Source organism: Apodemus sylvaticus, chromosome 18 (genome assembly GCF_947179515.1).
Source record: "Apodemus sylvaticus chromosome 18, mApoSyl1.1, whole genome shotgun sequence".
In the NCBI taxonomy this organism is placed as follows: Eukaryota; Metazoa; Chordata; class Mammalia; order Rodentia; family Muridae; genus Apodemus; species Apodemus sylvaticus.
The window spans coordinates 14,139,093-14,211,181 of NC_067489.1; the positions used below are offsets into that span (position 1 = coordinate 14,139,093).

General features: G+C 43.3%; 2 pseudogenes; one reads left to right on the forward strand and one right to left on the reverse strand.

The window, feature by feature from the left end:
- Positions 1-35,925: 35,925 nt before the first annotated feature.
- Positions 35,926-36,685, forward strand: LOC127668963 (ribosome biogenesis protein NSA2 homolog; annotated as a pseudogene).
- An 18,530-nt stretch (positions 36,686-55,215) lies between these two features.
- LOC127669089 (uncharacterized) lies at positions 55,216-55,315 on the reverse strand (annotated as a pseudogene).
- Positions 55,316-72,089: the final 16,774 nt, after the last annotated feature.

The following is a 72,089-nucleotide window of genomic DNA, read 5'->3' on the forward strand; positions in this document are numbered from 1 at the left end:
AAACAAAAATGAGACCATCAAGGACCATTTGGGATGATTCCAAAAGAAAATATAAGATTTCTTGTCCAAACTTTCAGATTGGTCTGTTTATCCATTTACAGCCTAGGAACTCTGAGCTGATGCTAATATGCAGCCTGGCTTAAGGGTTTGTAATTTGCAAGCAGATACGTGTCTCAATTTAATGCTATTTTTTTATTGTGATAAGAATCCTAGCTGGTGAGCTATAGCGTAAAGACATTTTTTTAACGGTACGATACACTATTGAAGACACATGTCCAGCAGGCCTTAGATGTCTTAGAGAAGACAGCCATCTCGTATAAGTGAAATCCATTTCCCCTCCCTTCCCCTTCTCTTCAAAACTGACATCAAATTCCCATATTGGAAATGAGACGTGTGGTCATGTAGTTACGTGGGTTTGGGGGTTTTGGGGTTTTGGTTTTAATTACTTGCTTTACATCCCACTGACTGACTGCCTCCCTCTTGGTCACCCCTACCACAATCCTTTTCTCATGACCCCTTCCCCTTCTCCTCTAAGAGTCTGGAGCTCATCCTGGGTATCCCCCACCCTGGCACATCAAATCTCTGCAAGGCTGGGCACTGCCGCTGAGGCCAGACAAGGCATCTATGGCAGTTTGATTATGCTTGGTCCAGGGAGTGGCACTATTAGGAGGTGTGGCCTTGTTGGAGGAAGTGTGTTACTGTGGGGGTGGGCTTTGAGATCCCCCCCTGCTAGCTGCCAGGAAACAGTCTGCTCTTGGCTTCCTTTGGATGAGGATGTAGAACTCTCAACTTCTCCAGGGCCATGCCTGTCTGGATGCTGCCATGCTTCCCGCCATGATGATAATGGACTGAACTTCAGAACCTGTAAGCCAGCCCCAGTTAAATCCTTTCCTGTAAAAGAATTGCCTTGGTTGTGGTATTTCTTCACAGCAATGTAAACTCTAAGACAACAGCTCAGCTAGAAAAACATCCCACAGACAGGCAACAGCTTTTGGGATAGCCCCGCTCCAGTTGTTCAGGATTGACATGAAGACCAAGCTACACATCTGCTACATGCATGTAGGGAGGCCTAGGTCCAGCCTGTGCCTGGTGGGTCAGTCTCTGACTGGTTAGTTGACTCTGTTGGTGTTCCTGTGGAGTTCCCATCTCCCCTTCAAGGCCCACTATCCTCCTTCCTATTCTTCTGTAAGAGTCCCCAAGCTCCATCCACTGTCTGGCTGTGCATGTTTGGATCTGTCTTAGTCAGCTGCTGGGTGGAGCCTCTCAAAGGACAACAGGCTCCTGGCTGCAAGCATAACAGAGTATCATTAATAGTGTTAGGGATTGGTGCTTCCCCTGGGATGGGTCTCTAGTTAGGATAGTCACTGGTTGGCTATTCCTTCAGTCTCTGTTCTATCCTCTACCCCTGAATTTCTTGTAGATAGTTAAAAGTTTTGTGGACGGGTTGGTGTCTGTATTTCTCCACTGGGTTTCCTGCATGGCTATAGGAGGTGGCCTCTTCAGGTTCCATGTCCCCAATGTTGTCTGGGTGTTTTGCTGGCATGTATGTCTATGCACCATGTGTTCCCTAGGACTGAACGTACAATTGGCCGTAGCAACCATGTGGGTTCCGGTAATTTAACCCAAGTCCTCTGGAACACTGCATGTAGCTGCTGAGCCATCTCTCCAGCTTCACTTATGCAATTTTTAAGTGTCTAATAAAAGACAAAAACCAGCACAGAATACACTCTCCGACCTTCTACTCGCAACTGTTTCTCTGACATGCTTCACAGATGAATAGCACTAGATCCTGCCTGTAATTGTTGACTGTCTAATATGAGCCAAATACTATACTTGATAAATGGAGGGAAAATTACATTTTAACTTTTTATGATGGTTTAGCCACCTAAAAAAATTAGACTCCTTATATTAATGGAACGTTTTGATAATCCACACTACTAAGAATCAGTACCAAGTATCAGCATGGTGAAAGGATGTGACTACTGATTCTACCTCAGTTCAGCATAAGATATATTTTGAATTATTTCCCCCTGCTTCTAAAGAAAACATCTCTACTGACATATATGCATGCAGGAATATCTCTTCTAAATTAATCTTGTAGTCAATCACTTATCACTGTGATCCCACTGATCAAAAGAACAGGAAAGCATTCCAACTTTTGGGGCCACACTCCACCACTGAAGCAAAAGGCTCTGTTGTTACTGAAATGAATGCTCAGAGCACAAAGATCTTTGAGAAAGTGATGCTCTTGTCCCTTGTGAGGTTGTCAGAAAGGAACTGACCTCCCTTATTGCTTTAAGAGCTTCATAAACTGTAGATTCAGATGACTGCTGAGTGTTCTTTTAAAGTTTGCCCATCATATACTTACCAGGCATTAATGATAAGAGAATATGGTAAAACAGTTGGGCCTACAAATGGGAGGCCTATAGATGGAAGGCTGAGGAACATAAGAGGGGAAGAGCTTCCCTGTGACTTCTGAGAATACAGCATTAACCATCTCTGCTTTCGGTGTTGGCGAGGATGTGGAGAAAGAGGAACGTTCCTCCACTGCTGGTGGGGCTGTAAGATGGTACAACCACTTTGGAAATCAGTCTGGTGGTTCCTCAGAAAACTGGACATGACACTTCCGGAGAACCCTGCTATACCTCTCCTGGGTATATACCCAAAGGATTCCCCGGCATGCAATAAAGACACATGCTCCATTATGTTCATAGCAGCCTTATTTATAATAGCCAGAAGCTGGAAAGAACCCAGATGTCCCTCAATGGAAGAATGGATACAGAAAATGTGCCATATTTACACAATGGAATACTACTCAGCAATTAGAAACAATGAATTCACAGAATTTTTAGGCAAATGGTCTGATCTGGAAAATACCATCCTAAGTTAGGTAACCCGATCACAAAAGAATACACATGGAATGCAATCTCTGATAAGTGGATATTAATTAGCCCAGAAGCCCTGAATACCCAAGGCACAAATCGCATAACAAATGACTCCCATGAAGAAGTATGGAGAGGGTCCTGATCCTGGAAAGGATTGATCTAGCATTGGAAGGGAATATAAGGACAGAGAAAAAGGAAGGAGGTGATTGGAGAATGGATGGAGAAAAGAAGGTTTATGGGACATATGGGGAGGGGGGATCTGGGAAAGGGGAAATCATTTGGAATGTAAACAAAGAATATAGAAATTAAAAATATTAAAAAAAAAAAACATCTCTGCTTTCAGCCCCCATTCAAAGGATGGGGTCACCCAGAAGTGTCCTGACCAAAGGAAAAAGGGGAAAACAATGGAGCAGAGACTGAAGGAAGGGCCATCCCAGGACTACCTTACCTGGGATCCATCCTATCTGTAGACACCAAACCTCAACACTGTTGCTGTTGCCAAGAGGTGCTTGCTGACAGGAACCAGGTGTGGCAGTTCCTTGGGAGGCTCTACCAGCACCTGACCAATTCAGATGTGAATGCTTGCAGCCAACTGTCAGACTGAGCCTGAGCTCGGGGACCCCAGGTGGGGAAACTGGTGGAAGAACTGGAGAAGCAGACCAGGACTGCAACCCCATAGGAAGAACAATATTGGCTGACTAGATCACCCAGTGTTCCCAGGGACTAGATAACCAACCAAGGAGTATACAAGGGAGGGATCCATGGCTCCAAATATATTTGTAGCAGAGGATGGCCTTGTCTGACATCAATGGGAGGGGAGGCCCTTGGTCCTGTGGAGGTTTGATGCCCCAGTGTAGAGGGATGGGGCAGGAGTGGGTGTGGGTAGGTGGAGGAACATTGTCATTGTAGGAGGGAGGGCTAATGGGATGGAGGCAGGTTGTGGAGGGGAACCAGGAAGTGAGATATCATTTGAGATGTAAATGACAGGAATGATTACTAATAATTTTTTAAAGGCCATGCTAAATAGCAGGCTGTGAAACTACATTTTCAGAAAATGAATTCTAAATTCAATGTTTTCTATAAAACTTCAATAAAGGATAGTTGGTGGGGTTGAAGGACAAGGATTGAGCCTGCTTAGCAGGTTCAGAGAACCTGGTTCTCCTGGTGTCCTCCATCCCCTCTGGCTCTCACAATCTTTCTACCTCCTCCTCTCAGGATTCTCTGAGCTCTGAAAGAAGAGATTATATGGAGACATCCAATTTATTCATTCTCTTCCCTCTCTCCCGCCTCCTCCCTCCTCTCCCCCTTCCTCCCTCCCCTCCCCTCCCTCCTCTCCCCCTCCCTTTTCTTCTCCTCCCCCTCCCTCCTCTCCCCCTCCCCCTCTTCTTCCTTTCCCCCTCCCCCTCTGCTCCTTTTCTGTCCCCATCCCTTCCCTTCCTCCTCCTGTCTCCTGCCCCTGTTCCCCTCCCCCTCCCCCTGACCCTCTCCCTCTGTCTCTCTCTCCCTCCCTCCCTCCCTCCTTCATGTCTGACTGTGGGCCTGTACTTCTGGAGGAAGCCTCTATGAGGTGATGAGGCACCAATCTATAAGTATAGCAGAATATCATGAGGAATCACTTTATTCTTTTTCAGAAACCATTGTTTGGGTTCGCCTTAAGTCTCTGGGCTATCTAGGCTCTGGATCTTGTTGATTCCTTCTTGCGGAGTCAGCCTTAAGTCAAAACAGACACTGGTTGCTTACTCCCACGAATTCTGTGCCACTATTGCCCTAACATATTCAAGCAGGACAGACTGTAGGTTTTGTGGCTGGGTTGGTAGCCATGTCTCTCTCCCAGCAGCCTGCAGAACACCTTCCTGTACCAAAGAGACTAGATCATAGGGGTAAGGGCTCCATGTAGGCACCAGATTGACGTCTCCATATTTAGTGAGTCAGGTGGGTGTAGCCCTCAGCAATGGGGCCCCACTGTTTGGGGATTTTCCTGGGACCCCTGTGGCTAACAACTCAGTTGAATGCAAACCCAGTCTCACCACGGAAAGCCTCACCTGGCTACAAGCAATGGACAAGTTGAGAATCTGTGTTCCCCACTCCTAGGAGTTCTCATTAGAATCACCTTTGTTGGTCCTAGGAAGTTCTTGGTGCTAAGTTTTCACACCAAATCCTAAAAGTCCCCTAATTGCAGCCATCTCTCCTGACACTCTCTCCCTCCAAATGTCCCCCCAAGTACTCTCTACTCCCACTCCCATTTGTCCCCAGTCTGCCCATAAAATCTATTATATTTCTGCCTCCTAGGAAGATACCTGCACCCACCTAGAACCTTTCTCTTTACCTAAACTCTCTGAGTCTATAGATTATAGCTTGTTTGTCATTTACTTAATATCTAGCCAGGCAGTGGTGGCACACGCCTGTAATCCCAGCACTCTGGGAGGCAGAGGCAGGCGGATTTCTGAGTTCGAGGCCAGCCTGGTGTACAGAGTGAGTTCCAGGACAGCCAGGGCTACACAGAGAAACCCTGCAGAAAAAAACCAAATCCAAAAAACCAAAAAAAAAAAAAAAAACCAAAAAACAAAAAAGCTAATATCTACTACTTATAAGTAAATATGTACCATATGTCTTTCTGGGTCTGGGTTACCTAACTCCAGGTGAATTTTTTAATTTCATCTATTTGTCTGCAAACTTCATGATGTCATTTTTTAATAGCTGAGTAATACTCTATTGTGTAAATGTACCACATTTTTAAAATCCATTCTTCTGTTGACGGACACCTAGATTGTTTCCAGTTTCTGACTTTTATTAATAAAAACACAATGGACATATTTGACCAAGTGTCCTTGTGGTAGGAAGAAGCACCCATTGGGTATATGCTCAAGAGTGGTATAGCTGGATCTTGAGGGAGATCAATCCCCAAATTTCTGGGAAACCACTACACTGATTTCCATAGTTTGTGTTTCCACCACAGCGGAGGCTGTCCCCCTTGTTCCTCACTTTCTCTGAACAAGGTGCATATGAGTTCACAGAGACTGAGGCAGCAAGCACGGGGCCTACTCGTGCCTGCACCAGGCCCTCTGCAGATACACTATAGCTATTAGCTTAGCATTTTGATGGGACTTCTGTCTGTAAGAACAAGTGACTCTCTGACACCTGTATCTGCTCTTGGAACTTTTTTGATTGCTGTGTTTGATTTCTGTGTCCAACATTGATATGACAGTTTTTACTTTACCTTATTAAGTTTTATTTTGTCATGTTTGGTTGTTATTTCTTAGAAGCTTGTTCTTTATAATGAGAGACAGAAGTGAAGTGGGTCTGGAGGGGAGGGGAGGTAGGAGGATCTGGAAGGAATGAGGGGGGAATTATAATAAGGATGTACTATAAACGGGAAAATCTATTTTCAATAAAAGAAAAAAACAAAGATTGAGGATGTGTTAGATAGAGGACTCAACTCAAATTTCATTCTCCTGTTTAGCCCCTGTAGCCCCTGTTCATGTGAAGATGTGTTTTTCACATAGAAACTAAGAACTGAAGTACTTCAAAGTAAAGTACACCATGAACAACAACACTACCATCACCACCACCATCACTCTCCTACCTGTCATCAGATTCTGACAGAAACATTCACACATCCCTATAGGAAAAACAATCACACATATTTTTTTTTTGCTTTAAGAATAAAGCTTCTAATATTTTAAAGTTTCCTAAGATTCTCATCTACAGAAGATGTATATCCTTACTTCCCTCAATGTCACCAGGCTGATTTTTGTATGTGCTTGTGTGTATGCATTTTGTATGAGAGTTGGTGCGTCTGTCTGGGCAGGTACATGTGTACATGTGGAATCCGGAAGTTTCTCCCAGGCATCTTCCACAATCACTCTGCACCCTGTTTAGTAGGCATGATCTTTCGCTTGAACCCAGAGCTTATGACCATGTGACAGCCTACCTATCCAGCTTACTCCAAGCATCCCCCTCAGTCCTAATGGGCTGTCATCAAACCCCTCCCCTCAGGGCTCAGGGAACTCTGTGGAAGAGGAAGTGGAAAGATAGTAAGAGTCAGAGGGCATAACTGATACCAAGGAACCAGTGTCTTCCAGACACAGCAGGACTGAGACACACATGAACTCACAGAAACTGCTGCAGCGTACATGGGGCCCACACAGGTCCAAGCCAGATGCCAGTCTAGAGTTGAGAAAAGGAAGAGTGTGAGCTCCCATTCCTAACCAAGAAGCTATCTCCAATTGTCAACTGCTAGCAAAGGAGAACCAGTTTTCTCCAATGGAGTCTCACTGGGTATATAAACCACATTCAAGGGCAGACCCCATGTCCAGCTGTAGATGACTAACACACACACAAAAAAACTCAATGGTATTTTGGAGACATTTTTTGTCAGTTCAGTGACTTTGAAGAGGGGAGCCTCTGCATGTCCTTTGTGTCTTCTGCACTCTCCTCCTCACCCTTAGAGGACAGCTGTGGTTTAGTTGCCACAGTGGGGCAGCCATGACCAACACATTCAGGTCACAGCACACATGAGCTAGGAGCCACACTCCCTGAAGCCAGTCTTCCCCCATGCTTCCTCCCTCCATACTTTTATGTGGAAGAGAAACGACTTTGACCCCTATTTAGGTTCTGAGGTTTGTCATCTGAATCGTGTTCTAGATATTACTGGGAACCAGGTCACCAGTCTGGAGTATTGGCCTCAACTCCCACATCAGGCCTTGAGTTAGAAAACCAAGTCTGGAAATTTTGTGTCCTCCAAAATACTAATGACGAAAGAGAATAAGCAAATCCATATATGCACAAGTGAATCCTGGGGCACTGCCAAAATCCTTTAGTTGGAAACTCCACTCTGACACCCTCAGAATCCGGCAGTGGTTTACAGTATTGATTTTTATCTTTTGCAGCCAGGGAAGCTGCTGGTTCATAAAATTGGGATGGAACCTTTTCTTCTTCCACGTGATTTACTCACTCGTGTGTGTTATTACTTGGCAAACAATTTTAGAATATGCAGATATGTCTAAACTCTTTGCCCGTGCTCCCCACCCCCCAATGCTGATTTCATGGAACACTTAATGTCCTCTGGAATATTTTACATGGAAATGAAGAGAGGGAAGAGAGAAATGTCATATAGATATGTGGTTCAGTAGCTTAAAAAGCCATTTCCTTGGCAAGGGGTCACTGGGAATGTTTCACTGAAACTATTTATGGTTGCAGAATCAAATGGGATAAAGTGGACATTCAACGCAAGTGCTCTCCTTACTGACTCTAACCCAAATATTTGACTTTATTCTTGGCCCCTCCCACTTACACTCAGGGTTCTCCACTTCTTCCACAGACTTGGACCCTGTCTGTTTTCACTTATAGTCCAAGAAAATGCCTATTAGGAAAACAGATTGTTAGGGATGTTCAAAATACAAGGGTGTAATACATTGAAATTTGAGTATCCAATCCAAGCCCCACCCCAAGATGATGGCCTTTGAAGATGGATTCTTAGATTAGGTTGACTGAGGCCTGGAGATTGATGCGGTCTGGAGGTTGACTTCCTGTGATGGGATCAGCCTCCTTGAAGAGGGGCTGGACATCACTCTGCCATATGAAAACACAGCAAGAAGGATTCCAAGGGACAGGAAGGAGGTCCCACCAGGAGTCACGCAGTGTTCTGGAACATCTTCTGGCTACACTTTCCTCTATGAAGGCTAATGTGCTCCGCATGGCAGGTCACTATCAGTGACATGCCAATGTCCTGGTGATAGTGGTGTAAGAACAGACTGGCCTGGAGTCAGCCTATGTCCCCAAGAACTGGCCAAGAGGGGAAAAACAAGAAGTGAAGAGGCCCACTGTGCTAATACCTGCTTCATGGAGAAGGTACATCCTAATGTGTCAATGGAAGATGAGAACAGAGCAGAGATGGGAGAGAAAGGAACCTTCATTGCTCAAACAACATCCCACCACCACCCACCCCACTGTAACTACGAGTACCTAACCACCACCATGGATCTTCTACTTGACCCCAGCTCCCTCTCCTGCCATGGCTGGACCAGCAGAACATCTCACCAGCTATTTTATGTTGGATCAATTATTCACTCTTCTTGGCGCCAATTGCTCCATCTTTGAAGCAAGTAGAATAGCATTATCTCCAAAATGGTTGTGAAATTTAAGAGGAAGAGCTACCAAATGCTGCTCACGTGCCTAATGTACAGTCACTTCTTCCCAATAGATGCTTGCTTCCTCTTGCATAGTATTCAAGATGATGTGCAATATGGACAAAACCCTGCTGGTACCTGACGAAACCATTGGGGGTTTTCTTATGCAGAGCAGACCTGAGGCAAGAAGACTCTTGTAGTCATAACCCTTTCCTGTCGAGTCCTCATGAGGCAGAAGATAGAAGCAGGCACCTCCAGGAAGCATCTTTTGGGGAAAAAATTAATCCCAATGATCACCAAACTTGATGACTTGGTCAACTTCTCAGTGAGCCTTATTTAGTCCCACCACTGTGGGGAATGACAGTGAGAAGTTTACAAAGATAAAAGATGACCTGATGCTTCAGAACTGATGATTTAAAATCTGAAACAAGTTATTTCTCAGTGTGCAGGAACCCTCAGTAGCCACCAGTCACAATACAGGGATCACAACTTTGGATACCTGAGCTTGCTTTCAGTTCTATACAGCTTGCATCTGTTCATGTGTGCAGAAGGTTTTTATTTCTATGTAGTTTTTTTTTTTTTGGTTTTTTGGATTTGTTTTTTTCAAGACAGGGTTTCTCTGTATAACCCTGGCTGTCCTGGAGCTCACTCTGTAGGCCAGGCTGGGCTCGAACTCAGAAATCCACCAGTCTCTGCCTCCCAAGTGCTGGGATTACAGGCATGGACCACCATGGCCCAGCTTATTTCTATATAGTTAATAAGACTGTCTCAACTATCTATCTCACAAATCCAATAACTTTTTAAGAACCAAAAACATTTAAACCCTAATCAATCAATGCTGGGACAATGCTAGAAAACGCTCTGACTACCATCCTGCCTTAGTCAGGGTTTCTATTCCTTCACAAACATCATGACTAAGAAGCAAGTTGCGAAGGAAAGGGTTTATTCATCTTACATTTCCAAATTGCAGTTCATCACCAAAGGAGGTCAGGACTGGAACTTATGCAGGCCAGGATACAGGAGCTGATGCAGAGGCCATGGAGGGATGTTTCTTACTGGCTTGCTTCCCCTGGGCTTGCTCAGCCTGCTCTCTTATAGAACCCAAGAAACCAGCCCAGAGGTGGTACCACCCACAAGGGACCCTCTTCGCTTGATCACCAATTGAGAAAATGCCTTATATCTGGATCTCATGGAGGCATTTCCTCTCCTGAAGCTCCTTTCTCTGTGATTACTCCAGCCTATGACAAGTTGGCACACAAAACCAGCCAGTACACATCTGATCTTGTTTGAGCCCAACTGGTCCATCACCAGGAATCAGCTCTTCATCCAACCCAGACACAACTCAAAGCCTATACTCCTTCAGACATGGCTATGGTTTGATGCATCTGTGACTCTCAGTCATTCCCCATAGTGATGCCAAATACAAGGTGGAAAGAGTTTTGAGACTTAGTGACCACTGGGATTAATGCTATCCTAAAAAGATGTCCCCTGCATCTTCCTGGCTCTGTCCTCCACATGAGGATGCACCAGGAAGGCTCTCAGCAGACAAGATTTTTGTTGCTGCTTTGACTTGGTCTACTCGCCCTCCAGAATGCAACCAAGACCATTTTGCTATTTAGAACTACTCCATCCGAGCAGCATAGTTTCACCATAGAAGCATAAATAGATGAAGACAAACAGATATTCACATTTTTTTTGGTTTTTTCGAGACAGGGTTTCTCTGCATAGCCCTGGCTGTCCTGGAACTCACTCTGTAGACCAGGCTGGCCTCGAACTCAGAGATCCGCCTGCCTCTGCCTCCCAGAGTGCTGGGATTACAGGCGTGCGCCACCACCGCCCAGCTTGATATTCACATTTTTATGGGTTCACAGTGTTGCTATACTTATGTCTCAAAATGTCCCCACCCCACAAAACAAGATATAAAGATAGGACCTCGTATTCAAACCCCAGAGAGAAGGAGGGGAGCCTGTTCTCCCGTCCTTGGTAGTTTTTTTTCTCTCTCTCTAATTGTCTTGTTCTATGTTTTATCTTCATGGATCAGGCAAGTCTGCACAGGGGCCCTGCAAGCAAAAGGCCCAACTGTGGCCAGGGGTGGTTCTCATGCATCGCCATCGGCACATTCTCAGGGCAAAGAGCAAAGAGCAGTGATTTCTGGAGGCCCCAGGGCTCCACAGGGATTCACTCATGAGTCAGTCAAGGAGCAATGGAAACCTCAAGAAGCAGTGCACAGCGCACTAAACCAAAGTCTAGAAGCCCTAGTGTGTTCTTCTCTAGAGAAAGCAGTTCTGAGCCCCCTCCTTGAGGAAACCCATTTATCAGGTCTGCCGTGATTAAATGCTCAAGAAGCGCCACCTACCTGAGCAATGGCAAAAGCCGTGATGTGACACAGGATCTTCTGTAACCCCTCAAACAAGGAGACAGGACAATTGATTTTAATCAGTGAGTTAAAAAGCCAAAAGGACCCACTGACATTACCAGAAAACCAAGAAATGATGGCCCTAAAACTCAGTGTGGGAGTAAAACAGCTAATTTATATGTCTGAGATTAATTCATAAAAACTCACCCATTTGTCTCAAGTATGAAGTAGAATAAGAACAACGTCCACCTTATAAGACAAGTGTGAGAATTAAGTGATACAGGAAATACAAAGCTTTGGCTCAGGTCTGGTACACCATAGACATTCAATAATAAAAATAATTCAATAGCGAGTGTGATCATCATTAAGATGAGGTTAATGCAAGGACACAGAAGGAAGATCCTGCTCCTCAGGCAGAGCATATATACAGGCAGTGGTACTGACTGACTGCCACATGACATATCAATGTAGTTGCCAGAATTGGACACTGGACCTTACAGTGTGCTGGAGATATACAGGGCAAGAAGTGCAGATGACAGAGCATGAAGCTTCAAGTATCCTAGGAACCAGGCAGTGTTCCTGTTTTTCACTGATGGAGTGTCAGCTATAAAAGGCTGGAAGGAAATGAAGGCATCTCTACTTCAGAGGATGTGGTCTATCATGGTGGTGAGGGTATGGTCCATCATGGGGGTTGGTGTGGAAGGGGGTGACCAAAACCATGTTGCCCAAGTTACAGCAAGCCAGGAGGAAAAAGTAGTCAGTGTTCAGCTACTTTTAACTCCCCCTTCTACTCTGTACAGATGCTTGGACCATGGGATGATGGCTTCTCACATTCAAAGAGGGTGTTTACCCATCCAGAGAGGTTAAGCCTCTCTGGAAACGCACCCACAAACACAGCTAGAGCTATGTGGTTCTACTTCCAGTCAAGTTGTCAGTGAAGACTGACCATCATGTAGAGTTAAACTACCTCAATTCACATCCTGGTGATTTTCTACATGCTCCATCTTGGACCTGAGGGTGTGTTGATCTATGGCTCATAGTAGGTGAGCATATATTTTCCACTCACAGTCTTCAGGGGTGTGCAGAGCACCTGTCCTTGAGTGACAGAAGCTCATGGAAGACTCTGGAATAGAGAACCAAGCAAAACTAGTGCCTTCTCCAACTTTATCACTTTCTATGTAACTGTGAGCAAGTCCCTTAACTGTATCGAAGCAGCCTTACATTCAGTAGAGTCATTTTCAATTGATGCTAATCTGACTCTACTGTATAACTTAGCTCTACCTACTTGCCCTAACTTGTCAGTAGATAGCTATATTGCAGCATCTGCAGGATATTCTTACATTGTTATTCTGCCATCTGAAAAACAAATTTACATTCTTCATTGAGAGCACCTCCCCAATGCCACCTTACTCAGTGTAATATGTACTTAAGAGGCCTTCTCGATCCCTTTCAAATTCCCTGAATGGAATACTTGGGTGTTCTAAGCCACTACTTTTTCTTTTACCAGATAGTCCACAAAACTTCTGGCCTTTCTCCTAAAGGAGCTTGGAGATTGCAAACACAGAACCCTAGATTTTTGTGTATCTCCCTTAAATGTATGAATTTCCTCCCTCCTCCCAGTGATGACTGATGAACATAGCAGAGTGGAGGCCAGCATTAAAGATAGTGGAATTCAAAAGTTGGGGGAAGACAACATAGAAATAAAGTCTTGGCGCTTCCAACTGAGTCCTGTTTTCTTTCTCCATCATACTGTTGACTGGGTAGACTCTGCAAAGGAGTATAAAGCCTAACATCTAAGGGTTCCTGGTGCAAACTCAATCTTACATAGATTAGAAACAATATCGAGGGCTCATAAGAATGTGAATGTCTGTCAGCAGCATGTACTTGCTAGATACAAGAGAGGGGAGCATTGGAAACAGATTGCTGCTGATGTATAAAGTGGGCAACCATACATACATACATACATACACACACACACACACACACACACACACACACACACACACACACGCAGACACACAGACACACATGGGGGGGAAGGAGGGAGAGATGGAGAGGGAGAGAGAGATGGACTTTCTAGGGCCTAAGCCTCAGCAACCTCACCTCTGGATCAGAGGCTTACATACATCACAGTAACATACAGACTTGAACTGCACTCTGGCCAAAAACGCTATATAAAGATTAAGTGTGTGACAAAAATTTGTAGCAACATCAGCTAATTGCAAAGTTGAGGAAGAGAAAGTAATTAAAGTTAGAGATGAGCCAGCAAGTAATTCACTTAATTGTAAGCACAGAACATTCCCCAATCTGTAATCCTCTCTTCTTGGGAGAAAAGAAATGTGGGGACGTTGGAATATAGATTCAAACCTGGGCTCTGTCTGTGATCACTTCGGTGGATGCAGGCTGCCTACATCATTGGCCACCACAAAGGGGATGCAGAGTAGCACTGCTTGATATATTTTATGCCTGTTTTCAAATTGTTTTTTTTTTCTTCCAAAGGTAGTGTAGGGGCTCTGCAGAGTTTGGTTCAAACGGAAAATACATGAGTGATACTTCATGTAACAGGTAATCAATAAAAGTGGTTTGTGAACCAAGGTGACAAATGCATTACACAACATAAGAGCAAAACCAAAAATCCTCCTACAAGGCAGTGACTCACAGTGCATCTGAAAGAGAGAGAAGACTGCGGCTCAAACTGCTCCCAAAGATGAGCAAAGGAAGAAACCTCACACTCCATTGGCCTCTGCATGACTGTAGGTCTAATTCGTGTTGTTTGTTTTATTTTGCTTTTGAACAGTATGTTTCTAGTAGTATCAATAATAGAAAAAGAAATAAGGAAGGAAGGAAGGAAGGAAGGAAGGAAGGAAGGAAGGAAGGAAGGGAGGGAGGGAGGGAGGGAGGGAGGGAGGGAGGGAGGGAGGGAGGGAGGAAGGAAAGAAAGAAAGAAAGAAAGAAAGAAAGAAAGAAAGAAAGAAAGAAAGAAAGAAAGAAAGAAAGAAAGAAAGAAAGAAAGAGAAGAAGAAAGAAAGAAAGAAAGAAAGAAAGAAAGAAAGAAAGAAAGAAAGAAAGAGAGAGAGAGAGAGAGAGAGAGAGAGAAGGAAGGAAGGGGAGAGAGAGGGAGGGAGGGAGAGGGAGAAGGGAAGGAAGGAAGGAAGGAAGGAAGGAAGGAAGGAAGGAAGGAAGGAAGGAAGGAAGGAAGGAAGGGGAAAAGCACTCAGTATACAGCTGGGCACCTCTGGCCTCTCTTCCCTGCTAGGATGGAGCTTTCAGTGACTGTCCTTACAGGAATTTGCTTTCTCACTTTGAAAATCCAGGCACTCTTGTGGGAAGAAGTGGACAGACCTGGCTCTCAGTAGCAGATGTGTTTGTCATGTGTCCCCTTCCCACTGATGATGGAGAAAGCTCTTCCAGTGTCTAAAACAGTGTGGATGGATTGCATTGTTAATCATTCAAAAAGCCCTGATCCCCGAAGCTCAGGATGTGACCTTATTAGTAATGGGCCCAATGAGATCTTGCTGGAGTAGAGTGGGCCCCCAGATCCTGTTGTTTAAATTGTGCATCCAGTAGCAACAGGAAAGGGAGGAGGAAGAGTGTTCACTTATTAACAATATCTTTATAAGAAACTGACCATGTAAAGAGAACGACATAAAGGAGGGGATGAGGGAGATGGCTTAGTCAATAAAACACGTGCAGCACAAACACGAGGACCTGAGTTTGACTCTCTAGAACCCACATTAATAAACATCTGGACTCCATGGTATGCAACTGTCAACTTAGCACTGGGGAGGTGCAAGCGGGGGAATTCCTGGGACTTGCTGACCAGCCAGTCCAGTCAAACTATAAAGCTACCAGCTCAGATATAGATAGATAGATAGATAGATAGATAGATAGATAGATAGATAGATGGCATATATATATGGCAAAGCTTATTGAGGAAGTTACCTAGTGTTTTGTCTTCTGACCTCCACATTCATGCATGTTTGCACATACACACACACACACACACACACACACACACTCACACACACATACACAGATGGAGAGAAGAAGAAGATGAACAAGAACAAGAAGAACAAGAATAAGAAAAATATATATATATATATGGCAAAGCTTATTGAGGAAGTTACCCAGTGTGTTGTCTTCTGACCTCCACATTCATGTATGTTTGCACACACACACACTCTCACACACTCACACACACATACACAGGGGGAGAAGAACAACAACAAGAAGAAGATGAACAAGGACAAGAAGAACAAGAAAAAGATATATATATATATATATATATATATATATATATATATGGCAAAGCTTATTGGGGAATATACCCAGTGTGTTGCCTTCTGACCTCCACATTCATGCATGTTTGCACACACACATACACCACACACACACACACACTCTCACACTCACACACATACACAGAGGGGGGAGAAAAACAAGAAGAAGAAGATGAACAAGAACAAGAAGAACAAAAATAAGACGAAGAGGAAGAGAAGGTGAAAGAGGAAGAGGAATGCATCTAGCAACAATGGCAAAGACAGAGGCAAAAAAATGCTAAAATGTACAACATGCCACCAAAGGCCAGAGAAGTCCTATGGAAGATTGTTCCCCAGAGTCCTAATAAGGATCCAGCCCTAAGGATACCATGACCTTAGACTTTCAGACTTCAGAAGTCTTAAATAACATAGGTCTGTTAATAGTTTCCTTACTAGTTGCAGGTATGGATGATTGATGGATTGATAGATACACATGATGAATGGACAGATGGATGGACAGATGGACGGACGGATGGATGGATGGACGGACGGACGGGCAGGCGGACAGACGAATGGATGGATGGATGGATCATGGATACATGATGGATGGATCATGAATGGGTGGATGGATGATGGATGGGTAAATTCTAACTACAGGAGAATCTGTGAGTAGTCAAACATCTACCCAGGAAAACTCTCTCTCTCCTATTGAAGGTAGACAAAAACTTCAGTTGTATCTCTAAAGAAGTCGTGTCCCAATAGGTCAACACAGGGCAGGGCACTGGGCCCATTTCAAAGTGTCACCCTCAGAACCCAGTTGAAGAGCTGGTTGGGCTGAGGCAAGGGGCTCCCATGTATTGCTGACACCTTTGATAGCCAAGGGCAAAGGATACAAGGAATGTGATCTTTATCAGCATGAGGCCTGGGGCCTCCCTTTCTTCAGATCTACTCTGAAGCCTGAATGTTTCCATTTCCATCTCATAAACTATACTTGGGTATGAATATCAGGCTTTACAAAACAAATCAGCTTGACACATACATGTGGAGTCAAAAGAATGTAGATGTGTGCTCAAATAGTCAGTCCTGTCTGAAGGTAAGTCACATAAAAACCAGAAACACGCCTCAAATAAAAATGTACAACACTAAATCTATAAGAAAACAATTATTTTCTGAACTACAATCAGACATTTTTTCAATTACTCAATACTTTACAAAACAATGACTTAAAAATTAACATTGCTTTCAATTTCACAAATATTCTAAATATTGCTATTTCCTATTGACAATTATAATGAAGAAAAATATCAGTGTGAGAAAAAAAGTGAGGACACTGCATTTTTCTTAATAATACGTACTCTGGGAATTGGCAGGAGGGTATACGCTCCAGGAAAGAGTACACCTACTGTTTATCCAATACCAAAAGTGGTCAGCCCTGAAAAACACACACACAGAGTAATATTATACAGACTAAACAGGTTATATTTAGGAGTGTGTGTGTGTGTGTGTGTGTGTGTGTGTGTGTGTGTGTGTGTGTACATAATACATATATGCATGTAATCATTAATCAAAAGAGAACATGAATTTGAAAGAGAGAAATGATGGATATAGGGATGGGGATGGCATGGAGGGAGAAAAGAGAAGGGAAAGTGATATATTACAATATGAAAAATAAAACATGCAATCACATGCACTTCCTTCTCACATCTAAAGATGACTGACATCTCATTCTGAGTCTTAGCATTATGCCAAGCCCACTTCGTTTCAGGTCTTGCTGAATATCTTTGGATCCTAGGAGCAAAACTCCACCAGCTCATCTCAGACAGCAGATCTGTCTCCTGACCTCTAAACACAGAAACTGAAAGAGGACGCTGGAAGACGCTGGATCCCTCGGAGAAGAGAGAGGCGTGAGTTCAAGCAAGACAGAAAAGACCAACTCTCAGTAAGTGTGTCTTCCCTGAACATCTGTCAGTTTCCACTTCCAAGTCATTCTTGTCCCTCGGCCAAGCTCTGGAGTTCTCCATCCTAGACCTTCAAGAAGCAGGCATCTATTTCCACCATAATTCTTTGATGTCTCTGTAGAATGTGGTAATGAGATTTTGCTATTCTGTGCCTATGCATAATGTTCCAGCATGCTTGGCACATCTGTGTTTCAATAATGGCAGAACCATAATTGCTTGAAAATGACAGGCTCTGTGTCCTCCTGACCAAAAGATCACAGGCTCACTGAGAGAACCAAGTACTGTATGTGCTTCTTCATCCTCCGTGTGCACATCACCTCCAGCACAAAAACCCTTGTTTTGATTGAAGTCTTAGGTGCTGCTTTTTTTCTAACTCCTCAGACTAAAAATAAGATTCTACTACATAAAGTAATGATGACCTTGATCAGATTGTTCAACACAATTAAATGGCTGTGAGTTTAAACTGGCTACACAGAAGATCTGTGTTTCGATGCAGATGTGAATTAACACAGGACCGTTTAACTGTAGATGGAAAACACATTAGATGCTGTTAAGGAATATTGACTTCCAAAGGTAATGACTGCATGAAAACTAGAAACAGATCTTGAGGGGAACCATACAACACTGAAGATGTGGGATTTCTTCCAGAAGAACAATTCCTTGAAGAAGAGCAATTCCTGAGTACCATTTACTGGAATTTAAACATTGTATTATTATGTATGCATGAGAGAGACAGGATATGAGAGATGGAGAGAGGAGAAGAAACTAGAGAGAGGAAAGAGTAGGAGAGAGGAGGGGCTAAAAGAGGACATTTAGTATGTGTGTGTGTGTGTCTGTGTGTGTGTGTGTGTGTCTGTGTCTGTGTCTGTGTGTCTGTGTGTGTGTGTCTGTGTGTGTGTCTGTGTGTGTCTGTGTGCGTGTGTCTGTCTGACTGTGTGTGTCTGTGTGTGTGTGTACCTTTTGGGAACTAGCTTTTACCTTTACCTTCTTTAGAAATACAGACTCTCTAGTTTCTGACCCTGCACAGCATACTCCAGGTTAGCCAACCTGTGAAATTCCAGATGATTCTCTTGTCTGTGTATTCCATATGACATTAGAAATGCTGTGATTACAGAGTGTGCCACCACATTCAGCTTTTTACATGGGTTCTGGGGATTTAGTTTATGTCATATGACTTGTGAGGTAAGTGCTTTTCCCAGCTAAGCCATCTCCTGGGCCTCTCATTTAATGTGTTTGTCATTTAAAAATGATAGCATTGTGTATTGTTGGCTATAGCTGGTCTCTTAAATAATGATAAATAGAGCACAACCAAGAACACAGGACACACGGTTCATCCTATTTCATTCCACCTATCTATGAGTGAAGACAAGGACTGATGACTACCTTTGATTAAAAATACAAAAATGGGCTCATAGAATTTTAAAGTTTGTATGAACTGTCACACCTGCTTCATCCACCCCATGAATTTCCAAGAGACTTTACTGCAACCATGAGAATGGAAGGATATTGCTTCCTGCAAAATGTGAGTGGGGAACGTAAATGCGCATCAACTGGCTTGTTCTGGCTGGAGCTTAAGTTCCCATCTCTAGTTCAGGACCAAGTAGAAGCAGGGCAAAGAGAAACACAATGCAGTGAAGAACCAGCGTCCCTGGTTTTCCTGCTGACTCTGGCACTCAGGATTATTCTGCACAGACAGGCAAGGGGACATCTATAACATAAGTGGGACCCATCAGCCATTCCTGCTGCTCTTGGCCAGTTCCAAACCCCTGGCTCCAGTGAGCCCTGATATAGAGAAGCTGGCCTTCATCAGATCACCATGCCTCTGTCTGAAATCTAGCAACCCTTCCAAGGTAAACTAAGGCAGAGGGCAAGCACTGGAGCTGTACCAACTGTTCACACATTGAGAAAACCCAGCTCTCTAGAGCTCACATGTGATTGCTACATATCCTGCACCCTGATCTCTACCTGAAAATCAGGTTTGAGTCAGACTTCTGCACTTCATTATTCACTGTGTTAATCCAGAAGCAGATGAAAATCCATTTCTAAATTTTTACAACCACTTTCATTAAATGGCATTTCACGAACTGTAATTATATTTGCAAAATATTCTTTCATATTTTCATTATATGGTTATGTTTATATAACACATGTTTATTATATTCATAAGTACAATTTCTAAACATGATCAAGTATTATTTCTAGTAAGGTATTTTCATTGTAGTCAGTGTCTGTAGGAACCCTAAGCAAGAATGTTCTGGAAAGAAATTCAAGAGCCTGCCAAGTAGGTCCCAGCAGAGCATCTTTTAGAGCCTCTTAGGTCCCATCCCAGTCTCCTTGACCCTGGCACTGCTGCAAAGACACACATCCACATTCCCTGAGCACTCTTAAGCCTATGCCAAAAACATAACTGTTCAAAATGCAGAGAGCAACTATCCGTGAGTTGTTCAGCCATAATTGATGCATTGTCATACAACTACCACAATTCAGGCTCAGGGAACATCAGGGGAGAAGGAACAGAGAGATGATAAAAGCCAGAGGATCAGACTGTCTGCTGTGAGGCAGCATCTCATATATATGATAAAGAAACCTCAACAGTATGGTTGCCTGAACAAGGTCTGCATGATGAAGCTACCAAAAGATTTGTCAACATGGTCTGGGGGATCTCCCAAGACTTCTTCTATGATGAAGAATCAATGGCTAATGAAAAGAAGAGACTCAGTCTTGTCCAGGATGGGTTACTGATCCTGGATCCTTGTCCACTGATGGGTTACTTAGTCTCAACCAGTCAGTTCTTTACACAGATGCATATGAGCAACTCTGAAAGGACTTGGTATATGTATATGACCTATCCCTCCAAGTCAACTACAATCTTTGATTCAAGAAAAAGATTCACTTTTGTTCCTGGTATAAGATACATGATTACAAGCATCATAAAAAATATTCAACATCATTAGTCATTAGGGATATGCAAATCAAAACAACCCTGAGATTTCACCTCACACCAGTCAGAATGGCTAAGATTAAAAACTCAGGAGACAGCAGGTGTTGGCGAGGATGTGGAGAAACAGGAACACTCCTCCACTGCTGGTGGGGTTGCAAATTGGTACAACCACACTGGAAATAAGTCTGGCATTTCCTCAGAAAACTGGGCACATCACTTCCAGAGGATCCTGCTATACCACTCCTGGGCATATACCCAGAGGATTCCCCAGCATGTAATAAGGATCTGTGCTCCACTATGTTCATAGCTGCCCTATTTATAATAGCCAGAAGCTGGAAAGAACACAGGTATCCCTCAACGGAGGAATGGATACAAAAAAATGTGTTATATATACAAAAGGAGTACTATTCAGCCATTAGAAACAATGAATTCATAAAATTCTTAGACAAATGGATGGAGCTGGAGAACATCATACTAAGTGAGATAACCCAGTCTCAAAAGATCAATCAGTGGATATTAGCCTAGAAAACTGGAATACCCAAAACATAATCCACACATCAAATGAGGTACAAGAAGAACGGAGGAGTGGCCCCTGGTTATGGAAAGACTCAGTGCAGCAGTATAAGACAAAACCAGAACAGGGAAGTGGGAAGGGGTGGATAGGGGAACAGAGGGAGGGAAGAGGGCTTATGGGACTTTGGGGGAGTGGGGGCCAGAAAAGGGGAAATCATTTGAAATGTAAATTTAAAAATATAGAAAAAAAGATACATGATTACAAAGGCTCAGGCTGTCACTAAGGAGCACTATACAGTATTTCAAAACTCTATGACAATGTTTTCATTTGCCAGTTTTCCCTGAAAGCATAATCCAGAATTTTGATTGACTACTTACAGGTAATTACCTATATCGTCTAACACATCAAAAAATTAAAGAGATAAAATACGAGTAAATTGCAACTTTAATTACAAGGTTTTATGACAAGGGAAAAAAAGTTTCCCATTGAGCATCTGGCAAATTGGGTTCTTTCCTGTGAAACCTCCTTCAGATCTTCCCAAATCTTTTCTTAATCACATGAGCATCTTCAGAGAAAACAGGGATGGGCCCTGAGGTGATGGACTCTTGTACACAGCATCCTTTAGCTTGTCTCTCTATGATCTTCATATTCTCTTCCTATGCAGGTGTGTTCGCTCTCGTATAATTTTGTTTTCATTTGTCTGAGGTTGAAAGACACTACAGAGCTTTCGTATTCAATTTAAATTACAAAAGGTATTTCTAGGTTTCAAGAAAGAGACTCTCAATGAGAGGCCAGCAATGCATTTTGAACCTCTGATATCAGCTCAGAGTTCAATAGTCACTTAGTGATCTTTGATATCGAAAAATGGGCATATCATAAAGATCTCATTAGCAATGCAAAACAAACCATTCAGACATCACATATCATCCAGATGCTGCATTTAAAAGCTTGATTGTCACCAAAGTATTAATAGAGATAAAAGAGCTATCCCATCAGGTCTAGATCGGGGTCAGAGTAAGCCCATGGCCAGTGTGGGTTGGCAGACACATGTACATGGTCATAAAGAGGTTTTGAGTTACTGGTTAGGACTCTGTCCTCCTCCACCATCTGAATTCCTAACGTGGGCAAAAGGCTTAGGCTTCGAGTTGAGGAAACTGAATGCCAGGAAGCAGAGAGTTGTGCTATCAAGTTCAGCTCTGAACACTCTCCTCCTTCACCATCCACGCTTACCTCTGGGACCTGAAATGTCTGGTTCCTATGCAGCTGCCCCAGGGCACCCCTAAATTCTAAAAACATTAATAAGTGTAACAGAAAGAAGTGTAATGAAGTGCCTACTTATTTCAGACCTGATCTACAGGAGTGGACAAAACAGATAAGAACTGCAGCCCTTACATGGTTCACAATCTAGAGTATGAGAGACAAGCAAGAGACCATATCCTCTGACAGACTGTATGGAGAGGGAAGATGGGGAGTGAGAGGCAAGGTGGTCATGGAGGATCTCTACAGAGGGTACCCTTTGAGCCACAATCTGAAGAGGATGGCGGTGTGTAGATATCAAAGAAGGACCAGGCAGCAAAGGTCCTGGGGTAGAAACCCATCTCCATTCTTTACAGAACAACAGAGGCACTGTGGTGCAAAAAAAAAAAAAAAGATCCAAGAAGAGAAAAGGAGGAGACAGAGTCAGAGACTTCGGGGAAGATTGAGTTTACAAGGTACTTGGCCTTTCCTTGTACAGTAAGGACTCTGGCTTTCACTGAGTCACTGGAAAACATTACTACCCATGAGCAGAACCTGGCATGGCCTTCAAGTGGGGCAGACACTGGCAGAAGGTGCTCAGCAGAAGGCCAGGGCCACCATGAGGGAACAAAAGCTGGGGACTCCTGAATGATGGATGTGTGATGATTGAGGGAGGTAGGAGGTGAGAGGCTAGGGGTAGCTGTGGACAGAAGGAAGTGGCTGTGGAGCTTTGCAGCCTGAATACCAGAAAGATGGTGTTTCCAGCCTAGAAGTGAATACAGGAAATCAAAATTTGGGAAATTCGGCTAAATGTCCCATGGGCATTTTGCTAAAAAAAAAAGAGTCATTTACCCCCTTAATGCTCAACTGTATTATACAAAGAAGCAGAAAGAATAACACGTAATGCTAACTTTTCAAAAGGAATTGTTTGTTTGTTAGGGGCTGGGTAGAGCACTGAAACAGGGTCTCAGTCCACACTGGCATACAACTCACACTAATCCTCCTGCCTCAGATTTCTAAATGCTGAGATTGCAGTAGTGAACTACCACGGTAAGCTTGAAAGTAACTTTTAAAGGGGGGGGGGAAAGCTGCCTTTAGCTTAGAAAGCATGCCTGGTTTTGCATCCTCTGGAAATTTTATCCCATGAAATCACTTTTGTAGGTACAACCCCGAGTTTCCAAAATCAGCAATATCACAGAATTCTCTTTTCGTGAGGTACGTGTGACTGCACAGGTTTACTGATGTGTATTTGAGTGAGGGCCTATATGAATGGCTATTGTTTTGAAGCATATGTATTTTACACCTGAGAATGAAATCATTTTGTAAAAGAAGCCAGGAGTATGTCAGCCCTCTTTCACCAATCACAGCATAGCAGGAGTCAGAAATGCCTTGATTTGGCATGTGTTATTTTCTTTATGAAATGGTAGGTTAATCACATTCCCTTTTACCACCTAGTAAAGTTGACCTTTGATCTAGAAAATGAAACCTACACGTCTGACCTAGATGGTTCCCCCCATCAATCACCCGGAGCTAATTCAGTTGATGGCCTGTGAAACATTCTCCAAGAGTAAGGGAAAGTTATGGGGCATAATCAATACTGCTTCCACTGTTTTCCTCTTGTTCCCTTGAAGATAATGTACGCATTTCTTTCAACATAGCAAATGTTCTTCTTCCTGCAGGTGCTCAAATGACAGAAAGAGAGAATGCTTACCACAGTCAGGTTTTATGTGGCCGTAACTAACCATTCAGTCAATAAGCAGCTTTCCAAGTGACCTGTTTATAGAAATGGACCCTTACACCGAGTTCTTCCCATTAGGCAGAGCTTCTGCCTCAGCCTGGGATTCTATGAATTGGATATAAACCCATAGGCAGCTTAATTTCCAAATGGAGAATGTGCAGTAGCTAGTGTCACCAGAGGCAATCTATAAAGCTCTGGTCCTATCACTCACTCACACACACACACACACACACACACACACACAAATAAAAAAACTTGCAAAATGACCTAGTCAGAAAGCTAATGTTCCCTGTAGTACAGAGAACAAAGAAAACAATGAGCTAAGGCACCCATAAAACATTTTGATAAATACGGGTTTTACCAGGGTTAATCTCACCTGGACCAGGTTAACTGCATTATCTGTGGACAGTAACCAAATAGTGAGAAGCTACTGTGCCCCTCTAAGCATGACAAACTACCTACTGGTTGCAACAACCTTCTAGCTAGACTGGGTATTGGCCTTTGCTCTTCTCAAAGACTTTTCAGTGTAAGCTTCTACAGCATCCTTGCTACAGATTCCTGGCCGTGGCTACCATGTATGACTTAGCCTGAGATCATTCTGGACAGACTGTCACCCTACCAAGAACCAGATGATGAAAAAAATCTTTGTATGTGATGTTTAGTAAACCTTGATGACTTGACTGGAAATATCTACTATACCAGTTCCCTGTTATATAAGCACCAACAAATCTCACCTAAGGAAGGAAGGGTTTCTTCCGGCCCTCAGTTCCAGAGACTGGTCCATGACAGTAGGGAAGGCATGGTGGCAAAAGCTTGGGGCAAAGCAAGGAGTGAATGGTGATGATTAGCTGGCTCTCTCCTCTTTATAAAGTCCAGGTCTTCAGTCCATGGAATGGTGCCATTCACACTCAAAGTGGATCTTCATACTTCAATTAACCTATTCCAGAAACTACCTCACAGAGAGGCCCAGACTCTTGTCTTTCAGTGATTCCAGAGCTTGTCCAATGGTCGGTCACTAATATAGATGATCACATCTCCTGAAAGCTATAAGCTAAAGGAAATAGCTCTCTGTTATTGATACCCTGTCTACACTCAGCAGTCCACTATTCCTGCAGGCATAGGATTTCATCAATATGTTGGATTACATATTGATGAAATGGATTGTCCTCTATACCACAAGGATACCAGCCCACAGTGTTTACTATGGACACTGAACTCTCTAGCTATTTTAAGTCATTGTGTAAAATTCAATCTTGGGCTAGGTATATGGTTCAATGTATACACTTAGGTACACAATCATAAGGACCTAAGTTTTTAATCCTCAGAACCCACATAAAGGTCAAGTATGGTCATTGTATGTCTATAAGCCTGGAAGAGGGGGAAAGGTAAGAGAATCTCTGGAGCTTACTGGTCACAAGAATAGCCAAACAATGGTATGATCCAATTTCAGTGAGAGAAACTATCTCTTCTCTGATCTCTGCACACACACACATACACACACACACCACATGCACACACACAACGCATACAACACATAACTACACAAAAGATTAGTCTTTATTCAAAATATCATGGATTCATAAAGTAGTCTCCCAGAGAGTTCTAAGTATGTTAACAAGGATTGAGTTACATAATTTTATCCATATCAAAGCTGTCCCTAGACTTATTTTTCCTCTACATTGCCAAAGAAACTCCAACATTTGCAAGGTACATAGGTTGATTCTCATACACACAGAAATATTAAATACCACGCACTAAAATAAATAGAACATCTGACCAACAGACACCCCAAATCAAGGGTTCCTATAAACGCCATCCAAGAGGCTACTTAAGTATGTTTGTCAATAGTGGCCTGATTGCTATAGGAGGAAACAAGTGCTCTCTGATTGGATGTGAGGTCCACTCTACAAGAGGAAATCCATCACTGTGAACTAGAACAAAAACTTACTGCTAGGAAACTCACAGGTCCTAGGAGGAACCAACTCTTGCTTAGCTAACTTAATATGGTGTCCAATGCTTTCTGACTATGTTTAGGCCCATAGCCAATTGCTGGTCTCATGGAAGTGTCTCTTTGCAGTGAGCAACAGGGAATACAGAAAGTCATGGCTGCTTAAGATGCCTAGGATAAATAGTGGTAGAATGCTCAGCCCTACACACGTCCCTTCTAAGGCTCAGAGAACATCAGAGAGAACATAAGGGTTAAATATAGGGAGGAAGACTGACAAAGGCCATCTGGACAAGGCATCCATTTACATTATGAACTCACAGTCGGGCAAATACCTGCACAGGTCTGCACAAGGTCAACCATGTCAACAGTAAGTCATGCACCATGGAGGGGCTTGTGGGGCTTCTTGCCTGGTAAATTGTAGGCTACTGACAGATTCTAGATAAGGGGAGTCCATGTCTTCAGTTGTACACTGACTGCTGAGACCATCAGGCTTCATGGAAACTTCCAAACTCAGGGACACACAGCTCTGGTTAGAGTCAGTAGGTCATAAAACAAAACAAATAGACATAAATGGAGGTAAGAAACTTACAGGGAGAGTGGGGGGTGACAAGAATGAGAGGGAGTTGAAAGCTATCAGACTACATTATATACATGTGTGAAATTGTCAAGGAACAAATTTAATTACTAAGAATTAAAGATTAAACATTTGTGAGAGAGTAAAAGTGTTGTTCCCCTGTAAAGAAATCTGCAAGGAATATCTCAGTAGTACCTACACACACACACACATACAAGAGAGAGAGAGAGAGAGAGAGAGAGAGAGAGAGAGAGAGAGAGAGAGAGATGGGGGAATAAAACATAATTTCTTCCTACACAAGCTTTAATTTTTTCGGAACATGCTGTGACTTCTTCAATTACCATGAGGAGAAGTAGGTCTCATAGCAAGGTAATACCCAGGAGGGACATTTTTCTCTTCAGAAACTAATGAAGGCATTTACCCCCTTGAGGAGCAGTGGCATGAATAGAACTATCATTGCAGGGAATTTTTAAAGCATTTATGTTCTATACTGAACACAGATGGTTTTCAGTGTTGATGTTATGGTGGGGATGCCTCACTCAGGCATCTTTTAGTGATTTTTTTATTTCTTCTCAAGCCACCCTAATGATGCGCGCTGTAGCCCTTCAGCTCAAAGGCCACTGACTCTACAGAGCACCTCATAATATTCCGGGTACAAGGTAAGTTTCTATGATTTTACAAGGTTCTAGAACACCAATGAGCTAAAATATAGGCTTTTTTCTTTTCACATTGTCTTAAAAAAGACAAGCAAATGCTACAAGCCAGGTGCTCCCACTTTACCCCTGTCCACCCTGGGGCACAGCCATTGTGAGGCTGCTTATGGAGACTCCGAGTCAAGTCCTCTGTCAAGCTGCTCATTAAACTAGGCAAGCCTGTCAAGAACAAGTCTTACTATGTATTAAAAAATCTGTAGTGTGACAGGTAGGCTTGCTATAAAAGAAGCCTCCTTCCTACCTCCTTCTACAACAAAGAGTGAAGTATCCCAAGAATTATCCTCTCATTATATAAAAAAAAAAAAAAAAAGAGTGGCAGGTATTGAGGTGTTCAGCGTGGCCTTGTGAAGATGTCAGCAAGTGACCTGAATGGCGAGCTCACTGGCCCTCCTTGCTCTGGGCTTTCTGGCTAGCTGACTCACTCTGTCTCCTCACAGTCCTTTAATTGGGTGTGTCTTGTCCCTGATGTTTGCTGTGTCTATACAGAATACCCATCCCATCCCAGGATGCCCAGCCCAGTGTGAATCCAGCAGAGCAGCTGTGCCTTTCAAAGGGAGAGGTCCACTTTCAGCTTCGGATCAGTTACCAGCCCCCATCCCATGTCCTCTAAGTTCAGGTTCTATATTTCTCCCCCTCCTCTACCTTCCTCCATTTTAAAGTAACCATATTTGGGGGGATGAAACAGCTTTCCTCTTTAGCCATTTTGATACACCCTTGGGAGAAATAAGAACCCATGAGGAATGGGACACCAGGGCTTTATCCCTTCCCATCTAGGATGTAGTATAGATGGACTGAAAAAGGCACACATGCATTTGAATGCACGAAGTACATCAGTTTACTGAAAAGCCACAGCTCGTGTTTGAGGTTAACATGCATGTTTTGACATTTTAATATTCTTTTGTGTTCCCCAACTTTTTCACCATAGATATCCATTTCCCTTATAATTAGGCAGAGCTATCATTTAAAAAATATTTATCAATTAAGGAGTAGTTTGGCACAGGTAAATTTTCTGTTCTCCATTACTGAGTCTATATGGAAATATTTATCACATTGTTGTTTAACTTGTATGATACACCGTATCTACTCACGCCAGACAGAGCATTGCTCACCAATTCCATCCAAGTAGTTTGTCAGATGAGAAACATAAAAAAAACTCTCAAGAAACTACAATACTCAAGAGCCCACCCCCAGCATGAGTGACAAGTCACAAAAGCTCTACTCTTGATGTTCACTGTACAACTCATAGGCAGCTCCACTGAAAAGTCCTCCCTTCCCCTCCCCCCACCCCGAGTTTGGGATGGAGCCTTGTAAGTCCTTTATGTTGTATGAGCCTCCAACCTTCCTCCTGGAAAGAAGGTTCCCATCCAGAATCCATAGCACACAACACACAGCAACTGAGAGTCTTTCTGGCCACACCAGCTATCCTGCAAACATGCACCAGTTCCTGTTGAGCCTACAGAGAGATTACAACTAACTCTTTCCTGTCTATATGGGAGAAAAGGCGGGCCTTTACTGTCCTTTCCCAGTCACTGGTTGACATGGGAAAGATCAGCTGATCCTCAGAGTTCTGGAATAACCATTTCAAATATTCAGTGCTTATCACGGGCCATGCGCTACTCTAAAAGTTTGCATACGTATCTTAGTTCATCTACCTATGATGACAGCCACGGCCAGGGAGCGTCCCTAGAGCTTGAAGTGCGCAGGTAAAGCATCTTAACCAAGGGCACAGAATGTGCAGTGGCCCTGATAGGGTGACCAGGGCTCTCTGATCCATCACATCGGTGTAAAGGACACACAGCAGCAGTTATTTGCTTGAAAGAAGTGCAAAAATTATGGACATCTTGTTTGCTCACTCTGTGAGTTGGAATGGAAATGGAGTAAGAGCGGTCAGAATGAAAACCTTCTACCATCGTCAAGGCCATTGGCCAGACTAAACGTCCACCTGACACTTTAAAATTTCTGTTATCACAGCACCACCATCTGCAAGGGCACATGACTGGGCCTTTCTTTAGCTTTCACAATAACTTTGTTTTGAATTCATACAACCTTATCAGCACAAACCAATTCATACCCGCACACTGTCCAGAGGGTATCAAATTATTCTGAGTGCTCCAAACCTGAACCTAGAAATTCTTACTAGAGTTCTCTGTAAAACTGAGAGATGGTACCAACCTTCTGGTGTACTTTGTATTTAGTGATTTTAGAGGAAATCTCATCCAAGGTCATAGCAACAGATTCTAAAAAAGTTCCCACAGAATCCCCCAGTAGTTCCTCCCAGAAGGGGAAAGTGTGCAAGATTTGATTTTGCAGAGTCTCAAGAGTTTAAAAAAAAAAAATCCTTGGTGGTTCATCTCCTCTAGGAATCCTCCCCTGCATATCATCACAGTCCATACTCTGGGGTGCTTTAGGCCCTTCCTACGAATTTCCAAACTTGAACCCATCCCTTACTACACTTAAGGGCAGATAACAGGCTAACAATCTCTCTGTTTCTAGAAAACAGAGAGCAGCAGGTCACACGCCTGAGCTTCTAGCAAGGAACGCAATGCTTTCGTCCCAGACATCCCATGGCAACCTCAGTGACAGGCAGAAGCCATCACAGGCCCCAGAGGAGCCCTTTGTCATATGTGTTCAGAATGACATCATCAGGGCAGCACACAGTTGCAGCCTCACAGATGGGGTGTCTGGGGAGAATCGATGGGATGGCTTTCTGGGTCTGGTTGTTTGCTTTTGCCTTGTTTTAAGACAGGGTTTTGCCATGTAGCCCAAGCTACCCAGAAACACAGGACTCCCTAGGCTGGGATCACAGTCACAGGCTTCTTGCCCTTTTCACGGGTGTTTAATTCAGAGTTCTCTCCTCAGTTTGCAACCTATAAGAAATCACATGACCTACAGACAGTGGAATCCTATAATCCTTTCTTAGGTAAAAGTGGTTCTGACAGATAAACCCTAAGCTCTAGAACTACCCTCCCAAGTCCATGTTTCTACAATAACAACTTCTGTGTTTCAAATTGTCTCTGACCAGCTGCTTGGCATGCAGAGAACTCATATTTGGAGGTGTTGGTTTTCCTTAAGTTCACGAATCCTGTGAATGCACTGAGTGGCCAGTAGATGCCTAGTATTGTGCCAGCACCTGAGACATAACTGTCAGTGCAGGAACGGGAAAGATGGATCAGCAGCTTTAGAGCGCTGACGGCTCTTGCCAAGAGAGCCTGGGTTGAACATACATGGCAGCTCACAATCATCTGGAGTCTAGCTCCGAGGGATCTACAGGCAGCAGGCACACACAGGGTGCACATGGCACACACCCAGGCAAGCATTCATACTCATAAAATAGTAATAAATAAATCATCCTTTTTTAAAAAAAAATCAGTGTAAAGAGCTCACAGTTGTGTGGGAGGTACGCAAGCCCTTCAGGAGCACAGAGTGAAACAAACAGACTCTGTTGAGGTACAAGAAGGCTTTAGAAGAACCAGGGTCCCCAACCCAACCAGAACCGATTAAGGTTCAAACAATAGGGAAGGGACATATAGGGTGGAGGAAGAGCACCAGCAAAGCTCAGAGGCACATGCAGGTGAACTGCTAGGGACACAGAAGGCAACCTTGTGTCTGCAGGGAAGGTAGGAGCAGGGGAAGCCAGAGCCAAGAAAAGAAAGCTGTTAACTCCTCCCACTTAGGATTCCAGACTTTACCCTGAGCCATCAGTCCAGACTTTACCCTGAGCCATCAGGTGATCTGAAGCAGGGAAACCGTGATTGGATTGCTGTTAGAGAAAGACTACTCTCTCAGCGGTGTGGTGAATATCCCGAGCGAGCGGGAAGGGGGTGGAGTGGGAGCCAGAGTAAAATCAGGGCATCTGTGGTCTTCTTCGCCACCTTCCTGCAGAGATTTGAAAATGTGTCTCGGATGGAGTCTTCAACTTTCCATGCAAGGATAACAGCATCTGAAAATTACAGCATCTGTAGCCACCAATTTAAACTCCATTATTAGAAACATCCAGGGCAAAGTGTATTACCATTTCAAACAAAGAGGTTGCCATTGATACAGGCGGCAGGGCAGGGAACTCGTTGATGGCAGATGCTCAAGGTTGCAGTCCCAGCATCCAAACAGCAGTGTTTGCTGTTTAATCAGAATGAATACTCTCCGTTTTGTGTTAAGAATTACACTCCCTCTCCTCTGAAAGTCTCCCCGCAACGCTACTATTCTTGGTGATTCTGCCAACTCACATGAGATGGATTTCTAGTTCAAGTACTTAAATATCACCCTGCCTGCCCTGTTTGTCTTTTCTTTTTGTATTTAGGCAATTAAAATTAATCAGCGATAACTTAGGACTGCGATGCTTTCTCTTTCCACCTTCCTGTAATATGCACTTGTAATCGTTTCTGTGGCTATGTTTCCACTTGCATGCCTATAGTTTTCAAGTAGTGGTGACCCTCCTTTATGTCCCTGTATGACTTTCTTCTGGGAAACTCCCTATATTGACCAGGGCTCTCCAGGAAAACAGAGTCCTTCGTCTACATGCAAACACTTAAGACATGACATGAGACTCAGCTCATGTGATGGTATAGGATAGGCGGTCCCACAGCATGCATCCTGACTGGACACACAGCACACCCAGCAGTACAATGCAGTTCAAGTCTAAAGGCTTAAGACATATGGTAATCAACAGTCTAGATCCCAGGGGCCAGAGATCCAAAGGTGAGGCTCTCTTAATCTCTGAGAGAGAGGGAAGATGACTTCTGACTTCTCTAGTTCAGTCAGATTACAGTCAACCATTCTCCACATCGCAACAGAAGACGACTATACCAATTCAAGCTATTTAGGTACAAGAATCACCTTCATAAGCACCCTAGCCACAGTATCTGGGCATCCCTTGGCTAAGAAAAATGATGTGTGTTAACCATCCCAGCCCCACTTTCCTCTCCCTTGCTATGGATTAAAGTGGTTTGACTGCAGTGCTCCCTACCAGCTGCTGCCAGTGGGAAGATGTAAAGTTGATCAATTACAGTCAACCTGAGATTGCCAGAGACACTGGAACAGAAACCGTCTCTCCTCTGGGAAAGCCCACAGTATCTGCTGGTGGCTGTGTGGTACCAGCGAATGAAGATCATTCGGGAAAGAATAAAATGCAAGGTAAAGCAAAGCGAGCTATGTGTCATCTCTTGAGCGCTTAGACTTGACCATCCAATGGTAACCTCTAACCTCATGGGTCAATGCCTTTGCTTTGTCCTCCTGAGCAAGGGATGATTAGGGTTTCCATCCCAGACAGCAGCATTTCTGAGTCTCAGAATCTAGAACCTATGATGAGAAGGGAAAGGAGAGAACTCACACAATTTTTATTTGGAGTCATTAACCTGACCACACTCCTTGTTGAAGGGCATGACCTTTCCCCAAACTACTGTCAACATCTCAGCATCTCCATTACTCATTCATTCATACCTGCTAGCATAACCTGTCCTCAGAAGGAAAATAATAATAATAATAATAATAATAATAATAATAATAATAATGAGACTCAGAGGATATCTTCTGTTGATCTCAGACACAGGAGATTTTTGCCTTTGGATCTCTGGCCCCTGGGTTGTAGAGTCCCATAGGTCTTAAACCTCTGGACTTGAACTGCATTACACTGCTGGGTGTGCTGTGTGCCCAGCTCAGTGATGGAATGCTGTGGCACCTCCTACATGTTCATCATCACATAAACATCATTACATGGACAGTCTATTATCATTATCATCATTATCATCACTACTATTGCTATATGTGCATTTACATGTAGTGTGTGTGTGTGTGTGTGTGTGTGTGTGTGTTTAGACTCCATAGGCATCCAGTCTGCCACTAAGCCCAGACCAGTAAAAGACCCTGTTTCTCTGACCTCTCAAGATGAATACTCAGGGTGATTGCTTCTGAAAAATGACATCTAAGGTTTTCTACCAGTTCACCCCACACACACACACACAAACACACACACATACACACATGTACACACATGTACACACATACAAGAAGAGATAAACACACAGATATACACATGCACACACATGTACACACTATTATGGACTCCAGGGCTGTGCTGCCACCTTGCCTGAGACCCCATACTACCAGAGCCTGGGCGCTTGAGTCATGACCGGGCTATGTGGCGTTTTCTCACTCCTGGACCTGTTTTGCAGATCTCACATGGAAGGTAATATCTCCAATGAATGAAACTGAGAGGCTCTCATCTTCTGAAGAGAGACACTCTTCACTGCACTTCCAGACCACTTTAGGATTCTTCCTGTCTAATGGTTTAAAAAGAGCTTGCACATCCTCAGAAGCAAACTCAAGGACACAATTACAGTGTTTCTTGACTCTTCTAATCAGTTGACTTTTTAAATCCCTGACATGGAGACATAGATGCATATGCACCAAAGCTATATTTGTTTCCAGATAGTCTCTTGGGGGGAAAAAAGAAGTACTTCAAAAGATATATAGCAACCCCTGCTTTGACATAAAGCCTTAATTTAATATTACTAATTATGGGATTGCATCTCAAATCCAATGAATTCATTTAGCTCTCTGTATTGGAGATAAAATCATTTAACATGATTTGACAAGCCTATGCCTCAGCAACTAATTAATTTTGTTACAACCCACCAATCAATATGCACAGACTAATGCTAACTGGTGATGACATCCTGCCTCCACTGCTATCGATGTGCTCCGCACAAAAATTTCTAGAAGGGATTTCTGCTAATGGTGTTCTCAGAGAAAGGACCAAATGCCACAGTATGATAGCAAACTTGAGACTCGACCTCTGTCCATACATTTGCTTTGATAATTATATTTTTCGCAGGTTATTTCTGACAGCCTCTATCCTGTGTATTCAGTTGGTTAAACCTTTGCTTACAACATCAGCTTTGCGCATTTCTCTATAGCACAACTCAAAGGAAATAGAGTAAGAAGTGTTCCTAATAGCCAGGAAGCCTGGGAGCAAAGAGGTAACAGGACACCATGCAACAGGAAGGAAAGGGGACCTCCCACTGAGGAGCCAGCGACCGCTCAGAGCAGGAAGTTGAGTTGGCAGGAGAGTATGTTAGCTTTGGAAAACTCAAAGCTGTGTGCAAAGTGACAGAGTGTCTTTTTGTCTTACCAAGTAGTCAGACTCACAGGATGGCTACAAAGATAACATTCTGGGGACCACAGGAAGAGGACCAGGAGTCACAGCTTCTATATAGAATCAAGGAAGCACAGACACCAGGGGCTCTCCAAGCCATCACAATTTCTGGATGCAGACTCTTGGGTTTAATATTTCTGTCATTAACATGACCACACGCACACAAGCAAGAGACACAGGTTTATTCCAGCTCCGGAGTCTGTTCTAAGAGTCAGTCTCATTTGTATTTCTGCAACGGAAGGTAATTTCCTTCTGGGCAAGGAAAATGTAATTCCTTTATAACCTGAATTTCTCACTACCAACTCCCTATCAAGACTAACAGCCTTTGAATCACCAACACCGCACATGGTGCAAGACTTAAAAGGTCTTAGTACTACACATCTTGTCAATCTTCTCAAACATGAGAAGCACTGCGGGCAGTGGTGGCGTACACCTTTAATCCCAGCACTTGGGAGGCAGAGGCAGGTGGATTTCTGAGTTCAGTTTGAGGCCAACCTGGTCTACAGAATGAGTTCCAGGACAGCCAGGACTACACAGAGAAACCCTGTCTCAAAAAAACAAAAACAAAAAAAAAAAAAAAAGAAAGAAAGAAAGAAAAAAGAAAAGGGAAAAAAGAGAAGCACTATCTTTTTTTGTTTATTTTACAGATAAGGTAGGCTTAGCAGGACATAAAATAAACCACTGACTAGTTGGACTATTTCACACTGTTAGTTCACTAATTCAGTCTGTGGCCACCTAGCCTAGAAAATAGTTATAATCTTTGCATACCTGAAATGCCCAGAATTTAAAAAAAAAAAAAAACTAACAGAAATTTCACCATGAAAATGTATCTTAAATTCCAATAACCAAGTAAGTTCATTACAAAAGAGTTTGTCTTAAATGCCTATCACCACCTAAAACATATTGAATTATGTTTACAAAAATGTTATCCCCATTTTTGAAGGATAACTTCAATAGGGCTACAAACTTTAAATAAAGACTCCAGTAATCTGATGACGAGTCTCTACTTCACCTTTCCGCCATTTGCACAGCATTCAAGGGTCAGACAGTAAACATTTTCATAACTCCAAAATGACCCAAACTTGGCCACTAAGAATATCCTAGGTCCTCAGATGAGCACAGAGCATAGCCTGAGATAGAAGACATCTCTGGAACCTTTGAGGCATTATCAAGAAGAGGTACATTTTCTTTTTACAGCAGTTGATACTGGTCTGACATAAATTCATGGTTTGAATGTCATAAGAAATGAATGATAAACCAAATAAGCCTCTCTAGTATTCATTTGCTATGAATCCTTTCTAGTATTCACAGCACAGTCTCTAAGAAATTGGGAGTTTAAATGCAAATACCAACAGACACAATGAAGGAGACCTGCAGAAATGTTCACTGTATAGAAATTAGCCAGATCATCAAGTGGCCTTCATGACATAGACCCTCCCTCTGTGCTTGTGAGCCAGTAACAACCAGAAATTAAGCAGTTTGTGGACCCCGAGAGGTTGTGGACCACTGCTCCAAGACTGTCATCATGTCACAAAATGAATTTATTGAATTGCCCCGCAAGCGGTATGGATGTTGATTGGACTACCATGAGGAAAAGAGAAAGAAAAAAGGTCAGGAGGCCCATGAATGTTCAAAGAAGAAAAAAATACTGGCCTGAAGTCTAAGCTCTACCATAAACAGCACCACACCAAGAAAATACAAATGAAAAAGACTATTAAGAAGCACGAAAAGAGAAACACCAAGCAGAAGGATGATGAGAAGACTCCACAGGAAGCAGTCCCCACCTATCTGCTGGACAGAGAGAAGCAGTACAGAGCAAAAGTACTTTCCAACATGATTAAGCAGTAACAGGGGGGGGGGAAGGCAGGAAAATCTGAGGTCCCTTTATCCAAAGTTCGAGCCCAAGGAGAAACAGAAGTATTGAAAGTTATTCGAACAGGAAAAAGAAAAAAAGAAGGCATGAAAGAGAGGGGTTACTAAAGTCTCCATTGTTGGTGATGACTTTACAAGAAAACCACCTAAATATGAAAGGTTCATTAGGACAATGGGACTACATTTCAAAACAGCCCATGTCATACACCCTGAGCTGAAAACCACCTCTTGCCTCCCTATACTTGGCGTTAACAAGAATCCATGATCTCATTATATATAACCCAGGGTGTGATCACCAAAAGCAGTTACTGAAGTGAATATGAGCGAGTTGGACCTTGTGACACAAGGAGGCAAGGCTAGTTGGGGAAAGTATGGCCAAGTTACCAACAATCCTGAAAACGATGGGTGCATAAATGCAGTCTTGCTGGTTTTACAGAGACATCATACAAGTGATTCCACTTAATACCAAAGACTACACACTGTCAGGAAAACACCATTGCTGTGATCCCTCTGAACAAGCAAGCAACCTTGCTCCATGTGCAGTCATCAAAATTTATTAAATTGTAAAGGAAAATAAAAAAAATCAAACACAGCTGTTGTGCTGCTTTGGGTCTTGTTTAGACATGCTAACATGGAAGGGGAATCTTATGGGGTCGCACTAATAGAAACAAAGCTACAGCAAAGTGAGGAATGCTGAGTGGGAGAAATATTCCTTCCTGGAATGAGTCCTCTAATTAGCTATCCAATAAGAAGGGGTCAGTCCTAAAATCATATATATATCATAGAGAGAGAGATAGAGAACGTGTGTGTGTGTGTGTGTGTGTGTGTGTGTGTGTGTGTGTGTGTGTGTGTGTTTTACTAAAGAGGAAAAAACACCAAAGGAAGCTAATGGGGGTCGGGTACATGGGAGAAATTAGATATAAGAAAGGGAATGGGTAAAATAATATCAATATGTTTTAATTTTTGTCAACCATTTTTATTGATTATTTGAAAAGTCTACATCATACACCCTGAATCACACTTAATTCTCAGTCCTCTCATGTCTTCCCTCTTAAAAAATGAGCAGGAGAAGGACAAGAAGGAGGAGGAAGAAGAAAGAGAGGAAGGAAAGAAGGATGGAAGGAAGGAAGGAAGGAAGGAAGGAAGGAAGGAAGGAAGGAAGGAAGGAAGGAAGGAAGGAAGGAAGGAAGAGAGGGAGGAGGGAAGGAAGAGGAAGGGAGGGAGAAAGAAAAGAAAAGAAAGAAAAGAGAGAGATCCAATTCCTGCTGTCCATATAGTCACTGGAGCATGGTCAAACTTCCAATGGCCACCCCCTTAAAGAAAACTGGGTCTTTTCCCCCCACAAGAAGCCATCAAGTATTGATATTATCAAGTATTGATATTACATCAATATCCTTATCAAAATTTGTAAGAGCTCTCATTGATGGCTTCCTTTTTGGGCTGTTACATTTGGGATAGGATTAGGCCGGAAGTAGGGATGGTCACAGAAGACTTCTGTGCTCCTCTTTCTCAACTCATGTCTATAGTCACTGATGCCACTGAAAAAGTATCTTTCTTCCTTGCCCTTTCCATCAGTGGGATCAGAGATCATGGGCTTCTACATGAGTTCTGATGACAGCATTAATTATGAACATTCACATGATCTCCAGCATCACCATGTGCCAAGAAACTCCACATAGTCTCTGGTAGCAGTACAGACCATGAACATCAACTTGGCCCTCTCCCAAAACATGGGCCATGTCCATCATCATAGCCTTTATCAATAGCACAGGCCATATACATCAACATGGTCTCTGGGGTAACATGAACCACAGAAACCATTATACCGTTCAGCAGCAACATAGGACATAAACCTTGTCTCAGGTGACAGCACAGACTACAAACATACTGCAGATATCAACATGGCCCCAGGTGGCAACATAGACCACTAACATCCCCACAGCCATAGGTGGTAACACAGGTCAGAAACATCAACACATGCCCCAGCCACATCAGGACAATGGACCCAGATATAACCCCCAGTGGAAGCAGGAATCATGCTGTCTTCAGGCAGCAGCACAAACCACTGACATCCATATGGACTTCAGGCTTTCTGACCTGGGGAAGCAGAAGAGATCACAGATACCAATATGGCTTCCGGGAAAAGTACTGACCACAGAGGACATCTGAGAAGATCCAATCTAGAAAATAAATTATTCCTCATTTTGTCATTGCTCAAAGCCTGGGTGATCACGCAGCTGGGCATCTTGTTCAGACGCTGAGTCTTTGCAAACTCCAGGCTGCTGCGCACCACCCTGCTGACCCTACTGGGCAACACCATGTACCTCCATCATCTACAGCCTTCGTTCATACCCATCACTGCTCTCATGTCTCTATCTAGTTCCACCTCCAGCACACAAGCTCCACTCCATCTCTCCATCTTTTCCTCCTCTCCATTACATCTTTGTCCTTTGTAATAGCACTGGAAACTGCAGTGTCACACTGTGTGTGTGTATGTGTGTGTGTGTGTGTGTATTTTTTCCAAAAACAGCTCTACATGCAAATATTCATTGCAATGAGTCATTGGTCTGCTTCAAGGTTTCCGATTCTGACAAAGCTTACATACTAGACCATCACTGAGATTTGTCTCAGATATCCTGCTTGGCCCAGAGTCATGGTGATAATGCGTGCAGCGATACAGAGCAACCAGGAGAAGTTTCCATGCAAGTTCCAGGCTGTTGTACATCTCCCTGCCCTCAGTGTTGTTGGCTGCCTCAAGGCTTGCCAGTCTCCTCCATCTTTGTGCTTGTGGTTTGCAATTAGCACCACTGCCTTACATTATCCATCACTCAGTGTGAAAGCAATGTAGGCTACAACCATAATGGTTCCATGTTGGGAATTGGTCAGTGGCCCTAGGATGGTTCCTACTCAGTAATGACCTCTGGTTCTGCAGAACCAGCGCCTTCCCATGCTCCATCAATTGATGGAGCAGATGCTGGAGTGGACACTGTCAGGAAATGCGAAAAGAACAGGGAGTCAGATCAAGCTATACAGCATGAAGGCCCTCCCCCAGTAATCCACTTTTTCCAGAAAGGTTCCACCTCTTAAAAGTTTCACAACTTTATAAAATAGTATCACTAGCTAGGGATCAAATGTTCACCCACAGGAGCCTATGTGGGACATTGTACACTCAACCCGTACCCGCTGTGCTTTCAAGAGCATACCTAGAACTGAAGATAAACCCTTTAGTGCTTAACCATCAAATGCCTACATGCCCTACACTTAAGCTGTCTCCCCAAGAGATACAGATTTATTGGAACCTATGGAACGACTTTCCTTAGTGGACGTAGTGATGGTTTGAGCATCAGTGATTCCATTGATAAAAGTATCCCTCCACATCCAAGGCTATCCTCATGTTTATGTTTAAAAACATCTCCTAGCATGATGGGCACAGGATATTCCATGAGGCTTTATCCCCTTGGTGGGAATGAACCCGTGACTTCAGCAGAGGGAACAAGAATCTTTTGTGATTCACTGTGTGGACTCTGGGAGTTGGACCAGCTTTCCCTGTCTTTTGGAACAACATGTGGCTCTCAGCATCAGAGTCATCTTTCCCACCATGGGACAGCATATGGAATGAGACAACATGAAAGAAACAGCCAAGGCAAAAGCAGGGACAGCCTGGGGGCCAAGGATATGTTTGCGCCCCTGGATCAAGCTGCACCTGAGACTCATCACCAATACCACATGTCTCACTCTTAATTTCACGAGTAGAAATATGTCTTTTCTAGTTATGCTGTGTGGTATCTGTCACCTCTGACCATGTACTCCCTGAATAAAATATCTTCCAGGATAGTTAACAACTCTCAAGGACTAATATTCTTCTTATATACATAACTGGACCCCAAAAATGTTTTTTAAAACATGTCTGAGAAATTTGCACAAGTATCATTCTAGAGACACTGGGTGGTGATTTTGTTTTATTTCTCCTTTAAGTTTGATTCAGCCTGGCAGTGGAATAATCCTGTGTCTCCTTAAATATATTTTCTTTAATTTATCATAATAAATGGCACAAAAATAATGAACAGCATCAGCAAATTTAAACATGAGTGAAAGCATATTTTACTGTTAATGTTTTTCAAGTCAAGACCTGAAAATGTGTTAAGTATTCCAATCATGGGAGCTCTTGTTTCCATCTCCTGATGTTTGGGACTCAGAAAAGTAATGATCAAACCATCACTGAACCATTCCATGGGAGAGGAACGGAAGCCACCAGAAAGCAGGTAAGAATCCTAAGTCATACCTTGATTCTATAATTTAAATCTGAAAGAAGGCTGGGGCACAGAAGAAATCTGGACTTATCCATTCACCATCACTTCAGCTACTAATCTGCCTGGTGAAAACATGTCCTTTATACACCATTGGAAATGGGCATCTTCTGGTGCTTTAAAAAAAATAAAGCTAAAAAGAGCCAGTGAAATAGACCAGTGGGCAATGATGTTGTCACCAAGCTAGATGACTTCAGTTTAATTCTTGGGACCCACATGGTAAAAGGGAAAAAACTGATTCTCAGAAGTTGCCCTTGTATATCGTGTTGTATACTAGCTAACAGACACACAAACACACACATACACACACACACACACACATACACACACATACACACATACATACATACATACATACATACATACATAAATACATACATACATACATAAACAGAGAGAGAGAGAGAGAGAGTATTTTTTAAATAATAAGCAGATGAGCTTATAAAACAGAAAACTAAATTCTATATCAATCTGATTTCCACTCCAAGTTTAACTAGGGGTTTCATATCATCTTCCATAACCATTGTCATTTTACAGTGGCCCTAAGATTCTGGACATGTGAAACAACACCACATAATTCCATCTAGAAGGCACATCTAGTTGAACACTTTGAAGACAGTCTCTCCTACCTGATCCCTGGTGGTTCAGGGTTCACCAGTGGAGGACAGGTGAGAAGATTGTAAGAGTTAGGGTTTTCAAAAGACTGTAAAGAACCAGGGATGCCTTCATTAAATATACTTTGCACATTTACTGTAAACAAAGTCCTATGTGAATGTGTTTTACTGACACGGCCACAGCCATGTTAAGGACCAAAGTTTCAGCATCATGGGAATGGCAAAGCCTTCCCCAGGTAGGGCTCATAAGGATGGCAAAGAGTCCTCTGGTGTAAGTGTGCATGGTGATAGTGTGTGCATAAAGTGTCCTCTATAGCATTTGTCTAAGCTCCTCTACATACTGAAACTTCCATGATTAGCTAAACCTGCCTCCTTGTTTATCTGTATGTAATAATCCTGCCTGCCTCCTTGTTCAACTGTGTGCAACAGGCCACCTCCCTACATAATAAACACACCAAGCTTCTGGATTCTAAGGCTTCTCACTCACAGAGTCCAATCTACCCCATGTCAGCTCTTCTGCATTTGAGTTGTTTCTTCATTCCCTTGCCATCCAATTAGGTAAAGCCCTGGAGCCATGCAAGGATTCAGGTAAGATGGCTACCACACAGTGTTGCCGGGACATAACAGGACCATTGCACACATAAGATCATACCAGCTATGGCTTCATGCTCAAAACCTGAAAAAAGTCAAATCAGCTCAAATCCCAACATCCATGTGGAAGGAGCTCTCTACACCCACCCCTGACTGAAGAACTATTGGCTTTAGATGGTTCCTGGGGTCAAGAGAGTTTCTTCAGGAATGTGGCCCCTAAGAGGCTACCCATGTTCCAGTGGATGTCCCTTAATTTGTGCATATACCAGCAGCATCAGGCAAACTCTAATTACATAAAAGTGTTCTTGAATTGGGAGTTCAGATGGCAAAGATGCAGCAGGAGCTGGAGGGGAGAACCTGCAAGTGGGTTTGATCAAAATAAATTATATAAATGCATAAAATTCTTAATATATATATATATATATGCGTGTGTGTGTGTGTGTGTGTGTGTGTAAATGAACACTCACAAACACACACATATATACATACATATATTTTTTAAAAACTTTACACATACACACACAATCATAAGTTAAAAAATTGAATAACTATAGGGTGATTTTTTTCTAGCTAAGCAACTTTGTGGTGTTCCTTAATATAGTTCTTCATGGAAAGGACCCAAGGAGCTGAAGGGGTTTGCAGCCCTACAGGAGGAACAACAATATGAACCAACCAGTATCCCCCAGAGCTCCCAGGGACTAAACCACTAACCAAAGAGTATACATGGAAGGACGCATGACTCCAGCCACATATGTAGCAAAGGATGGCCTTGTTGGACATCAATGAGAGGAGAGGACCTTGGTCCTGTGAAGGCTCAATTCCCCAGTGTAGAGGAATGCCAGGACAGGGAAGCAGGAGTGGGTGGGTTAGTGAACAGGGGGAGGGTGTTGGGGTAGGAGGTTTTCAGAGGGGAAATGAGGAAAGGGGATAACATTTGAAATGTAAATAAAGAAAATATATAACTAAAAAATTGCTATATTTAATATATTAATACAAGAGGTGTTAAACAACTGGGAGGAATGTTTGTTAGACAATAATATTTACATTTTTCTAATACCAAATAGATATAGCTCCTCGTGGCAGTACAAGTTTTCTGCTTAGGAACAGGAAGTTGCTTCTAATCTATCTACCCCTTATGGAGAAGCCTGCAGCATCTGGACAGAGTCAGCTACACCATCAGATGATCTCCGTCCTTAGGAGGCAGACACATAAATACGTTTTAGGAGCTTGCCTACACCCAATATGGTAACCCACCTAGGCCTAAATCAAAACAGGGTACAAAAATAACAGGTAAGACAAGTCCTACAGAGAGCTGAGTTGTTTACCAAGTTAGACAATCCACAAGACAGTGGCAGCCAGGAACAATCTGATTAGCTATCTGCTGAAAGAAGATGTTCCAGCTCACTGGTACTTCAGTTTGAAGATGCTTGAATGGGCCCCAGAGAAGCAGAAATCAGTGCCACATTCTGCATACAAGGAGGAGTTATGCACATGAGTCGCTGGCCTAACAGCCAGTTGCTGCCCATCATTAGCAGTTTTACTTATCTTTCCTCACCAGCCACAGGTGGGCTGTATAGTGTGTTTCATCTATGACATATATGTGTGTTTTACATGCATTTGCAAGGCCTCATTCTCCTGTCTTTCTGAAGACCGTCTACTTAGCAATGGCATGAACACTTATACCTGTTTGCATAACACAGTATCAGCCAACCAAAGCAAAGCAGCAGGCCAGCTGGCTTACATTCATTCCTGTTGCTGTTACCAAATAAACAACTTAGGGGAGGAAGGACCCTATCAGGTTACTGTCCATCACTGTGGGAAAGTCACTGCTGGAACATCAAACAGATGGCCATATGACGTGCATAATCAAGAGCAGAGAGAAATGAATGCACGCACATTCACTTGCTTGCTCTCTTACAAGTCAGCTCATGAAGTTCAGGAAACCCCCGCCTAGGGAATGGTACCACCACAGCTGGCTGGGCCATCCCACACCAATCAACTTAAGACCTACAGACAGGCCTACAGTTCTCACTGAGCCTTCCCAGGTTGACAGTGAGAGCTAACCATCACTCAAGCATTATGATCCACTATAGAATGCCTGTGTCACAGATTCTTAGTATGTCACAGTATCAGAAGCGTCCAAGTCTGCTACTCCTTCAGTCTTTCTATGGGCCTATATTACGCAACACAAATGACTCCTACTTGATCATATTCTTTTCCTGTCGATGTGACCACCTAATTACATGCAGCAGGTAATTGAGAAAGACCTGACTATCTCACCACAGGTATATTTTCTTTGTGTCATTGAATGTTGAAAGAACTTAATTTTCTTCCTTTCATACATCAAAGACAAAAATCTGGTGACTTATTTTTAAAAAAAGTAAAAGAACTGAAAGCCAAGAAAATTAAGATGAGCTTGAATCTTAATTATCAGTGTGCCTCCATGCACAACAGAGCATGCGATGCTGCTATAACTGCTCTGGGAAGGAAACAGGACCATACTTATTTTCTAGCCCAGTTCACACGGGAAAACATTTTTTTACCTAATTTGGGAGCTCAAATAACTGCTCAACTTGCCTGCTTCTTTTTCTCTTCATTTGGAATCTGTTCTTTATCTAGTAGGTCATATGACAGAAATTGCCTTCTACCGTTCCTATAATGCTTCTTGGCTTTTCTTTTTGATATTTGCACAGATAAATATCAGTGTATAACACATGCCCTGTGTAAAGACCATAGACTGGGTTGAGACATGTGAGATTTCAGCAGCAGTTTCTCAAACGAGCTGGGGAATCACTGTTCTTACAATGAGGACACATTTGTGTGGGAATCACACAGAGATCTATCCTCCACCCAACCCATCTTCCTCTCACAGAACAGAGAGCACAAGCAGGATGGGAGAGTTTCTGACAGGCAGCATCAGAGAATCACACTAGGGGTCAGGCTTATGATGACAACTGGGCTCTTATTTCGATAGTATTAAGTTTACCCGACTGCATTGTCTTTGTATGTTCATATAACATCATCACCACTGAGTATACTGTAAAGGCAGATTTGTTTTCATGTTGGGTACTGTTTATTATTTTAAACACCACCTGCCACTACCAGGATCCATGTCAGGGGCTGAACTACTAAAATAACAAAAGAGGTGACATCTGTTTGATGTGACTGTCAAGTTCCAGGAGGCCTATGTAGCTCCAAATGCTGCCCAGCCTGGCTCAGAGCTCACACTCAAGCCTCAAGAATACCAATTTACAGCTGCAACCCCAGAGGTGAAAAGCTACTTGCTTTGTATTAGTTGTAGGATCTCCACTAAGTCATGTGGCATTTCTGGGCTGAGATTTCCCTTCTGCTAAACTGGAAACGATAATATTCTACAAAGTACCAAATCTCATAAAGGATTTAAGTGGAGACTGGCAGGTAAGCACAACATTTTTCCAGGAATACAGGAGCCTGTGTGAGCATAGACAGAGACCTTTGTTTTGGTTAAACCTGGATGTGTTGGCAAAATGAAGAAGGAAAAAGGAGATCAAGACCAGTCACTTCATCAAGCTCCCAAATCTAAGGAGGGCCATTGACCCCATGTGGCCAGTCCCCACCAGGGTTCAACCTGATGTGAACCAATGCTACAATCCCACTAGGATAAGACATTCTCTAAAAAACATATGGAAAATAAACAAGGTGTAGACATCTGTCTATAAAGGTTAGCAAAACGTTCCTACAGGAACAGAAGTTGAGCCAACTTGTTTGCATCTTTGACACTGCCATACGCCAACCACCCCCCCCCCCAGGACTCTGGCCATTATTATCCTAGGCCGGCAAATGAGACTAAGACAAGGTGATTTATGCACTGTAAGTAATATAATTTGGGGTTTGGGGAAAGAGCTCAATGTGTGAGAACACTTGATGAATAAGCCACAAAAACCTGGGCATGTACACACACACATATACACATACACACACATACAGACATACAGACATACATAGACCCATACATACACATGCATACATACATCTACACATACACACACATACATACATCTATACACATGTACACATACAGACATACATATGCATACATACATATATACATACACATACATACACACATACATATGAACACATACATACACATACATATACACATACATACACACATGCATATGTACACATACAGATATACACATGCATACATACATACATATACACATACACATACACATGTATGCATACAGACATACACATGCATGCATACATACATATACACATACACACATACATATACAGACACGCACATACATACATATACGCATACACACACATACATACACAGACAGACATACACATGCATATACATACATGCATACACACACACACACACACACACACAAACACACACACCTGTCGCCCAGGACTATCAGGGTGGAGATGAGAGGATAGTGGGGCTTTCTAACCATCAGCCTCGCTCCAGGTCGATGAAAGACATTGGAGGGAATAAGGTTGAAAATGATAGAACAGGACATCCAGCATCCTCCTCTGTCATCTGCATGTGTACATCAGTGTGCTTACCACCCACAACCACATGCTCATTCATCATGAACACAGCAAGGTGGCAGGGGGATGGGAGTAATATAATTTCATTCATACTGGGAAGCTGAGAGGAAATAAGTTACGGTGAGATGTAAAATATTGATCACTGCACAGCTTTCTTGCACTTTCTCTGGAGTCCATGTGTCCCTGGAGTAAGCAGTTTGCTTGCACAGGAGTCTGTTCGTTCTGCTGCATACAGGATGTGTACTGTATAAGCCTGCCCTGGCAACCATGAACTGGAATGGGTCCCTGAGACACACCAGTCTATGGAAACTTGGAAAATAACTGCACACATGCATTTTCCACCCCCACAGGCAGTATAAACAAGAGGGAAAAGTCATGAGAGCCTGGGAGATAACAGGCATTTCCCAGGACTCATGGCGACATGTCCAGTTTTATTCAGATGAAGCTTGTACGTTCTGATATCAGGGTTCAGAAAACATGGTCATGGTGTCCAAGTGTGTCATTAGACTTTTCCATTGTGACAAACATCAGAGCTTAATGACATGGAGGGAGGAAATGCTGGTTTGAGTTATTGGTCTCAGAGACTTCTGCTCATTCTCAGCTCTGCTGATTCTGGGCCCTTGGCTGTGCAAAATACCACAGAAGCAGAAGCATGTGGCCTAGGCTACTCTGGTCATGGTGGACACAAAGCGGAGATAAGAAATATACTCCCAGGATACATCCTCAGCAACCCACAGCCTTCAACTGGGCCCCAACTTCCAACGGGGGAGGGAGGTCCTACGTGTCTGCAGAGCCCCGGAAACTCAACAACATCGAACTACTGTGAGCCAGTAGCTTCTGAGTTTGTTGTTTCCTATGCAAAGTAACAAGGAAGTGTGGACAGGGAGCAAACAGAGAAAAGGAGGTTTCTTAACAAAAAGTAAAAAAAACAAACTCTGGTGGTGGAAGGGGCTCCAAGGGGTGAACAACACCTTACCCTGGCCCATCCCATGTGCTTGGGGGCAGGTCTTAAAAGAGGAATTGGGTAGAGACTGGGAGGATCCTTATTGAGATTGATAATTGTTTAACATATCACAAACTGAGACGGTAAAGAGTCCACATGCCCAATGTGTGTTCTCTCACACAATAGGAAAATTATTAATCCATCCAGGGATAGTCACATGTTCTATGTGACAAGCTCATAATCCACCATGGGCCTTGCCCTCATGGCCCAAGAGGAGCTTGATCCTGTGTCACTAAGACTTCCAGGGGCTCCCCAAAACAACATCAACAGCTGCACATCAAAGCTTTGGTATATGAGCTTTTGGGGAGAATATGTCATATCAAACCAAAGCACCACCAAGTTTTGATAATACACCAGGGTGAACACACATTGTTTGTGTTCATGGCAACATATACACATGCATATACATACAAATGCATACACACACGCACTCACAAACTCATATACCCATACACATGGCTCATAAGCACCATGCACACACATGCACACACACATATACACAAATCACATGCAAGTGCACATAGCACACACGCATATACACTGAAATAGCACATGCCACATAAATATATAAGAAACATACATGACAGGTATATAAATATAGAATATGCATATACCTATACAGATATAACACAGACATATGTACATACACCACACATATACATAGCACATACACAACACACAAAGGCATAACACACAGCACAGACATAAATAACAAACACGTGTAATATATATACACAATACACATATACACTTATACAGACATACGCATGCGCACAGACAGTACACATACAACATGTACACACAACATACACATAGACACAACACACACATATATACCTATACAGACAGCACACAATGGTCACTGTCCAATATCTGGCATGGACACGTCCTCTTTTCTCATAGTTATCTATAATACTGTGTGATGATTCTCATTATGTCTTCCGAAAGTGTGTTCACAGGGATTTGGTTGCCAGATTGGCATGATCTATGTATTACCAAAGCCCTGCAAAGCCCTGCTGGAAGGATCCCCAGGGGAAAAAAAAAAACCCTTGGCAAACTGAGTGCATGCAAGGATAATGAAGGCAGCTGGGCCCCACTTAGCCCTTGCCATTGTACATTGCTATCACGCATTGTCCTGGCTTCCTATGCTAGCATCATAATTTAACACAAGTTCCGAGCGGGTGGGGTTTCACACGGAGGGGCTTGAGAGAACACCAGAAGCATGAGACTAATGGGAAATTAGACTACGCGTTTACTATAAGGCGACGCTCTGCTCTGGTGCCTCTCGGCATCCCATTTGTCAGCAGTAGCTCCTCCCCGAGATACACAACCGCTTCCCACCACACTGAAGAACCCATCACCCCATTTGTTATTGTGCCATGTGCTCTAACATCACCAGACCTGCTAGTGTGAACCAAAACCATCTGGCCAATAGACACGGGCTAGTAAAATAAACATTGGGATTTGTTGTTATAAAAAACTGAGATTGGCCAGATCTACACAGATAGAAAAGAAATACAGATACCTAATCAGTAATGAACATGTTGCCAAGCTGTGGTACCCGCAAACTTGCTTCTTCTAAAGTTGCTCCTTTCATATTCAATTTTTACTGTCACAGTAACCATCTCACCTTTACGCAAATGTGACAGACAGCCCCCCTGGGGCAGGATGACTCAATGGCCACACAGAGCTGCTTGACTCCATTTGAAAACTGCCTCTGGATCAGCACTGCTCAGTCGGACAAGCTGTGGATGTCCTCAGGGTCCTGAGGCATTATGGAGAACCAGGTCAGGCCACTGGCAGAAGGAGCACAGAAAATGGACAGACAGGTGCACCTCAGTGGAGGTCACAGGAGGGGTGGCATGCTGAGCCTCTTCCTATAGAAACTGAAGAATCACAAACACCAGGGAGCTAGAGATCTGCAAATATCCATTAGGAACCTAGATCCTGTCAGATTACTGCTCAGGTCTATGAAAAATAGCAGGATGGGCCGGACATTGTGGGAATTCCAGTTGGCATTAACTTTCCTTTTCACTATCAGATTTTTTTTATTGCCACTGTAGAAAATAAGAATGTATCCTTCTAGGGCTTGGTTGGAGGAAAATGAAACATTACCTATGGGGTCCTTTGTGCCCTGGCAAAGAGATTATACGAAGCACATAGGCATCTGGGCCCCCTTGGTGAGGAAGAGCGGGTCCCTGTTAGAGAGTAGATGTGGATGATGGACTATATATTTCCCTCTAGCCTCCAGGCCTTGGAGGAGAGTTACACAATATAACAAAGACACATCTGCAAAAAGCCACACAGACTGCTGCTTGCTCAACTTGCAATGCAAATGCATACACATATACACATGCAGTCTCAAACTTAAATACCCATATACTCATAGCTCATAAGTACCATGCACACACACATATGCAAAGAACATATAAATGCATGTACACACATACACAAAGCACATACAAATGCACATAGCACATGAACACATAGCACACACATACACACAACACACACAGACTACCTCAGAAGGCATGGCCCATAGTTTCAGTGAGATTAGGAAAACGCGTTCTTCTAAGTAGTATTTACCTTTAGAAACAGAGCTTCCTGCCTCCCTCTCTTCCTCCTTCCCTCTCCCTTCCTTTTCCATGTGAGCGCACTATGGGAAAACAGCCATCTGCCAACCAGGTATATCCCTCACCAAATTTAACCATGAGCCACCCTGATTTCTGATTCTGACCCCCAGTATCCAGAACTGTTAAAGAAACAGTCCTTTGTTTGAGCCATGTGGTCTCTAAGATGCTGTGCTACACACCCTGAACTAAATGAGACTATCAGGATCTCTAGCAAACACATGCAGATCACCATGCACTAACAATGGGCTCGTGTATTGAGCAGTAAGCTCTGTGCTCTGTGGACTCATGTGTGGGTCGAGGAACCACTCCACTTCAGCCATTTAGTCCCAAAGGACCTTGAGTGAGGACTTACATTTCCTCTGCCTGGTTGTCTTATTTTTGCAAAAGGGGGTAGGTGGCAGTGATGATGGAGGTGGTGGTGATGGTGGAGATCAAAATGAGGAGGATGAGAAACAAGATGAGGATAATGGTATCCACCTTTCTAGGATGCCTGGAAGTCCTCAGTGAGTTTATCTACAAGCACCAACTGGAATAACGGCTGGACACAAGTGAACATAGAAATGAGTGTCCTCATTAAGAGCCCAGGGTTGAGTAGTATGAACTTGTGTTGGGATCCAAGCAAGCCCATTGCTTGGGAAGAAATTGAGAACATTTCTTCACTTCGATGAGCTTCAATGCTTCTGTGGTAAAATGAGGTTGTAGAGGATCAGAGTTGTTATTTGAACTATAGAACTCTTATCATTTCTCACCTTAAACCTTCCTTTTTAAGATTGCTATAAATGGAGGCAAAGGCCCAATTTAGGATATGCCATATTTGCTTTACAAGAGAGGGGCCCAGAGCTAAGGAACATGGAGTGACATGGCAGGAAGCAAACTCAAGCAAGCCCTCACCTATAGGTTGGGAAACCTCCAGTGTTGGGAGTTATTGTCAGGAGTTTACACATACAAGTTTATCTAATCGTCAGCACAAATCTACACTGCAAGTGCTGCATTGTGAATGCCGCAGAAAACACTGAGGCTCAAAGAAGTGAAGAGACGTTCTGTGTGATTGATGGGACCCTAAGCAGGGTTCTCAGTACTGAGCTTCTGGCTCTTTGGTGGCCTAGCTTCTGTGCAGCCCTTATTCCAGGTGGTGCTTGTAGGTCAACTCACTGAGGTTGTTCCATGAAAGGCAGACACCGCTGTCGCCTTCACCATGGTCTCCATCCTCAGCCTCAGCCTCAGCCTCAGCCTCTCAGCCTCAGCACCTACCCTCTTCCATGCACAAGACAGTGAGGCAGAGAGAATGTCACTCCCCATTGAAGGTACCTCAGGATGAAGTAGTGGCCTCTCTCTCGCATGTCACTGTCCTAGACACAGAGGCCATTCCAGCATGGGGGTGGGGAAGGTCTGGACTGCACATAATGCCTAATGGCTGCAATCCCAACTCTGAAAGTAGACAGAAGTTCCAGCCTTCAACGTGAAGGGAGAGCTACACCACTCTAGACATCAGTCCAACTGATGCCCTGAGGTGAGCAAAGGGTTAAGAAGACAATATTTTACAGTCACTTTCCATTTGTAAAGATACGCATGAAATTATTTTAGATAATTTTACTCTATACCTCGTCCAAGAAGAAGAAAGAAAAAAGCATTCTTTACTATGATATATTTCTCAAGGTTAAAGAAAATACAAAGAGCTGAACACTAACCTCTAATGATCTAAAAATAACTGTTGCGTGCCTGTGTCTCTGTGCAGGTACTACTTCTGATTTATGCGTTTGACTTGCTTAAGTTAAATGAACTGTATTGAATTTAACATCACAAATTAATTTTTAAAAACTTTCAATTGGTTCCTTGTGAATCTCACATCATGCACCCCAATCCCACTCACCTCCCTCTGCTCATACCCACCCTGTAGCCTTGCAACCTCCTCCCTCCCCAACAGAAAGAAAAAAAATTCTTCATGGAAGCTGCAGTGTGTCGCAGGGTGTCCCATAGTACACCACTACTCTATGAATACAGAAAACTCCCGGAGTCTCCTCTCAGATCGCCTTTGGTTTCCCTGCATCATGAAGAGCCTGTATTTTGGATCTGTAGGACTAACCCCTTAATACACTCCAGCAGTTCATCGATGGGGTAGATGTTGGGGTAGACCAATTCAAAACCCTTGATCTGGACCTGAGAGGTATCTGAGCTGATTAGCCTACCATCTCTCCGGCTCCCATGCCCTTGGGACCAGCTCACAGGCAACTCAGGCAAGCCAGGGCCACCTCTACCCTGCTGCCCAGCGAAGGTACAGGGCCTTCTCTCCTGAGTATTGCAGAACTGGGATTTGGCCAGTTCTTCCACTTTCATGACCCCAGGGACAACTCTCCTACCTGCCTTTGACAGCAAGGGGCGAAAGCATAGAAGGCCATTTCTCCCTTGTCCTTGTCACTACATGGCAGACGAGTTTCAGGGCCAGCTCTCACATGCTTACACCCTCAGGGCTGGCTCTCCCTCTCAGGGCCCTGCTGACTTGTCCTCATGCCGTCAGGCTTAGCTCTACTATGCTGCCCAGGTGAGGTGCATGGCCTGCTCACTCAAGTGCTGCAGGTGGTGAGAGACAGGGCCTGCTCTCCTGCTCTCATGACCCCAGGGCCAGGTCTCCAGCCTGCCATGGATGGTAAGGGGCGACATGGTGAGAAGAGTATTTCCCCCTCGTCCATGCTACCACAGCAGAGACAAGTGACATGGTCAACTCTCTCATGCTTGTATCCTAGGCTCACCCACAACTCCCCCAGTGTGAGAGGCCTGCTCTCCTGAACACTGCAGCAGCCTATGGGCAGAGTCAGCTCTCCGGCCTTCCTGCCCCCAGGGCCAGCTTTCTTACAGCCCTCAGACATCAATACGTTGTCTTCGGGTGCCTGTCCCAGACCAGGTATGTCCCCCTGGCCTTCAGTGGTAACAGACCCCTCCCTGTACTGCAGGGCCACAAACCCAGATAACCACACACACACACACACACACACACACACACAAAACACAGCATCACAGGCCAAGACTTCTTCACCATGATGCCAAGAGTTATCACCAACTGCTCCCACTTTGAGTCTCCAATTCTGCCTCTTCTCATTGGACCAGCATCCTTCTGTTTCTCTTTCTCTCCATTTCTCTACTTACTTGCTTCTCTTAGTGGCATCCAGGGTCTTGTTGTGTCTGGAGTCATCTCGGGACTGGTCTCAGGAGTGCTATGCCTTGCTGGTGCATTATGGCACCAGGAAGGATTCAGCTTGGGCATGATCTGTTTCCCCCTGGGCTGTGTGGCACTGGACCAGTAGTCATCTCAGGCTAGCTCCATGTCCATGATCATGGCACCAATCTGGTGGTCCTCTTGCTTGACCCTTGGTAGCTGGCCCTACCATGAGTCTCTAGTGTGGAGGCATGGATAAGGGTGAAATAACCCTTCTCCCTCCTTTGTCCCTCCCTACCTGTGGCAGACTAGAATCCTGAGAATAGGAGAGCTGGCCCTGTAACTCACTGGCTGCAGCACTTAAGAGAGTGTTGAGAGCTTTCGGTGCTGCTTCTAGGAATTTGGCACTTATCACTGGGCTGGGACAACGAAGTGGGCTCAGGTAAGAATATGAGAAACAGTGGCGTGGGGCTTTGTTTACAGCTTTGCTTAATTACAACCTTGTGTGATCTCTTGGCTTACTACTTTGCTTGATTACTATCTTATGTGATCTTTTTGTTTACTACTTGGCTTGATTACTTTGCCTTTGATCTAAGAACTGACCATGCTTTTTGGATGTACCTAAACTGATATAAAAGCAGACTGGAGAACCATAAAGCTGTGTCAGCCTCAGTACTAACTGGAGTCATGTTATAGTCTTGTCTACTTGTCTTCATCCTTTCAATTCTCACTCCCTCCCTTGAAGCCTGGTTCACCAACTGGGCTGGCTTGGTCAGGAGAGCAAAGGGGTATGAGCTTGCTTCCTACCCAGCCCGCCTGAGTGGCCCCTTACAACAGTTGCCTGTCTCAGGCTCATTTTTGCTAGAGTCCCATGGTCCCAGGCAGGGTTCTTCTGGTTTCTGTCTTGCTCCTAGTCCTGGAAGCCTTTCTGAATATGACTGGTGGTTGTTTAGGGCTGCCTTGCTGTCCCAGATCCCTCATGCCAGACTGTTGGTCATCTCAGGCGCACATCTTCAGGGACTGTTAGGCTACTAATCATTCAGGTTTTCAGAGATCAGAACACTAGGCAGAGCCTCTCAGGAGACAGTTATATCAGGCTCCTGTCAGCAAGTGCTTCGTGGCATCCACATTAGTGTCTGGGTTTGTTGATATATATGGGGTGGATCCCCAGGTGGGGCAGTCTCTGGATGGCCTTTCCTTCAGTCTCTGTTCCACACTTTGTCTACTTATCTCCTCCCAAGGCTGTTTTGTTCCCCCTTCTAAGAAGGATCAAAGTATCCACACTTTGGTCTTCCTTATTCTTGAGCTTCAATTGGTATGTGAATTGTATCTTGGGTATTCCAAGCTTCTGGGCTAATAAATCCACTTATCGGTGAGTGCATACCCTATGTGGTCTTTTGTGATTGGGTTACCCCACTCAAGATGATATTTTCTAGTTCCATCCATTTGCATAAAAATTTCATGAATTCATTGTTTTTAATAGCTGAGTAGTATTCCATTGTGTAAATGTACCAACATTTTCTGTATCCATTTCTCTGTTGAGGGGCATCTGGGTTCTTTCCAACTTCTGGCTATTATAAATAAGGCTGTTATGAACATAGTGGAGCATGTGTCCTTAGGCTCTGCCAATACCTGACGAATACAGAGGTGGTGGCTCCCAGCCAACCATTGGACTGAGCACAAGGTCCCCAATGGAGGAGCTAGAGAAAGGACCCAAGGAGCCAAAGGATCAGTCAGTCCCATAGGAGGAATAACATTATGAACCAACCAGTACCCCCAGAGCTTCCAGAGACTAAACCACCAACCAAAGTACACATGGAGGAACCCATGGCTCCAGCTGCATATGTAGCAGAGGATGGCCTTCTTGGACATCAAAGGGAGGAGAGGCCCTTGGCCCTGAAAAAGCTTGATGCCCCAGTATAGGGGAAAGGACAGGGAAGCAGGAGTTGATGAGTTAGCCAGTGTGGAGAAGGGGGGAATGGGATAGGGTGTTTTCAGAGGGGAAAACACATTTGAAATGAACACATTTCAAAAAGGACACATTTGAAATGTAAATAAAGAAAATATCTAATTAAAAAAACAAAAAAAACATTGAAAAAAGAATACAAGGCAAAACACAACCTCTCTCCTCTCTGCCACCTACTGACATACATGTGACACAGCAGTCACACCTACCATGCCTCTAGGGGCAGGGTACAAATTAATTTGGAGTATTAAATCCCTTCTGAATATAGGAAGTGTCACAGTAACAAAGTCAAATGTTTCTGGAGATATTGAGCATGTTAACTATGGTTCTGGTATTTCTCTTTTTCTATCCTCTTCTTATTCTGCTCTTGTCTACCCCGGGTGGCAAATAGGAAGGACATTGTCCTGAGAGTTCTTTAAAGTAAGATTAAACCACAATACTAGTAAGGTTCCCGGGGCAATATGTACAAACACTGTTGTTCCGTCCCTATAAGTATTCCTTGCCTATATGTAAAGTTTGAAGTTATATCTCTGAAACTGACAATGGGGCTGTCCCTGTGTTGCTGAACCTCCTCAGATTGATGCATGTTCATTTCTTGTAACTCCCAAGTGAGAAATAGCTATTAATATGGCTGTCCTTGTAGGAGAAATATTTGTTATTGGGTAAAGGGAATGGTAGTCATTCACTGAAAAAGAGCAGACTGTATAATTCAGTTTGATACTTCAATTTTAAAATATGTAAACCACCACCCCCCAAAAAAGAAAAGCAGCAATATAGACACCTGAAAGTGAGGAGCTTTCTACACACACACACACACACACACACACAGAAGGGGGAGAGAGAGAGAGAGAGAGAGAGAGAGAGAGAGAGAGAGAGAGTGAAGTTTCACAAAATAAGGACTATGCAAAAAAGAAAAGAAAAGAAAAGGGCCTCACATTGACAGCACATGGGTCCTGGTGACAAGCATGTGACCATCACAACACAAAATGCCCCAGACCAGAAGGTTCAAGCACAAAGCGCCGACTTCTCACAGGACAAAAGACTAGTTCTCACGAGAGCAAGTTGTTGGCTGACTCCGCTTTCCATGAGGATGTAGACATCCTCAACCTATCACGTTGTAGAAGAGAGCAACATGAACCCTTTGTTTCTTTTCTTAAGGGGACTAATGTCAACCACAAGGTCCTGCCTTCAATGACCTGATCCTGCTATCAAGGTACCCTTCTCTAATTTTATCACCTTGGGATAAGATCTCAGCCTATGAACTGCAAGCAGGGGACACAGACAGATTCCAATTTATATTGTGATTTTTTTTAAAAAAATTTCTATTACTTAAACATACTTTTGTGTAGGTAATCACTTCTGGGGTTTACAAATAACATATTTCCCGTGCCTAGGCAAAAATAAAATATAATAAAATGCCACAGGGAATAAAAGCTACTGAATAGGAATACTATAATATTGAGCAAAACAAAATGAAGACTTTTATGTGTACAAAACATTTTTAGTATTTTGAAACAAGTTAGACTAACAGACTACTTTCTTGACAGCAAAACAAACTATTGTAATTATGCATTTTCACCATCTTCCAAGTCCCTTGCTGCTGTTCCACGCCTGCGCTCAAGAGCATCATGATTGATTTCCCAGCCCTCTATTCTGTCTTTCAATTTATTCCAGGCTGTGAGGACGGAACTGTGAAGAAGAGGGTGCATTCAGAAGAGATGTGTAGTGGTCAGAAAAGTTTGCCCTGGGCGATCAAATTATATGAAACATCATTAGGTGTGACGAATCCTTGGATGCAATCTGCAGTTGCTGTGTTTCTGGCTTCTCCCCAGGCCTCACTGGGAAGGATTCAAACACATTTGGACTAAGGACAGTGCTCTGTTTCTTTTGTCAACTCATGGCGGGTGTGTACCCATATAAGACATTCATCATAGCCATCTCCCTCTTGTGCTTTCTTTTTTTTCCTGTTGAAATGAATAAAAGTATCCAAATACCAGTGGGGTGCATGCTTCTGTGCTTGGTAATGCAAAGGAGACCAAGATGGATAGGCTCTGAACCTTGGCTGCAAAGAACCCTATATTTCATCAAAGATGAGGGCTGTGAACATGAATAACCATAGTCCAGGTAGACATAGTTAACAGTCAACTGAGAGGTGAGCATAGGGTTTAAAGTAATCAAGAGCAGCATTAGAAAAGTCCATGCTCAGGAAATACATGAGCTTGTATCCTTGCTGAGGGTATAAGGAACAACTGTAAGAAGGAAGGAGAATTTGAGCTGGTCATTAAAGAATGGGGGAGGTACTGAGAGATTTTAAACTATGATCTTTACTAGTTCCATCTATTTACCTGCAAAGTCTATGATTTCATTTTTCTTTACAGGTAAATAGTATTCCATCATGTACAGGGACCATTTTCATGACCCATTCCTCAATCATGGGATACTTCGGTTCCTAGATATTGTGAATTGAGCAAAAATAAACATGGCCTAGGAAGTATCTTTAGAGTAGTCCTTTGGGCTCATGCTAAGAATTGGTATACCTGGACCATATGGTAGACTTATATTTAGCTTGTTGAGAATTTTCCACACTGATTTCCACAATGGTAGTACCAGTTGCATCCCAGCAGCAGTGGATCCCTCCAACATCTGTTGTCAGGTGATCATTATCTTTGCCATCCTTTCTGGAGTAAGATAAAAATTTCAAGAGTTGTTTTGGTTTGCACTCTCCTAATTGCTATAGATAACGAACTTTCTTTTCTTAGAAATTTCTTAGACTATTTTTTCTTCTTTTGAGGATCCTAGTTCTAAATCTTCAGATGTGAGTACACATACTAGAGTCACTTAAGGAAGCAGAAAAGTTGAAAGTGGTGGGGGTGTGGCAGGGGAACAACAGGAATAGGTATATCAAGGTGTAAGTGATGTGATAGGGGAAATAGGAGGGGGAAGGGAACTCTAATTATGGAGGAGAGGAAGGTAAATACAAAAGGAAGAGGGAGGAGCCTAAGATAACAGGAGAATGTGTGAATAGGTCAGAAGGAATCATAATCATCCCTAAAAATGCTTAAAAAGTTTCTCATCTGGGCTGTCAATGCTCCCTCCAAGAGACAAAGACCACCTAACAAAAAAATCCAATACCAGGCCTGACACCTCTTTTGAGTTGTTGGCTAGAGTTATTCAAAAGACTCCCAAAACATTATAAGCTATTGCTGTTGCCTTGGTGGCTACCTGGGGTGGAAGGTACATCTCTATTGCTGAAGACACCATCCACGTCAGACATGGGGTCCAGAGGTCCCTGAGTGGAAGTGGCATGAAAGCCTCTCCCTGAGTACTAGCTGCATGGTACCAGAGGTCTGCATGCAAGCTTCCAAACAAAACATTGGACAACCAACCGTCCTACCTAGTTATGACACCCATGAATCACATCAATGAACAGCATGTCACCTAAGGGTACAATATTGGCACACATACAGTGACAAATTAGACCTAACACCATCTAAACAAGAGGGTAATCATGACTGGTAGCAGAAACCCAGCCAACTACCCAAGGCTACTAAAGACATGGACCATGAAGAAGAACTTATGACTCCCAGTTTTCTAAACCAGCATGATCCTTAACTATATTCTAGATATTTGTCCCAATACCACAAAGCATGGTCAGAAAAGGCCAGCATCAGCAAAGCCCAACAATGGCCAGCAAAGAATGGCAAGGCGAACCAATACCACATAGCACTATCCACTCTCTTTTGGGTTATATTTATAACATTTCTAAACATCACATGTTCTCTCAAGTGTTCACTCTAGCAAATCATCACATGAACCTTTGCCAGGCTGCTTCCAGGAAAACACCACATGTCTGTTTCAGCAAAAACATCCTCTCATAAGACAGTTTCCAGAAAAAAAAAAATCACATGACACAACTGAGTCACCAAAGAAACCAGAAATTTTCAACTTCATCCTACGATGTTCCTCTTCTCTTTGCTTGTTCTTTTTTTTTTTTTATTTGATATAATTTATTTACATTTCAAATGATTTCCCCTTTTCTAGCCCCCCCCCCACTCCCCGAAAGTCCCGTACGCCCCCTTCTCTTCCCCTGTCCTCCCTCCCACCCCTTCCCAGTTCCCCGTTCTGGTTTTGCCAAATACTGTTTCACTGAGTCTTTCCAGAACCAGGGACCACTCCTGCTTTCTTCTTGTATCTCATTTGATGTGTGGATTATGTTTTGGGTATTCCAGTTTTCTAGGTTAATAACCACTTATTAGTGAGTGCATACCATGATTCACCTTTTGAGTCTGGGTTACCTCACTTAGTATGATGTTCTCTAGCTCCATCCATTTGCCTAAGAATTTCATGAATTCATTGTTTCTAATGGCTGAATAGTACTCCATTGTGTAGATATACCACATTTTTTGTATCCACTCTTCTGTTGAGGGATACCTGGGTTCTTTCCAGCATCTGGCAATTATAAATAGGGCTGCTATGAACATAGTAGAGCATGTATCCTTATTACATGGTGGGTAATCCTCTGGGTATATGCCCAGGAGTGGTATAGCAGGATCTTCTGGAAGTGAGGTGCCCAGTTTTCGGAGGAACCGCCAGACTGCTTTCCAGAGTGGTTGTACCAATTTGCAACCCCACCAGCAGTGGAGGAGTGTTCCTCTTTCTCCGCACCCTCTCCAACACCTGCTGTCTCCTGAATTTTTAATCTTGGCCATTCTGACTGGTGTAAGATGAAATCTTAGGGTTGTTTTGATTTGCATTTCCCTAATGACTAATGAAGTGGAGCATTTTTTAAGATGCTTCTCCGCCATCCGAAGTTCTTCAGGTGAGAATTCTTTGTTTAACTCTGTACCCCATTTTTTAATAGGGTTGTTCGGTTTTCTGGAGTCTAACTTCTTGAGTTCTTTATATATATTGGATATTAGCCCTCTATCTGATGTAGGATTGGTGAAGATCTTTTCCCAATTTGTTGGTTGCCGATCTGTCCTCTTGATGGTGTCCTTTGCCTTACAGAAACTCTGTAACCTTATGAGGTCCCATTTGTCAATTCTTGCTCTTAGAGCATACGCTATTGGTGTTCTGTTCAGAAACTTTCTCCCTGTACCGATGTCCTCAAGGGTCTTCCCCAGTTTCTTTTCTATTAGCTTCAGAGTGTCTGGCTTTATGTGGAGGTCCTTGATCCATTTGGATTTGAGCTTAGTACAAGGAGACAAGGATGGATCAATTCGCATTCTTCTGCATGCTGACCTCCAGTTGAACCAGCACCATTTGTTGAAAAGGCTATCTTTTTTCCATTGGATGTTTTCAGCCTCTTTGTCGAGGATCAAGTGGCCATAGGTGTGTGGGTTCATTTCTGGATCTTCAATCCTGTTCCATTGATCCTCCTGCCTGTCACTGTACCAATACCATGCAGTTTTTAACACTATTGCTCTGTAGTATTGCTTGAGGTCAGGGATACTGATTCCCCCAGATTTTCTTTTGTTGCTGAGAATAGTTTTAGCTATCCTGGGTTTTTTGTTGTTCCAGATGAATTTGATAATTGCTCTTTCTAACTCTGTGAAGAATTGAGTTGGGATTTTGATGGGTATTGCATTGAATCTGTATAGTGCTTTAGGCAAAATGGCCATTTTAACTATATTGATTCTACCTATCCATGAGCATGGGAGGTTTTCCCATTTTTTGAGGTCTTCTTCCATTTCCTTCTTCAGAGTCTTGAAGTTCTTGCCATACAGATCTTTCGCATGTTTGGTAAGAGTCACCCCAAGATACTTTATACTGTTTGTGGCTATTGTGAAGGGGGTCATTTCCCTAATTTCTTTCTCAGCCTGCTTATCCTTTGAGTATAGGAAGGCCACTGATTTGCTTGAGTTGATTTTGTAACCTGCCACTTTGCTGAAGTTGTTTATCAGCTGTAGGAGCTCTCTAGTGGAGTTCTTTGGGTCACTTAGGTAGACGATCATGTCGTCTGCAAATAATGATAGTTTGACTTCCTCCTTTCCAATTTGTATCCCTTTGACCTCCTTATGTTGTCGAATTGCCCGAGCTAGTACCTCAAGTACAATATTGAAAAGATAAGGAGAAAGGGGGCAGCCTTGTCTGGTCCCTGATTTCAGTGGGATTGCTTCAAGTTTCTCTCCGTTTAGTTTGATGCTGGCTACCGGTTTGCTGTATATTGCTTTTACTATGTTTAGGTATGGGCCTTGAATTCCTGTTCTCTCCAAGACTTTAAGCATGAAAGGATGCTGAATTTTGTCAAATGCTTTTTCAGCATCCAATGAAATGACCATGTGGTTTTGTTCTTTGAGTTTGTTTATGTAGTGGATTGTATTGATGGATTTCCGTATATTGAACCAACCCTGCATTCCCGGGATAAAGCCTACTTGATCATGGTGGATGATCGTTTTGATGTGTTCTTGGATTCGGTTGGCAAGAATTTTGTTGAGTATTTTTGCATCGATGTTCATAAGGGAAATTGGTCTGAAGTTCTCTTTCTTTGTTGGATCTTTGTGTGGCTTTGGTATCAGCGTAATTGTGGCTTCATAGAAGGAATTGGGTAGTGTTCCTTCTGTTTCTATTTTGTGGAATAGTTTGAAGAGTATTGGTGTTAACTCTTCTTTGAAGGTCTGGTAGAATTCTGCACTGAAACCATCTGGTCCTGTGCTTTTTTTGGTTGGAAGACTTTCTATGACTCCTTCTATTTCTTTAGGCTTTATGGGACTGTTTAGATGGTCTAGTTGGTCCTGATTTAATTTTGGTATTTGGTATCTGTCAAGGAAATTGTCCATTTCCTCCAGATTCTCCAGTTGTGTTGAGTACAGGCTCTTGTAGTAGGATCTGATGATTTTTTGGATTTCCTCAGTTTCCGTTGTTATGTCTCCCTTTTCATTTCTAAGTTTGTTAATTTGGATACTTTCTCTGTGCCCTTTGGTCAGTCTGGCTAAGGGTTTATCTATCTTGTTGATTTTCTCAAAGAACCAGCTCCTAGTTTTGTTGATTTTTTGTATGGTTCTCTTTGTTTCTACTTGATTGATTTCGGCCCTGAGTTTGATGATTTCCTGCCTTCTACTCCTCCTGGGTGAAATAGCTTCTTTTTGTTCTAGGGCTTTCAGGTGTGTCATTAAGTTGGTAATGTATGCTCTCTCCATTTTCTTTTTGGAGGCACTCAGGGCTATGAGTTTTCCTCTTAGCACTGCTTTCATTGTGTCCCATAGATTTGGGTATGTTGTGTTTTCATTTTCATTGTGTTCTAAAAAGTCTTTAATTTCTTTCTTTATTTCTTCCTTGACCAAGGTGTCATTGAGTAGAGTATTGTTCAATTTCCACGTGTATGTGGGTTTTCTGTTGTTTCTGTTGCTATTGAAGACCACTTTTATTCCATAGTGATCAGATAGGAGGCATGGGATTAGTTCTATCTTTTTATATTTGTTGAGGTCTGTCTTGTGACCAATTATATGGTCGATTTTGGAGAAGGTACCATGAGGTGCTGAAAAAAAGGTATATTCTTTTGTTTTAGGATAGAATGTTCTATATATATCAGTTAAGTCTAATTGGTCCAAAGCTTCAATTAGTTTCATTGTGTCCTTGTTTAGTTTCTGTTTTCCTGATCGGTCCATTGAGGAAAGTGCAGTGTTGAAGTCACCCACAATTATTGTGTTAGGTGTAATGTGTGCTTTGAGTTTTAATAAAGTTTCTTTTATGAAAGAGGGTGCCCTTGCATTTGGAGCATAGATGTTCAGGATTGAGAGTTCTTCTTGTTGTATTTTTCCTTTGACCAGCAAGAAGTGTCCCTCAGAGTCTCTTTTGATGACTTTGGGTTGAAAGTCAATTTTATCTGATATTAAAATGGCTACTCCAGCTTGTTTCCTGAGACCATTTGCTTGTAAAATTGTCTTCCAGCCTTTTACTCTAAGGTAGTGTTTGTCTTTGACCCTGAGGTGTGTTTCCTGTAAGCAGCAAAATGTAGGGTCCTGTTTACGTATCCAGTCAGTTAGTCTGTGTCTTTTTATTGGGGCATTGAGTCCATTGATGTTAAGAGATATTAAGGAATAGTGATTGTTACTTCCTATCATTTTTGACGTTATTTTTTAAATTTGATTGCTTAACTTCTTTTGGGTTTGATGAAAGGTTACTATCTTGCTTTTTTCAGGGTGGAGTTTCCCTCCTTGTATTGGTGTTGTCCTCCTATTATCCTTTTTAGGGCTGGGTTTGTGGATAGATATTGGGTGAACTTGGTTTTGTCGTGAAATATCTTAGTTTCTCCATCTATGGTGATTGAGAGTTTTGCTGGATATAGTAGTTTTGGTTGGCATTTGTGTTCTCTTAGAGTCTGCATGAGATCTGCCCAGGACCTTCTAGCCTTCATAGTCTCAGGTGAAAAGTCTGCTGTGATTCTGATAGGTCTTCCTTTATATGTTACTTGGCCTTTTTCTCTTACTGCCTTTAGTATTCTTTCTTTGTTTAGAACATTTGGTGTTTTGATTATTATGTGACGGGAAGTATTTCTGTTCTGGTCCAGTCTGTTTGGAGTTCTGTAGGCTTCTTGTATATTCATGGGCATCTCTCTCTTTAGGTTAGGGAAGTTTTCTTCCATAATTTTATTGAAGATATTTGCTGGCCCTTTAAGTTGTAAATCTTCACTCTCATCTATGCCTATAATCCTTAGGTTTGGTCTTCTCATTGTGTCCTGGATTTCCTGGATATTTTGGGTTACAAGCTTTTTGCACTTTGCATTTTCTTTAACTGTTGAGTCCATGGTTTCTATGGAATCTTCAGCATCTGAGATTCTTTCTTCTATCTCTTGTATTCTGTTGTTGATATTTGCATCTCTGTCCCCTGATTTCTTCCCAAGGCTTTCTATCTCCAAAGTTGTCTCCCTTTGAGTTTTCTTAGTTGTTTCTACTTCTGATTTTAGATCCTGGATGGTTTTGCTTAGCTCCTTCCCTTGCATGTTTGTGTTTTCCTGTAATTCTTTAAGAGATTTTTGTGTTTCCTCTTTCATGAGCTCAGCCTGTTGACCAAAGTTCTCCTGTATTTCTTTAAGAGATTTTTGTGTTTCGTCTTTCATGACCTCAGCCTGTTGAGCAAAGTTCTCCTGTATTTCTTTAAGTGTTTTTTGCATTTCCTCCTTGTTGGCTTTTGTATTCTCCTGGATTTCTTTCAATGATTTTTGTGTTTCCCTTGCAAGGGCTTCTAACTTTTGATCCATTTTCTCCTCAATGTCCTTCATGTGTTCCTGTACCAGCATCATGACCAGTGATTTTAAATCCAAATCTTGTTTTACTGGTGTGATGGGGTATCCAGGACTTGCTGGTAGAGGAGAATTTGGTTCAGATGTTGCCATATTGCCTTGATTTCTGTTAGTGACGTTTCTGCGTTTGCCTTTTGCCATCTAGCTCTCACTGGTGTTACTTGGTCTTGTCAGTGCTGGACTCACCAGTGCAAGCTGCCCCTTCCCCGTTGGCCTCTGGTGCACAGCTTACACTCTGCACTGCCTATAGACAGGGTGCTGTTGTCCAGGCTGTTCAGATCCCGAAGCAGGCACCTGAAGGCTCCCGCTGGGGCCCGCAGGATTTATTGGAGCACACCGACTTCTCCCAGCTGGCCGCCCGGAAGCCCCCACTAGCCTCTTGAGGGACCTGGAGATGTGGCGGCCACCCAGGTTGATCTGAAGCGGAGAGAGTTGAGCTGGGGGCTTCTGCCTGAGGCCTTGCCCCAGATTGTGTCTGTGGACCAGGTGGAACCCGTGTGCACCCCCAGGGAGCTCCGAAGGTGTATGCTGCTGTGACCTCCCCTGTGCTCCGCTCACTCCGCTGGGCAGCCGATTTCCCCAACCGGGCTGGCGCACACTAGTTTAGCCTTGTCGCCTGGGCCCTGAGTCCAGGCAAACGCCTGGGAGGCCAAGGTCCGAGCAAAGTTCCCCTAGGGCTATGACTGTTATTTGGGTCCGCCAGGTGACCCGGATGGCTGGCGTGCGCGTCCGCGCTCCGCGAAAGCACCGGGAGAGTCTGTTGTGCTAATAACCTCCTGGGCTGGTTGACACACAGATGGCCCACCAAGCCGCCCAGTTCTTGGGGTCAGTCCTGTGCCTTTTGGGGCCTAGACCCCCGTTTTGTTAGCCTCAGGCTACGCTTGTTAGCAGTCTCTGCCCTCCCGAGCACTCTGGCTCCTGTAGGCAAAATGGCGGCGCGTGCACCGGCCGGGGCAAAAAAAAAAAAAACTCCTGGCTGGGTTGGCGCCCCGATGGCCACTCGAACAGCCCAGGGCCTGGGTGCAGGCCAACGCCTGTCTGGCTCAGACCCCTGCGGTGTTGGGCCTAGGATTATGTTTGTGTACCTCAGTCTGACCGATCTCTGGAGCCCGGGATCAAGATGGCGGTGAGTCTCTCCTGACTGGCGGGCAGCCGAGTTCTGAAGTGGCTTCCGTGCAGCGAAAGGCTCCGCAGAACCGCAGTTGCTTGCCGCCCGGCTGGTCAGCGAAGGTCAGTGGTCGTGGGCGCAGGGCCTAACTGGACCCTGTGTCGCCTTGGTTCCACCACTGATGGCCCTTCAGCTGGAGCAGCCACTGCTACCGCCGCCGCCGCCGCCGCCGCCGCCGCCGCCGCCGCCGCCGCCGCCGCCACCGCCGCCGCCGCCGCCGCCGCCGCCCTTGCTTGTTCTTTATATAATTTATTTTATTTTGTTTTGTTTTTATCAAGATCAGGTTTCTCTGTGTGTTCCTAGCTGTCCTGGGACTTGCTCTGTAGACCAAGCTGAACCAGGCTACTTTGAACTCAGAGATCCCCTTGTCTCTGCTTCTTAAGTAGTGGGATTAAAGGCATACACTACCATACCTTGCTCCATATATAATTTTTAAAACGTCCAATAATGTAGTATGAAATTAAGAATATCACATGGTATAAGAAAGGTCCTTCCTCTTGGCCACTTTTGCAAATCCTATGGGGTAATCATGTTCAAAACTGTGACAAGATCTGTGGTCTGTGCACTAGTCCATCAAATTTCCAAGAATGTACTCTACCAGATAGCACAGTGCATATGCCAGAAGGGTCATGGCTGTCTGTCTAACAGCAAAAACAACATCAATCTGCAAATGTAATTGTGAGATTTAAATGAGTGTGAGACTGTACCCTAGCTGAGGAGCTATTGATAAGCAATGTGTACTAGAGAACTTGGCCACTGATAGAGTGCCCATGCTCAGACAGCGCTAATTGGACTCAGTGGGTTTCAAAAGGAAAAACAAAATGAGAAACTTTTGGGAAGACACAGAGGAAGTGGGAAAGGAGAACCGGGTAGATGTAATCAAAATGTGTGTGTGTATGTGTGTGTGTGTGTGTGTGTGTGTGTTACATATATACAGAATAGTCAAATATAAATAAAAATCTAATTTCAATTTTATTTTGAAAACTAATAATAATTTTTAAAGAGTGAAATGAGTGGTGTAGCTCTCTAGTAATGACATGGGAAAATATTCTCAAATCATTTTAAGCAGAAAAATCAATGTCTAGAGCTATGCAAAAAAAGTATATATTCTCCAGTTTTCAATATAAATCTTGTGTACACACAGACATTCTGTTAACACAATCTTCATATATGAAATACATATGAGGAAGAGAATCAGAGGAAATGCCATATAGACATCTGCAAGCATAGATCCCTGTGAGGTGTGGGGGATGCTGATATCCTAGCAGCCACTTCAACTGTAGTACCTGGCCCTGACAGATGTCCTGAACTGATTGAATGCTAGATTGTTTTCTGTTATCTTCTTTCTTCTATAGTTCTTCATGATTCCGGCATGGTCAGAAAATTGAATGATCATAAAAATGTGTCTGGATCTGTGTCAGAGCTAGGATGTTCAATTCCATTTGCTTCTGTTCTGGGCAAATATGAGTGATTTTTTTTGAGATGCTAGCCTCTGAGGATGCTGAGCCCATCTCCAGGGGCAGAAACGGGGGTAATCACGCTAAAATAAAAGAAAGATGCTAAGTGCCAGCTTCTGGTCCTCCTCAGCTTCCCTGTAACAGGCTTGCTTTGATGTAGGCAGCAGCTGTGCGTCTGGATCAATCTGAGAAGCCCAGGACACGTGAAGCCTGTGTTCTTGTTCTTGCCCCCTGTGGTAAGGGAGAGATGTCCCTTTCTCAGAAGGTGGGCAGGTAAGTCTGTAATCCAAGATGCAGATGCTGGTAACACCCCAAGACTTTGCCTAGGTTGAGGTTATGACTGAATTAAACCCTCCCAAGGAATAGACTTCCATTCTCATTGGTGATAATAGTTTTTCTACCTTTCTCAGTGTTTCTTCTTTTTCCTAATGTTTTCTGCAGTAGAAACACCACAAAGAATTGAAGAATCTTCTTCCCATGTCCTCCACTTCAATAAAGAGGGCAAATTAGTTACTTTACATGACTGTGAGCAAAATACTTGACAGAACAATTAAGAAGAGACAATGTTTATTTTGTCTCACAATCCACACTGAGTCAGTGGCCCCACACAGGTGAGCAGGACATCACAGTGAAAGGAATGTGTGGTGGAGGATAACAGTGCACTCTGTGGTGGACAGGAAGAAGAGAAAGAGGAAAGTGTCACGGACAAGATGCACCATAGACTCCCCTCACCCCAACTGACAAACTCTATCTGGGTTTCACCTCTTAAAGTTTCCAGAACCATCTAAAACATTGCCACCAGCTAGATATGAAGAATTCCTGAAGAGGCATTTCCTGTTTAAACCACAAAAGGCCATGGGAAAATCAGTATGCCCTCACAACCTGAGTTTCATGTGACCAACATGGTGGGCACCATATCCCCAGAAGCATGGAAAGTGGTGTGCACCCTCCAGCTTCTCCTTGTGTGTATTCCTAACATAGTGAGTGCCACAGTCCCATTGGGGCTTCTGATCAGGATGTAGACTCAAAGGAAGCACAGCTCTGAAAAGAGGTCTCCATCTTCCACAAGTATCCCGCCTGCCTGGTCCTGTATGGTGATTCATTTTATGTGAGACAAGTTGGCTTGACTGCAGTACCCAAATAATCAAACAAAGATTACTCTGGGTGACTCTGCAAAAGTGTTTCCTGAACACTTAAACTGAGGGGCTTTGGATAAAGCAGAATGCCTACAATAATGTAGGTTGTCTAAATCCAGCCAGAAAGCTGAATACACAAAACAACCAGGCCTTCTCAAGCAGGAAGGAATGCTCCACCAGAATCTTAAACTTTAACTGCAAGTGAAGGGTCAGGTCTCACCCTCCAGCCCAGCATCTACATGTAGGCTTATCAGCTTCTATAATCATGTGTTTGAACCACCGAGTAACTATCAATAGATCTATCATCTATCTATCCATCTTCTACCTCTGTCTTTATATATATATATATTCTCTCCCTCTCTGTATTTTTATGCATTATATATACATATATGTTACACACACGCACACACACACACACACACTCACACTTGGTATGGAAAACCCTGATTAATACTACCTATCACATATGCTTTCTAGATTTCCTTGCCTGGGTCTGGAGCAACTTCTACAAACCCCAAGCTTAGACTGTCACTCCATTAACACCTCTGTACAGACCGTGTGGCTTCTGGGCAGCCCACCCCTGGCCGGTTCCTTCAGCCACTGCCTCTCAGTCCCATGACTACCTTCAGCTATGCCATGTTTTACTCCAGCACATTGTCTCACACAAACAGGAGGAGTCACTAAGAGACAAAAGAAAGACTATTCCTGGCAATCAGCTTGCAAGCTGTTGTACACGATTTCCCTGTTGTCCTCACAGCCTGTCTCCCATCCAATACCCTTCTCTTTCTGCATTTTGCTTGGACCCAAGGAGACTGCAGAAGCATCTGGAAGTTGATAGCTTTACTCTGCAGATCTGACTGCCCTTTGGTGCCCTACTTAAGTAACTCAAGAAAGCAGAACAGACGATGAAGAGCATTCTGCTATACCTGCCAGAGATGTGGGGATCAGAGGAAAAGGACTTCCACAGTAATGAGTCTGGGTGTCTTTACATGGGATTTATGGAGAACTGATATTTTGTTATATTCATAACAGAAAGGTTTGTTGGCTGGCTAGCTGCTCAATCAGTTGGTTAGTTGATGGTTACCTTTGCACTTTGACAGATACGATAATAACTGAATAACTTTCTTTTGGGTTAGCAAAGTGTCAATGTCATGTGCTATAATGGAACTGACAAAACCACAGATGGACTAACCATAGGGATAGGATGCAGATACAAGGGACTAGACATCCACAAAGCAGATGTGGTGGTCTAAATGGAAAGTTCCTGATAGGCTCAGGAATTGAACATTTGATCGATAACTGGTGGTGCTGTTTGGGGTGGTTTGGGAGGCATGACCTGGCAGCAGGAAGTATCTCACTGTGGGCAGATTTTGAGATTATGTAACCCCACCCAACTTCTACTTCAGTCTCTATGCTCCATGCCTCTGGATCAGATGTGATCTCTCAGCTTCCTATTCTGGTCATTTTGCTTTCTTGCTCTGTTGCCACACCTCCTGCCCAAGATAGACTCATATCCCTCTGGAACTACAATCCCAAATGAACTTGTCTTTCTTAATTACATAAAAGTAACTAATGTGGGTGTCATCTGCCAGGACTTAAAATACAGAGGGGAGAGATACAGCATTTAAATGAAACATTTTATTTGAGAAAATAATTTTCTTGATTTTTTTGTCTCATTCAATTAAAGATATATATTGAGTATTACCTGTCATATAACCAAAAAGAAATGTACCTTTCCTGTGTCTTAATGCAATCATATATCCAGTCTTAAATAATATAATTAGACAGTTATCATCATCTTAATCAAACACTGGGTTGCTTAAGCAAGACATGGGGAGGGGGAGAATTTGTTCAAAGAACACCTGACTAGTATCCTCCCCTGACAAGGACCTTAACTTTCAGGAAATGGAATGCATACACTACAGAAAATTTCACCAGATCCTGCATAAACAAATCTATAGTCCATGGCTGAATTAGGCCCTCTAAAATGGTGGTGTCCATTACAGATCTGAATCTGCTAAAGTGTATACCATATGAGGGTCCTTCCTCCAGCCCTGAGGTCAATAGATTGGGAAAAGGCCATATGCATCTGATAATAAGGCAGATTCAACACGATGCTCAAGTACAAGTAATAAAAATTCATTACCTGACATAACATTTTCCCTGGGGCTCCTATGGACTCTAAAGGGCAGGCTTGCACATAATTAAATATCAAGGAGGAGTACAAGGGATTCTAAAAGTCTCTTCCTCAACCTCTACCCGCAGCTTACGACTGTTCGGATAAGATTGTGTCTCAGAAACAACCATCTTTTCCCCCTATATTCTTTTCTCTATAGTGAGTAGACTATCAAGCAAAAACAGACATAGTAGGGTAAGAAGCCTCATAATCAGAGCAGGAAATGTCAGAGGGTCGCATGAGACTGCCTTAATGTGGCTCTTAGCAGACTGGCTGGGCCCCACAGTGGCTCACTCAGGACACCGCGGGGAACTCCCTTGTCTTGCTGTCGTATCCAGCAAACCTCTTGGCGTCTCCTTCATGGCTTACCCAGTGCTAGCCTTCTTCTCATGTTCTTAGAGCTGTTTTCTTCCTTCCGTGTCCCTCACTGTGATTCCAGAGTCTATGCCCTGGCTCAGCTCCCAGCTGATTTGTGTGCTGGGACAAGCCAGCCCTGCCTTTCAGAAGCCCCTTCCTGAGCTCCAGAGAATCTAAGTTGCCTGGAAGGCCTGAGAAGATGCCGAGTTCAACCTTTAAATGCTACATCTACAGAAAAAAAGAGCAACGGCTGGAAACTCAGTTCTCCCCAGGGCTGCATCCATGAACACTGCACCCTAACTCCAGTTCGCAACAGTACATAAATGACGGTACTCCAGAGTGGCAGGTCCCATGGTCCACAGGGCTGAAAAGGGGTGTACCACTGGAGTTGGCACCCTCTCCGTGGAAGCAGGCAAGTGACTACTGCAGTGTGGACTGCCAGTCTAAAGACCTCTCCCAATGGTACAGAGGAGCCCAAAGGCTGGCCCTGGAAGGGCACCCTCCTGCTCAGAGACACAGCTTGTTCTGTTTGAGTCCTTGACTTAGATGAATCTCACCCACATTCTAGTGGACAACCCTCTTTATTCAGAGTCTCCTTCTTACTTAAAGGCTAATAGCATCCAAATTCCCCTTGAAGTTGGTACATAAATTAAACACAACGCACCATAATACTGTGACTCTGAATTAAATTAGAATAAAGATTTTAAAGAATAGAAGGCTCTTTGCTCTTATGGTGGCCTTAATTCCATGTGCATCATACATAAATAATGTAATGAGACACCTCTCATTGTCATCGGAATCGTGTGCACATACACATGATTAAAAACAACACAAATAAATCTTTTTAAAGGAACACAGTTAAATAGCCACATATTTGCAATGCAATGAAGCATTTCCATTCAGAAGATCTGTATCTAAAATATCTGTGAGCAACCAAAAAGAAAACAGGCAGGCTCATGTTTGGATATGCAGTTGAACAGGCATGCCACAAAAACAATTCTATAAATAGCAAAGAAACAGCATAATGTCACCCCCCCACACACATGCACCAGGGTTTATGGTAAGAAAATACTGCCAACACTGAGTCCCGGGCTTTACAGCTTAAATACATATAGCTAGTTCGGGGCAGGGGTGTTTGGTGTCTATATGAAGAGCCCCATCATGTATCTACCCTGTGGCAGGAATTCACCTTCCTTTGAGGAACACACTGAGAGGGACTGAGAGGGCAAGTGTGTCAGTGTCAGACGTTTCTGTGGAAACATTCATAGGCAACGCTGTTGATCTTCATCAAGAAACAGAAACAACCAAAGCAACAGCAGCAGAAGAGGGGAGTGAACAGCAGTGGATTTCCATGACAAAAAAACAAGAGTACAAGTCCAGGCAGCACGTGGGTGAATCGCTCAAGAACCAACAGTGAATAGCCCCCATGTTTCTACTTAGAAAAATCTCTAACACAGGGTCTTACA